The 72089-nt window shown below is 44.3% G+C and overlaps 1 long non-coding RNA gene across 1 annotated transcript; it reads right to left on the reverse strand.

The window, feature by feature from the left end:
- Positions 1-16969: 16969 nt before the first annotated feature.
- Positions 16970-36119, reverse strand: LOC134935202 (uncharacterized). The gene is made up of 3 exons (XR_010179981.1): positions 35902-36119; positions 18445-18561; positions 16970-18165 (listed from the first exon to the last, which is right to left on the reverse strand). It is a non-coding gene; the product is annotated as an uncharacterized LOC134935202 (long non-coding RNA).
- Between the last annotated feature and the right edge of the window lie 35970 nt (positions 36120-72089).

A 72089-nucleotide genomic window follows, 5' to 3' on the forward strand; every position in this document is an offset into this window, starting at 1 on the left:
GGCGCCCCCCCCAGCGCCCTGCACCCTCAGTGACAGTTGGTGACTGTTGGTGAAGTGTGCTGACAACAATGGCGCACAGCTGCAGTGCTGTGCGCTACCTTATGAAGACTGAAAGTCTTCTGCCGCCTGTTTCTGAACCTCTGGACCTCTTCAACTTCGGCATCTGCAAGGGGGGTCGGCGGCACGGCTCCGGGACGAACCCCAGGGTGAGACCTGTGTTCCGACTCCCTCTGGAGCTAATGGTGTCCAGTAGCCTAAGAAGCAAATCCATCCTGCACGCAGGTGAGTTTTCTTCTCTCCCCTAAGTCCCTCGTAGCAGTGAGCCTGTTGCCAGCAGGACTCACTGAAAATAAAAAACCTAACTTAAACTTTTATTCTAAGCAGCTCAGGAGAGCCACCTAGATTGCACCCTTCTCGTCGTGCACAAAAATCTAACTGAGGCTTGGAGGAGGGTCATAGGGGGAGGAGCCAGTGCACACCACCTGATCCTAAAGCTTTTATTATTGTGCGCTGTCTCCTGCGGAGCCGCTATATCCCCATGGTCCTGACGGAGTCCCCAGCATCCACTAGGACGTCAGAGAAATAATCTTACCTCTTGAGGGAAAAGCCATCCACCGAGCTTGTCCTCAGCAATACTGCGTTGGCGAGAACCCTCGCATCATGTGACCATCCGGGCCACCCTATGAAGACATCTGTGAAACTAAAAATAAAGGTTTATTACAGTTTATTCATCATCAAAAAAAAAATCCAAGCCTATTTCAATCGCATCAGTAATACAATGCTTACCAGTATTTGTGGTCCACTGCGCTTGCAGGACAATGGAATGCCAACCCTTGCGATTGTAGTAGTCTGCTGGGTTGTCACGGGGGGCGATGATGGGGATGTGGTGCCATAGATGTGGGTAGCGACGCTTCTTAAATCCTTTTATAGTCTCATCTAGCCGCTGTCCTTGTGGCAAGGAAATAAAGCGATGGTACATGGTATCCAGCAATGCCCGCATGACCTGGTAGACAATCTTGCAGACCGTGCCAGTCCCTACTCCAAATAAACAGGAGAGTGTGCGATACTCTTCATGGGTAGCATACCACCAGAGAGCAATCGCTAATCTCCTGGTCGGCTCAATGGGCTTCCGGAACCTGGTGGTCTACTTGGTGATTGTGGGGGACAGTAGTTCCAAATCATAGTCGAATGTAGCACGAGACATCCTGAAATGTTCCATCCACTGCTCCTCCTGATATGTTAAAATGATCTGCATGAATGCTTCTCCATGTCTGCGATCTCTCACCCATATTCTTTGGCTTGGTGTAGAGCTCATTGATATGAGAGAAGTAACTATGGATGATATAAGCGCTCTTCTCATTTTCAAATAGTTACGTTGATAGCTAGCCCTATCGGCAAAACATTGAGCCCTCCTTCTCCAGCTCAGCAGTAGGTAGCACAAGGTCAGAAGCTGCATCAAGCTGCCTGTTGCAGAAATAAGCAGCAGAAAACTGCAAACAGTGTGCGACTCCATGCTAGACACAGCTACTGCATCGGTCTCCATTGCTGCAATGCTTGCTGTGAGCAGGCCCCACCCCTCCCTTTTGTTCCTTTTCGTGACATCATCTTGAGGAGACAGTAAAAAGTCCATTTGTAATGACATCAATAGGCTTTTACAGAGCTTACCGGGGAATAAGTGGAAAAGGGGTTTAAGTAGGAAGATACTGTAAAAAGAGAATAGATACTTAGGGACCTATTTATAGAGCCTTGGAGAGTGATAAAAACCAAAGTGATAAAGTACCAGCCAATCAGCTCCTAATTGCCATGCTACAGGCTAGGTTAGAAAAATGACAGTTAGGAGCTGATTGGTTGGTACTTTATCACTGTGCTATTTATAACTCTCCAAGGCTTGATAAATCTGGGCATTAATATAAATTTGTGGGATCAAATAAAGAGAAAGTGCCATAGGGTTCAGAGAAAGAACTGCACAGGTTGCTGACTGAGGAAAGAGATGCCATTTCATGTCGGATCTTATCAACTTTTACTAACGGGTGGTTTTTCAGCGCAATTTTGGAACAACCACATTTTACTAAAGGCAAGGCTGCTGATAAACTACCAGAAATTGTAATGGTTAAAAAACGCTATATTGCACATCTCAATCCCAATTTAATTGTTGCCCCGTTGTCATAAATAGATTTTGCAATGCCTTTATAGTTCCCCTTTAGTATAAAATTAATACATCATTTTGCTCTTTTAATCAAATAAACACACTAGTTGCAATCAAATATACTAATAACATATTGTTTCCATAAGAGAACTATTAATGTTATATTCTCCAATTTCATCAATACATTCCTGTCGGGTTTCAATCCACAAAATAGGACATCCAGCAGTTTGGAGGTGAAGACTGATTGAGACTAATGGCAGGTTGAAAACACCACCAAACCCGCCTTTCAACAAGGCTAGCTTTATCATTAGTATACAGAAGAAAATTGAAGCGCTATTTGGTCATATATGAGAGAAACAGGTCACATGAAAAAACACACATTTAATGATGTAGAAGAATATAATTAAAATAGTTAAAAGTACACAATGAATATATATAAAAAGACACTAGTGGGTGTCGGATCTCAAAGCAGCTGTGCCCCTCTTAGTCCTGATATGAATCAATGAAAGCAGTTCAGACCTGTTCCATTTCCTATCAAGTGCCAAACATCCACCTGTTTATATTCAGGTTGGCTGACTCCACACAATATATGGATAAAACTTTGAGTCATATCCATATAGAGCTTATGGGAAACCATCTGCATTCCACCCCGGGCTTTATACTACCTCTTAGTCTACATTAAAATCATGTAAGTCATGTGATCTGCTTTTACAGAATTGAATGAGTTATAGATATAAAAAATTAAGCTTATTATATATATGAATAATTATGTGCTGATTATACAACATTTTAAACTGTATGTCTGTCATTATTGGTCATAGTATGAGAGTTTTTGGTCACAGCTAATCACACATGCAAATGAGCAGCCATGTTGAAAAGGGTATAAAAACCCTGGATAGCAGCACCTTCAATACCTTGAAAAAGTTGCGTGAACGCAACGAAACGCGTTGGTGCTTGGTGCTGTGCGTGCCCACTGTCTGCCAATTCAATTTCCTGAGGAATCTCTACCTGGACCAGGTCCCCACCATCTCTTCAACTTGTGGATCCCCGTTAGAAGAACACCCATTCCCAGCGTGGAATTTCCACACAGCCAAACAAGGGACAAACTTCTGCGGATGCCTACCGCTTAAACACCTTGAACAACTGCTGGTGGTAAATATTATACCTAATGGAACACTAACGGGACACCCAGAGTTTATCAATAGGGGACTGTTTTATTGGAACAGGTCTGAACTGCTTTCATTGATTCATATCAGGACTAAGAGGGGCACAGCTGCTTTGAGATCCGACACCCACTAGTGTCTTTTTATATATATTCATTGTGTACTTTTAACTATTTTAATTATATTCTTCTACATCATTAAATGTGTTTTTTTTCATGTGACCTGTTTCTCTCATATATGACCAAATAGCGCTTCAATTTTCTTCTGTATACATTTGTGGCTTGGGGGTCTGACCAACCCCTTTTTGTTATAGCTGCTGTGGTGCATCTCCCCAATCAGCGCCTGGAGTAAACTCACCTTAGGGTGTTTTTCTTTTCTTTAGCTTTATCATTAGGCATAGAATGCCTGCAGAGCCACCGGCAGAGCTTTAATAGCACAGAATTAATGTCAAGATTCTATTTAATCAACATACTAAAATGTACCAATTAAATAAGAGAAAATCAACTGAGCAATTTTATCTGAGGAGGATTTGGTGCTAAAGGAGAGGATTGGAGCTAAAGAACGTTGGGGGTCATTCCGAGTTGATCGCTCGCTAGCTAGTTTTAGCAGCCGTGCAAACGCTATGCCGCCGGGAGTGTATTTTAGCTTAGCAGAAGTGCGAACGTTTGTTCAGCCGAGCTCTGCAAAAACAGTTTGTGCAGTTTCTGAGTAGCTCTGAACCTACTCAGCGCTTGAGATCACTTCAGGCTATTCGTGTCCAGATTTGACGTCATACACCCGTCCAGCGAACGCCCAGCCACGCCTGCGTTTTTTCAGACACGCCTGCGTTTTTGCAAACACTCCCTGAAAACGGTCAGTTGACACCCAGAAACGCCCCCTTCCTGTCAATCTTCTTGCGTCCGTCAGTGCGACTGAAAACTTCGCTACAACCTGTGCACAACCACAACGGGCTTTGCACCCGTACTACACGCGTGCGCATTGTGGCCCATACGCATGCGCAGAAATGCTGATTTTTCACCTGTTCGCTGCACTGCAAAAATCGGCAGCGAGCGATCAACTCGGGATGACCCCCATTAAGTGTACTTGTGCCACCATGGGCTGTGTGCCTACTGCCTGCAAAATTGTACATTTGCACCTCATTTTACTTTCAGATTTTGAGGACCTGAGTCGTAAGCAATGGAAAGTCCTAAATAGGCAGACATGCCACTTCTAGGGTCCCAATAATCAATAAAGAAAATGAAAGAGTTAATGTATTTTATTCTGGCAGATTACAAAAGGAATGTATCACAGATGTGAATCAGACAACTAAATGGAATAATAGTCAAGAATTAAAAGAAAAGAGGAATCACTGTATTCTATCACAAACCACTGGTGTGCTGCATGTTCCATTTGTCAGTAAGAGGTCATGATTTCAATGATCATTATCACAATTTCATTTGTTTCAATCTGACATTCAGCACATTCACTGATAGCTGGCATTGATTGAGAGGCTGCTTGTAGCAAGTCAAGCACAACCCTCAGGTGTCTGGTCATTTAATGTTCAATAGATGTATTATCGGCTATATTCAATTAATCTTATATCTCACAGGGATCATGCTGAAGTTTTGTTTCGCCTCTGCCTCTATAATAAAATAGCTAGAACCTATAATAGGTTTTTGTCAACCTTACTATGTTGCAAGCATGCAGAACTTAATGCTTGGTTGGCATACACTAACAGTATAATTTATTAATATGGCTAAAATATTCTTTATGGTATTCTATATGGTTCTAAAAAAGGATAATTAATGACCCACTATAAACACTCCAAATTTCATTTAAATCTGTGTTGCACATTTTTTATTCCCCAGTAAAAATATGGTTATTGCTAACTTGTGGGTTTTCATCTGCTTCTTCATTTCTTTAATGGCAAGTCGGATCTATTGTACAGTATATGAAACTTAAATCAATCACCTCGTCACTGTGACCAAAATGTCAGAATTCAGAATGATTGATTCTGCTCATCCTCGGGGATTTCAATGCATGGGTGGATGATGAGCTCTCACGCCTTGGCCAAGACCTCCTGTGCACAATGAATGGTCTGGGCTTCACACAGGTCATTCCTTCTGCTAAACATAAAAGTGGTCACACTCTCAATCTTGTCTTTCAGATTGGATTAGAAGTCACTGACCTAAAAATAAACCCAGTCATCTGGTCAGACCACTACTCCCTTTGGTTCTCAGTTGCAACCCCTCAAATAAGATCTCTGCCCGTGGAGTTGACCAGGTATCGTCCAAGGAGGGGTATGACTCCCCAGGCTCTTGCAGCAAATCTGGATCTCTCTGCTATACTGGGTGCCTGTGAAGATCCCTGTTCCCTAGTCCGTTATTATAATAGGGATGTTATGGCTGCAATTGATATTATCGCCTCTGTGCGTATAAGACCCCGTAAACCACAACGTCAAGCTCCATGGTTCGACAACAGTGTTAGTGAGCTCAAGAAAAGGGGGTGTAGACTGGAAAGATGATGGATGAAGACTAACCTAGTGGATGACAAAATAAAACTAATAAAGCATAACGAGGAATATCAATCGACAATCACTCATAAGAAATCACAGTTCCTGTCAAATGAGATCACAGCAGCAAACAATAGGCCAGCTCAACTTTTCTGCACAGTGGAGATGCTTTGCAAGCCATCATGCCTTCAGACTGATGAAACCCTCTCCCAGGCAAGATGCAACGAGTTTGCAAACTTCTTTGCAGATAAAATATCCACCATCCGGGCTGGAATCTTCACAGTGCCATCAAAGGAGTGCCAAACTACAAAGCCTGCCAATATAAGCTACCTGCCTTCATGGACCAGCTTTGACCAAGTGGATGTAAAGGACACTGCTGAAATTGCTCGGATTTTGCATCCCACCACCTGTGATCTGGACCCAGCCTCAACCAAGTTTCTAATAGGTTGTATGGATATAATTGGTCCTGTCTTTGCAAAAATTGTTCAATGCTCTTTGCAGACAGGCATTTTTCCTGGACCCCTAAAGGAAGCAATTGTTAGACCACTTCTTAAAAAAACCTAATTTAGATCCCGACTACATGACCAACTACAGACCGGTATCAAACCTTCCTTTCCTAGGAAAGGTTATTGAGAAAGTGGTTGCAAATCAACTGGAAACCCGCCTGACAACCCATGATATTTATGATCCATTTCAATCAGGATTCAGGAGAAGACATAGCTCTGAAACAGCCATGGTGTGTGTGTTAAATGATCTTCTGATGGCAAGAGACAGAGGTGACTGTTCAATATTAATCCTTCTGGATCTCTCGGCAGCATTTGATACCGTGGACAATGGGCTTCTGATTGAGCGACTGATACATTTCTGTGGTCTGGATGGCACAGTCCAAAGCTGGTTAAAATAATTTCTCACAGGTAGGTCACAGAGAGTATCATCTGGATTATACTCATCACCACCAGTGCCATTGCCATGTGGTGTCCCACAAGGTTCTATACTAACCCCCATGCTTTTTGCAGTATACATGCTCCCATTGGGCGAAATAATCAGGTGCCATGGCCTGGTCTACCACTGCTATGCAGATGATACACAACTGTACGTGTCCTTTGCTCCGGGCACTGATAACCCAATAGCAACCCAAAATGGCTGTCTAGCTGAGCTACAGGAGTGGATGAGCGCCAGTTGGCTGCGACTGAACCCAGATAAAACAGAGTTCCTTATGATATGACCGCAACATCAAAGGACAAGACTGCAACATAGCCAATCAACTGGACTTACACTCGGGGATTCAGAATTACAGACCAGTGATCGTGTGCAGAATCTAAGCGTTGTCCTGGATGGTGGCTTGACACTTAAACATCAGATATCAGCCACAATCAAATCCTCATTATTTCACCTGAGGAACATAGCCAGAATCAAGCACTTAATTCCCTCAGATGATATGCCAAAAGTCATACATGCATTTTTATCATCTCGATTAGACTACTGTAATGCCCTCTACCTTGGTCTCCCAGCAAAAGAATTGCAACGCTTACAGCTGGTGCAAAACACAGCTGCCAGGCTGTTAACCAACCAGCCCCATTCTAGCCACATAACTCCCATCCTCTACTCCCTTCACTGGCTGCCTGTAAGATGGCGAATCATCTTCAAGATTTGCTTACTGAGTTTCAAAGCATTACATGACCAGGGCCCAAGGTACCTGAAACAGCTTCTGACCCCATACTGCCCCACTCGATTACTGCGATCTGTAGATGAAGGACTTTTAGCAGTACCTAGAATCTACTGTAATTCATCTGGGGGTCGAGCTTTTAGTCATGCAGCTCCGACTCTATGTAACTCACTTCCCCGCACAGTGCAAGAAGCCCCAACTATAGAATCCTTCAAAAGTCGACTCAAGACTTTCCTGTTTACTCAAGCATTTCCATAATGTCCCTTTTAGTATCTTCATGGTTCTGTATTTTATGAAAATGTACTTCATTATTTTCTGTACTATATTATGCTATGTATCTGTTAAGCGCCTTAAGTCCTATTGGAGAAAGAGCGCTATATAAATAAAATTATTATTATTATTATTATTATTGATTATCTTCAACATGCATTATTGGTGAATATAGTGGACGTTTTCAAATAAAAGTGAATGCTTAATTTTTGCCTTGCACAATTATTTTCAGCATAAAGTTAACATACTGTATCAAAAAAACCTTTGACAATTGGGTCGTTTTTTTTAATTTTTTGCTCTCACCTCTTCCAGAGAGACTTAGAATTTGTGAGATAGTACAAAATAGTTTAGAAACATCTTAAACACGGGAATATACCCCCCCCCCCCCCCCCCCAAGAAAAAGAAAAGTACAGTTTTCTTTAAAAAAAAAAAAAAGCACAGGAAGAAAAACATGTTAATTCCACTTGGTAGCATATTACAGATAACTATGGGCCTTATTCAGCTTCAGTTGCAGTGTTGTTAAAGTAGCAAAACTGCAACTGCTATCACTTATATGCTGGGGCCTACCCAGCGCAGGGCCAGGCTGCCCAGCATGCTAATGGCGGCCAGTGGTGCAATTGCAATTCAATTGTGATTGCATTGCTGAATAAGGGAATCCACTACCTGCGCAGTGGGTCACCGCCATTTTCTCAGTTGCAGCAGCCGCGTGTTATGTCACGTTGCCACCCTGAAAACATCCTTGAGCCGCACCCAATCTCGCTGCGTGTCACCTGCAATGCTGCGTCCCCGACCGCCCTGTGAACGCCACGTCCTATCAATAAGGCAGAGGTGTTTGCATCACTTAGATGCAATCGCATCTTCCCAGCATGCGCAGAGCAGCCCCTGCGCATGCCCACTGCACCAGGACCCTGGGAAATGCGATTCCATCGCAGAAGTGTCTGCTGCTGAATAAGGACCTATGTGTATTATGTGAGTAAGCATGTGCAAAGATAGGGGTAGAAACTAGAATATGTGTATGTATATAATATATAAAATATCTAGATATCTGTAATTCTTTTTAATTTAAAGAAAATTACCTAAAACAGTAATGTGTGATGACTTTATATTGCATTGCATGCATGGTAACTGAATGACAAGTTTTTTATGGAGAACTCTCCTTGTATAGACTTGCCCATCAGTAGCATGCGTATGTGCTATACACAGTAACTAGTTGTTCTGGATGCTGGCTAATAGCAAAGGCTGAGTTAAAGTGCTACTGTACTTATGAGGTCATTTTCATAAGTCAAGTTTTTGTTAACATTGGAGTTTAAATGGAAGTAATAAAAAGTGGTTGCAAATTTTACATGTTTCTTTTTCGATATGACAAAACAGTAATAAATGACATACAGTATAGTGCTGAGACTGATTCAAGATTTTGTTAGTAGTAAAAATGTCAATCTCAATGATGAAGATCCTGGACAGTCTTTGTCATGATGATTGCAAAGTCTCTACATTTAAAGGACTAGAATAGCTTTAAACAAAAAGGAAATGCAATCTCTGGCCTTGCTGTTGGACACTTACCCCCTGCAGCAGTTCAAAACTTAGGCCTTCATCTCCATAAAATCTGGGCCATGCTGCGAGCTGTTATTATACATTTGCATCCCGAAATATGGATTCAATCCTGTTTCTTTATCATAGTGTAAGATGAATCCAGTTGCAAAACTATACTTTAATAAATAGTGGGTATAGATTACCTTACAGTAGCTTGACTTTTTCAGTACTCCTGCACAACGTTAGTTTTCTATTCACTTTGCTGTGTACCTTGTGGTTTGGGACAGAAACTGCTTCTGTTCTTGCACAGCATCCCAAAGGCTCATCTGGTTGTTGTTGTTGTAGTCTGCAGGCGATTTAGAGCAGATGCAGAGTGCGTGCTACACTAGTTTTCATAGCGTAAGCTGCGGGACTTCACTCTGTGCATGGCCAGAAAAGTGGGCGCATGCAGCTCTCTTACTTTAACCTTCTTGCACCTGACTGATAGGATGGGGAGGGTGATCTGAGGCAGGCTGAGTACTGTAAGGGTGTGATTGAATTTTTGAAAATGTGCACTGACCAGACCTCAAATGAATACGCCTCTAGATAAGAAAGTATTGTTTGTGGCTGGTCAATGCCGAGTTATAGGTATTAACGCAAGCGATTCTTTTTCGATTAATGAGGAATATTCTGCAGACGTTGATTTATTTATTAGTGGGTGTTTTTTATGCTCTTATGTTCTTGTGTATGCAAATAAAAAAATGCGTGAGCAAGATGATTTGTTGTTAACGCCGTATTGGAGAGGTTTTACTGGTTTTATCGTAGTATCAGAATACATTTGGAGCAAATCTATAGTTACCCATGGTTCCAGAGGCACCCCCTTTCATGGGTTATAACAAGGTTTTGATTAGTAAGTAAACCAAATGTACCTCTTAGCAGCATAACACCATTTTCTACTAGGCCAGAGAGGAGATTGCGGCTTCACTGGCACGTTTGTCTTCCCTCAGAGGTACAGCAGGGTTCCCGCTACGTATCTGTGAAGATGAACGGTAACTCTAATAATAAATGAATCCACAATGGAAACACAATAAGAGTAAATATGAAATAGAATTAGCCAAAAATGTACTTATCCGTGGTTTGGGGTTTCAGATAAGAAATTAGATTTGCAGCTTACAAGAGTCTGTAAGTCAGCTGCAGTCTTCCATTTTTCTGGGCGTACAAATGTTCCACCCGATCTGAGTTGTTCTCCTGGTAACATATAGTGCTGAGATTGATTAAAGATTTTGTTAGTAGTAAAAATTGCAATCTCAATGATGAAGATCCTGGACAGCCTTTGTCATGATGATTGCAAAGTCTATATATTTAAAGGACTAGAATAGCTTTAAACAAGAAGGAGATGCAATCTCCGGCCTTGCTGTTGGACACTTACCCCCTGCAGCAGTTCAAAACTTAGGCCTTCATTTCCATAAAATCTGGGCCCTGCTGCGAGCTGTTATTATACATTTGCATCACAAAATATGGATTCAAACCTGTTCCTTTATCATAGGGTAAGATCAGGGCTGCCACCAGAAATTGTGGTGCCCGGGACTGAAAAAATAGGCAGGGCCCGCCTCCCTACCTCCCCCCACATGGAGGTAATAGCCACGTTAGTAAAGCAGTCCCCGCATCACAACCTACCAGCAGCAGCAGCAGTGGAGGGCGATCTCTCACACTCAGTCAGTGCTGCTGCTGCTCGGACGGCATGGCCCGCGGAAGTGCAGGCGTGGACCCAGCGCCGCTGGCGGTGGCTTCAATTCTCAAATCCACCACTGACTAGCAGCAGGTCAGCCGCGATCATTGTCACCGGCAGCCAGTGTTGCAAATAGAAAAAATGTCTTACAAGTACTGTTTGCTCGCGCCTAAGGTGCGCGTGGCAAAAAATGGGTGTGACCAAATGCCACATGGGGTGTGGTCAATGAAAATGGGGGCGTGACACACATATGGGGGAGGGGCAGATACACATATGACCCCAATAGTGCCAGATACACGTTGCACCACAGTGCCAGATATACATTGCCCCACAGTGCCAGATATACATTGCCCCACAGTGCCAGATACACATTGCCTCACTGTGCCAGATACACAAATGCTCCCAGAGTGCCAGATATACATTGCCTCACAGTGCCAGATACACATTGCCCCACAGTGCCAGATACACATTGCCTCACTGTGCAAGATACACAAATGCTCCCAGAGTGCCAGATATACATTGCCTCACAGTGCCAGATACACATTGCCCCACAGTGCCAGATACACAAATGCCCCCACAGTGCCAGATTTGCCCCCAGTGCCAGGTACACATGTCCCCCCAGTGCTAGATATGCCCCCAGTGCCGGATATGCCCCCAGTGCCAGATACACATGTTCCCCCAGTACCAGATATGCCCCCAGTGCCAGATATGCTCCCACTGCCAGGTATACAAGTCCCCCAGTGCCAGATATGTCCCCAGTGCCAGATATGCTCCCACTGCCAGGTATACATGCCCCCCCAGTGCCAGATATGCCCCCAGTGCCAGATATGCCCCAATTGCCAGATATACATGCCCCCCCCCAGTGCCAGATATGCCTCCAGTGACAGATATGCTCCCATTGCCAGGTATACATGCCCCCCCAGTGCCAGATATGCCCCCTATGCAGGTATACATGCCCCCCCAGTGCCAGATATGCCCCCAGTGCCAGATATGCCCCAATTGCCAGATATACATGCCCCCCCAGTGCCAGATATGCCCCCAGTGCCAGATATGTTCCCACTGCCAGGTATACATGCCCCCCCCCCAGTGCCAGATATGCCCCCAGTGCCAGATATACAGGAAGCTCCCCGCTCCCATGCTGCTCACCTGTTTCTGTGTGAGGGGAGGAGAGCGCAGCCTGCGCCTCTCCTTTCCCTCAGTCTCCGGCGGGTGCGGGTGTCTCCGTTCAATTCAGCGCCGATCCGTGAGCCAATCAAAGGTCGCGGTCCGCGAGCTCTGATTGGCTCACAGGCAGCGCTGAATTGAAGAAACAGAGGGGCAGGAGAGGTGCAGGGCTACGCTCTCCTCCCCTCACATCAGCAGGACGGATCGGCGGTGAGCAGCAGAGGGAGGGGGGAGGGATGGGGAGCGGCGGCCCGAGGATACGGTGGCGGCAGATGCGGCCGGGTATATCCACGGGTGGCTGTGTGTGCAGCCCAGGCCCTCCACTCTGTCAGGGTTGGGATAACTGTACACAGGGCACCCCCTTGATGGCGGCCCTGGGTAAGATGAATCCAGTTGCAAAACTATACTTTAGTAAATAGTGAGTATAGATTCAGAGGCGTCACCAGGTGTGGTGACACCCGGTGCGCGCCCCTGATGTACTGCCGCGATCGCGGCAAAAAGGGGGCGTGGTCTTACAGCTAGGGGGCTTGGCTTCGCGGGGATACTGGTATCGTCACTCTGGGGGCGTGCCCAGCATCTCCGGAGATGCTGGGCTTCCCCCAGAGACGATCTCAGTGTGCTGTCGGCTCCTCTGCTATGACAGGAGCCGGGTGCTGTAGCGGAATTTCACACTACAGCACCTGGCTCCTGTCACTACGGAGGAGCTGACATTTGGTGTCACCCCCTCCAGGTGTCACACCCGGGTGCGGGCCGCACCCCCCGCACCCGCCTTGTGACGCCACTGTATAGATTACCTTACAGTAGCTTCACTTTTTCAGTACTCCAGTATAACATTGGCTTTTCTATTCACTTTGCTGTGTACCTTGCGGTATGGGACAGAAACTGTTCTTGCACAGCATCCCAAAGGCTCATCTGGATGTTGCTGTTGTAGTCTGCAGGAGATTTGGAGCAGATGCAGAGTGCGTGCTACACTAGTTTTCATAGCGTAAACTGCAGGACTTCACTCTGTGCATGTTGAGAAAAGTGGGTGCATGCAGCTCTCTTTGACATTCTTGTACCCGGCTGATAGGACGGGGAGGGTGTTCTGAGGCAGGCCGAGTACTGTAAGGGTGTGATTGAACTTTTGAAAATGTGCACTGACCAGAGAACAAATGAATACGCCTCTAGAAAAGAAAGTATTGTTTGTGGCTGGCCAATGCAGAGTTATAGGTATTAACGCAAGCAATCTTTTTGCGATTAACGAGGAATATTCCGCCAACATTGATTTATTGATTAGTGGGTGTATTTTATGCTTTTATGTGCTTGTGTATGCAAATAAAAAATTGCGTGAGCAAGATGATTTGTTGTTACCACCGTATTGGAGAGGTTTTACTGGTTTTATGGGTTATAACTAGAGATGTGCATCGGAAATTTTTCGGGTTTTGTGTTTTGGTTTTGGATTCAGTTCCGCGGCCGTGTTTTGGATTCGGACGCGTTTTGGCAAAACCTCCCTGAAAATTTTTTGCCCGATTCGGGTGTGTTTTGGATTCGGGTGTTTTTTTTTCAATAACCCCTCAAAAACAGCTTAAATCATAGAATTTGGGGATAATTTTGATCCTATAGTATTATTAACCTCAATAACCATAATTTCCACTCATTTCCAGTCTATTCTGAACACCTCACACCTCACAATACTATTTTAAGTCATAAAATTTGCACCGAGGTCGCTGGATGACTAAACTAAGCGACCCAAGAGGGCGGCACAAACACCTGGCCCATCTAGGAGTGGCACTGCAGTGTCAGACAGGATGGCACATGATGCAAAGAAAAGAGAAAAAGGGGTGCACTGTGGTCGCTGGACGGCTAAGCTAAGCGACACAAACACCTCAATATCACAGGAATTATTCGTTCTAATCAATGGTATTATTGGTCCAAATCACTGAAAGAAAATGACAAAATCACAGGAATTATTCGTTCTAATCAATGGTGTTATTGGTCCAAATCACTGGAAGAAAATGACAAAATCACGGGAATCATTTGGCAAGATCTCTGTAATTAATAATTAATTATAAATCACTGATATTAATTGGTAAAATCTAGCTATCGCCTGCCTAGTGAAGTGGAATCTAGATGGGATTTTGTACCGGGGACACAATAACTTCATCAATTATCTAAATCCCAATTCACTAATAGCGGAAAACGGGCGCACGTCTAACAGCGCACTGATTATACTGAGAACTGATTATACTGATCAATCACTGATTATACTGAGCACTGATTTTACTGAGCACTGATGATACTACGGAGAACTGACACTGAGCAGCGAGAACAGCACTGGACTATTGTACTGTAGTATACTGGTCACCACAATGCTGCACTGTACTACTATATACTGCTCACAACAATGCAGCACAGATATGGATACTTGCAGTGATACAGAGCTGCAAGATACAGCAATGGCCTACTGTACTGTACAACTATATACTGTTGGTCACCAATATTCTGCACTGTACTACTATATATACTGCTCACAAAAATGCAGCACAGATATGGAATGGATTCTTGCAGTGACACAGAGCTGCAAGATACAGCAATGGCCTACTGTACAACTAGTGTATATACTGTTGGTCACCAAAATGCTGCACTTTACTACTATATATACTGCTCACAAAAATGCAGCACAGATATGAAATGGATACTTGCAGTGACACAGAGCTGCAAGATACAGCAATGGCCTACTGTACTGTACAACTATATACTGTTGGTCACCAAAATGCTGCACTGTACTACTATATATACTGCTCACAAAAATGCAGCACAGATATGGAATGGATACTTGCAGTGACACAGAGCTGCAAGATACAGCAATGGCCTACTGTACTGTACAACTATATACTGTTGGTCACCAAAATGCAGCACACTTAGCACAGATATGGAGCTTTTCAGGCAGAGAACGTAGATATTTGCAGCACATTGAGCACAGATATTTGCAGCACACTGAGCACAGATATTTGCAGCACAATGAGCACAGATATGGAGCTTCTCAGGGAGAGAATGTAGCCACGTCCTCTCCGTTCAATCTCCAATGCACAAGTGAAAATGGCGGGGAGGCGCGGCTCTTTATATAGAATACGAATCTCGCGAGAACCGACAGCGGGATGATGACGTTCGGCAGCGATCGGGTTAACCGAGCAAGGCAGGAAGATCTGAGGCTGCCTCGGAACCGTGTAAAATAGGTGAAGTTCGGGGGTGTTCGGATCTCAACGAACCAAACCCCCTCATCTCTAGTTATAACAAGGTTTTGATTAGTAAATAAACCAAATGTATCTCTTAGCAGCATGACACCATTTTCTACTAGGCCAGAGTGGGGATCGCGGCTTCACAGGCACGTTTGTCTTCCCTCAGAGGTACAGCAGGGTTCCCGCTACATATATATGTGAAGAGAAAAAGTTACTATATAGGTAAATGAATCCGCAATGGAAACACAATAAGAGTAAATGTGAAATAGAATTAGCCAAAAATGTACTTATCCGTGGTTTGGGGTTTCAGAATAGAAATCAGATTTGCAGTTTACAAGAGTCTGTAAGTCAGCTGCAGTCTTCCATTTTCCTGGCCGTGCAAATGTTCCACCCGATCCGAAATGATCGCCTGGAAACATATAGTGCTTAAATTAATTAAAGATTTTGTTAGTAGTAAAAATGTCAATCTCAATGATGAAGATCCTGGACAGTCTTTGTCATGAGGATTGCAAAGTCTCTACATTTAAAGGACTAGAATAGCTTTAAACAAAAAGGAGATGCAATCTCTGGCCTTGCTGTTGGACACTTACCCCCTGCAGAAGTTCAAAACTTAGGCCTTCATTTCCATAAAATCTGGGCCCTGCTGCGAGCTGTTATTATACATTTGCATCCCGAAATATGGATTCAAACCTGTTTCTTTATCATAGGGTGAGATGAATCCAATTGCAAAACTATACTTTAATAAATAGTGGGTATAGATTACCTTACAGTAGCTTGACTTTTTTAGTACTCCAGTACAACGTTGGCTTTTCTATTCACTTTGCTGTGTACCTTGTGGTTTGGGACAGAAACTGCTTCTGTTCTTGCACAGCATCCCAAAGGCTCATCTGGTTGTTGTTGTTGTAGTCTGCAGGAGATTTGGAGCAGATGCAGAGTGCGTGCTACACAAGTTTTCATAGCGAAAGCTGCGGGACTTTACTCTGTGCATGGCCAGAAAAGTGGGCGCATGCAGCTCTCTTACTTTGACCTTCTTGTACCTGGCTGATAGGACAGGGAGGGCGATCTGAGGAAGGCCGAGTACTGTAAGGGTGTGATTGAACTTTGGAAAATGTGCACTGACCATGGCACAAACGAATACGCCTCTAGAAAAGAAAGTTTTGTTTGTGGCTGGCCAGTGCCAAGTTATAGGTATTAACGCAAGCGATCCTTTTGCGATTAACGTGGAATATTCCGACGACATTGATTTATTGATTAGTAGGTGTATTTTATGCTTTTATGTGCTTGTGTATGCAAATAAAAAATTGCGTGAGCAAGATGATTTGTTGTTACCGCCTTATTGGAGAGGTTTTACTGGTTTTATAGGTTAGAACAGGGTTTTAATTAGTAAATTAACCAAGCTTACCTCTTAGCAGCATGATGCCATTTTCTACTTGGCCAGAGAGCGGATCGTGGCTTCACAAACACTTTTGTATTTCCTCAGAGGTACAGCAGGGTTCCCGCTACGTATCTGTAAAGAGGAAAGGTAACTATATAGGTAAATGAAATCGCAATTGAAACACAATAAGCGTAAATGTGAAATAGAATTAGCCAAAAATGTTCTTACTGTGGTTTGGGGTTTCAGAATAGAAATTAGATTTGCAGCTTACAAGAGTCTGTAAGTCAGCTGTAGTCTTCCATTTTTCTGGCCGTACAAATGTTCTACCCGATCCGAGATGATCGCCTGGAAACATATAGTGCTGAGATTGATTAAAGAACTTGTTAGTAGTAAAAATTGCAATCTCAATGATGAAGATCCTGGACGGTCTTTTTCATGATGATTGCAAAGTCTCTACATTTAAAGGACTAGAATAGCTTTAAACAAGAAGGAGATGCAATCTCCGGCCTTGCTGTTGGACACTTACTCCTTGCAGCAGTTCAAAACTTAGGCCTTCATTTCAATAAAATCTGGGCCCTGCTGCGAGCTGTTATTATACATTTTCATCCCGAAATATGGATTCAAACCTGTTTCTTTATCATAGGGTGAGATGAATCCAGTTGCAAAACTAAACTTTAATAAATAGTGGGTATAGATTACCTTACAGTAGCTTGACTTTTTCAGCACTCCAGCACAACGTTGGCTTTCTATTCACTTTGCTGTGTACCTTGTGGTTTGTGACAGAAACTGCTTTTGTTCTTGCACAGCATCCCAAAGGCTCATCTGGTTGTTGTTGTTGTAGTCTGCAGGCGATTTGGAGCAGACGCAGAGTGCGTGCTACACTAGTTTTCATAGCGTAAGCTGCGGGACTTCACTCTGTGCATGGCCAGAAAAGTGGGCGCATGCATCTCTCTTACTTTGACTTTCTTGTACCTGGCTGATAGGACGGGGAGGGCGTTCTGAGGCAGGCCGAGTACTGTAAGGGTGTGATTGAACTTTGGAAAATGTGCACTGACCAGAGCATAAACGAATACACCTCTAAAAAGAAAGTATTGTTTGTGGCTGGCCAACGCCGAGTTTTAGGTAATAACGCAAGCGATCCTTTTGCGATTAACAAGGAATATTCCACCGATGTTTATTTATTGATTAGTGGGTGTATTTTATGCTTTTATGTGCTTGTGTATGCAAATAAAAAAATTGCGTGAGCAAGATGATTTGTTGTTACCGCTATATTGGAGAGGTTTTACTGGTTTTATGGGTTATAACAAGGTTTTGATTAGTAAATAAACCAAATATACCTCTTAGCAGCATGCCGCCATTTTCTTCTAGGCCAGAGTGGGAATCGCGGCTTCACAGGAACGTTTGTCTTCCCTCAGAGGTACAGCAGGGTTCCCGCTACATATATGTGAAGAGAAAAATTACTATATAGGTAAATGAATCCACAATGGAAACACAATGGGCCAGATGTACTAAGCTTGAAAAGTGATAAATATCACTGTGATAAAGCACCAGCCAATCGGCTCCTAACTGTCATTTTTCAAACACAGCCTATGACATGGCAGATGAGCCGATTGGCTGGTGCTTTATCACAGTGATATTTATCACTTTTCAGGCTTAGTACATCTCCCCCAATAAGAGTAAATGTGAAATAGAATTAGCCAAAAATTGACTTACCGTGGTTTGGGGTTTCAGAATAGAAATCAGATTTGCAGTTTACAAGAGTCTGTAAGTCAGCTGCAGTCTTCCATTTTCCTGGCCGTACAAATGTTCCACCCGATCCGAGATGATCGCCTAGTAACATATAGTGCTTATATTAATTAAAGATTTTGTTAGTAGTAAAAATGTCAATCTCATTGATGAAGATCCTGGACAGTCTTTGTCATGATGATTGCAAAGTCTCTACATTTAAAGGACTGGAATAGCTTTAAACAAAAAGGAGATGCAATCTCCGGCCTTGCTGTTGGACACTTACCCCCTGCAGAAGTTCAAAACTTAGGCCTTCATTTCCATAAAATCTGGGCCCTGCTGCGAGCTGTTATTATTAGAGATGAGCGGGTTCGGTTCCTCTGAATCCGAACCCGCCCGAACTTCAGGTTTTTTACACGGGTCCGAGCAGGCTCGGATCTTCCCGCCTTGCTCGGCTAACCCGAGCGCGCCCGAACGTCATCATCACGCTGTCGGATTCTCGCGAGGCTCGGATTCTATCGCGAGACTCGGATTCTATATAAGGAGCCGCGCGTCACCGCCATTTTCACACGTGCATTGAGAGTCATAGGGAGAGGACGTGGCTGGCGTCCTCTCCGTTTAGAGAAGAGAGAGACACAGTATTTTGGGGAGCATTATTAGGAGGAGTACTACTATACTGTATACTACTATACTACTTGCTGAAGTGATATTTATAGATTAGATAATAGATAGTGTGACTGTAAGTGTATTATCTGACTTGTGGGGGAGACACTGACAGTGGGGAGCAGTTAGAGTCTGAGAGCAGGACTCAGGAGTACATATAACGTACAGTGCACACTTTTGCTGCCAGAGTCAGTGCCACACTGCCATTGTTGTGACCACACTGACCACCAGTATAATAATATATTTTGTGATTGTCTGCTTAGGCCTCGGAGTACTAGTTGCAAGTTGCAACGTGACCTGAAGTGACCACCAGTTTAATAATCAATCACCACCAGTTTAATATATATATATATATATATATATATATAATTGTATATAATATATATATATATATAATATTGTATACCACCTACCCGTGGTTTTTTTTTTTTTCATTCTTCTTTATACATACTACTATAGTAGCTTACTGTAGCAGTCTGCGGTGCTGTGCTGACCTGACAGTGTCCAGCAGGTCCGTCATCAGTCATTACATAATAAATATATATAGTACCTGTCCGGCTGCAGTACTAGTGATATTATATTGATTTCATCTCATTATCAATAATTTATCATCCAGTCTAGACTCTATATTAGCAGCAGACACAGTACGTTAGTCCACGGCTGTAGCTACCTCTGTGTCGGCACTCGGCAGTCCATCCATAATTGTATACCACCTACCCGTGGTTTTTTTCTTTTCTTTCTTCTTTGTACATACTACTATAGAGTATAGTAGCTTACTGTAGCAGTCTGCGGTGCTGCTGAGCTGACAGTGTCCAGCAGGTCCGTCATCAGTCATCATTACCTAATAAATATATTATCTACCTGTCCGGCTGCAGTACTAGTGATATTATATATACATACATATATATATTGATTTCATCTCATTATCAATCATCCAGTCTATATTAGCAGCAGACACAGTACGTTAGTCCACGGCTGTAGCTACCTCTGTGTCGGCACTCGGGAGTCCATCCATAATTGTATACCACCTACCCGTGTTTTTTTTTTTTTCTTTCTTCTTTGTACATACTACTATAGTATAGTAGCTTACTGTTGCAGTCTGCGGTGCTGCTGAGCTGACAGTGTCCAGCAGGTCCGTCATCAGTCATCATTACCTAATAAATATATTATCTACCTGTCCGGCTGCAGTACTAGTGATATTATATATACATACATATATATATATATATTGATTTCATCTCATTATCAATCATCGGGGTAAATTTACTAAGATTCGTAATTTCCGAAAAAAGGTCAAAGTTCAATCACGAATGACATCGACAGTGTAAAACTGCAACTTTTTGAATTGATTACGATGGATTTACTAAGCTGTCGTATTCGGGTTTTTCTTTTCTTCCGATGTCGATGTCATTCGTGGTTTTTTACCTATTTTTACGGCAGTGATTAGCAAAACACTGCCGACTTTTTTTACAATCAATCTCGGCCGGATCTGTGTGATCCGTGCTGGGTTTTTTTTTTTTTTTTTAATTAAACACTGTAAAATAATAAAAAAAAATGCGTGGGGTCCCCCCTCCTAAGCATAACCAGCCTCGGGCTCTTTGAGCAGATCCTGGTTGCAAAAATATGGGGAAAAAAATGACAGGGGTTCCCCCATATTTAAGCAACCAGCATCGGGCTCTGCGCCTGGTCCTGGTCCCAAAAATACGGGGGACAAAAAGAGTAGGGGTCCCCCGTATTTTTAAAACCAGCACCGGGCTCCACTAGCTGGACAGATAATGCCACAGCCGGGGGTCACTTTTATATAGTGCCCTGCGGCCGTGGCATCAAAAATCCAACTAGTCACCCCTGGCCGGGGTACCCTGGGGGAGTGGGGACCCCTTCAATCAAGGGGTCCCCCCCCCCAGCCACCCAAGGGCCAGGGGTGAAGCCCAAGGCTGTCCCCCCCATCCAATGGGCTGCGGATGGGGAGGCTGATAGCCTTTGTTGTAAAAGAAAAGATATTGTTTTTAGTAGCAGTACTACAAGGCCCAGCAAGCCTCCCCCGCATGCTGGTACTTGGAGAACCACAAGTACCAGCATGCGACGGAAAAACGGGCCCGCTGGTACCTGTAGTACTACTACTAAAAAAATACCCAAAAAAAGACAAGACACACACACCGTGAAAGTAAAGATTTATTACATACATCCACACAAACATACATACATACTTACCTTATGTTCACACGCAGGTCGGTCCTCTTCTCCAGTAGAATCCAAGGGGTACCTGTTGAAGAAATTATACTCACGAGATCCAGGGGTCCAGGCTCCTCGGGAAATCCAGGGGTAATCCACGTACTTGCATAAAATAAGAAAACGGAAAGCCGAGCCACGAACTGAAAGGGGCCCCATGTTTTCACATGGGACTCCTTTCCACGAATGCCAGAAACCCACTCTGACTGATGTCTAAGTGGGTTTCTTCAGCCAATCAGGGAGTGCCACGTTGTAGCACTCTCCTGATCGGCTGTGTGCTCTTGTCCTCACTGACAGGCAGCACACGGCAGTGTTACAATGTAGCGCCTATGCGCTACATTGTAACCAATGATGGGAACTTTCTGCCCTGCGGTTGACCTAAAGTGACGTCACCGCTGAGCTGAAAGTTCCCATCATTGGTTACAATGTAGCGCATAGGCGCTACATTGTAACACTGCCGTGTGCTGCCTGTCAGTGAGGACAGGAGCACACAGCTGATCAGGAGAGTGCTACAACGTGGCGCTCCCTGATTGGCTGCAGAAACCCACTTAGACAGAAGTCAAAGTGGGTTTCTGGCATTCGTGGAAAGGTGACCCATGTGCAAACATGGGTCCCCTTTCAGTTCGTGGTCGGGACACCGTTTTTTTTTTTTTTTTTCAAGTACGTGGATTAACCCTGGATTTGCCGAGGAGCCTGGACCCCTGGATCTCGTGAGTATAATTTCTTCAACAGGTACCCCTTGGGTTCTACTGGAGAAGAGGACCGACCTGCGTGGGAACTTAAGGTAAGTATGTATGTATGTGTGTATGTATGTAATAAAATTATACTTTCACGGTGTGTGTGTCTTGTCTTTTTTTGGGTATTTTTTTAGTAGTAGTACTACAGGTACCAGCGGGCCCGTTTTTCCGTCGCATGCTGGTACTTGTGGTTCTCCAAGTACCAGCATGCGGGGGAGGCTTGCTGGGCCTTGTAGTACTGCTACTAAAAACAATATCTTTTCTTTTACAACAAAGGCTATCAGCCTCCCCATCCGCAGCCCATTGGATGGGGGGGGACAGCCTCGGGCTTCACCCCTGGCCCTTGGGTGGCTGGGGGGGGGGACCCCTTGATTGAAGGGGTCCCCACTCCCCCAGGGTACCCCGGCCAGGGGTGACTAGTTGGATTTTTGATGCCACGGCCGCAGGGCACTATATAAAAGTGACCCCCGGCTGTGGCATTATCTGTCCAGCTAGTGGAGCCCGGTGCTGGTTTTAAAAATACGGGGGACCCCTACTCTTTTTGTCCCCCGTATTTTTGGGACCAGGACCAGGCGCAGAGCCCGATGCTGGTTGCTTAAATATGGGGGAACCCCTGTCATTTTTTTTCACATATTTCTGCAACCAGGATCGGCTCAAAGAGCCCGAGGCTGGTTATGCTTAGGAGGGGGGACCCCACGCAATTTTTTTTGTAAAAATAAGCACTTTCCCACCCCTTCCAACTGAGATACATGCACGGATCTCATGGATCCCTGCATGCCTATCAAATCACGGAAAAAAAAAGCAGGTCTGTTTTTTTTTAGCACTTTTTTACGAGTTGTAATTTTTCACGGCAGTGTTTTGTGTTTTTTTGCTTTGCACTTCTTAGTAAATGACCGAGATTCATACTTAAACAGCCGCGTTTTGACCGATGGTGTATTCATTCGTAATTTTTTACCTGAACTTGCAAAAAATTACGAATGCCCTCATCACTGCCGTGATTAGTGCTTAGTAAATTACCGAGATGACACTTTGATGAAAAAACGGCATCTCGGTCAAAATCGGGAGCTTAGTAAATTTCCCCCATCCAGTCTATATTAGCAGCAGACACAGTACGTTAGTCCACGGCTGTAGCTACCTCTGTGTCGGCACTCGGCAGTCCATCCATAATTGTATACCACCTACCCGTGGTTTTTTTTTCTTTCTTCTTTGTACATACTACTATAGTATAGTAGCTTACTGTAGCAGTCTGCGCTGCTGCTGAGCTGACAGTGTCCAGCAGGTCCGTCATCAGTCATCATTACCTAATAAATATATTATCTACCTGTCCGGCTGCAGTACTAGTGATATTATATATACATACATATATATATATTGATTTCATCTCATTATCATCCAGTCTATATTAGCAGCAGACACAGTACGGTAGTCCACGGCTGTAGCTACCTCTGTGTCGGCACTCGGCAGTCCATCCATAATTGTATACCCCCTACCCGTGGTTTTTTTTTTTCTTTCTTCTTTGTACATACTACTATAGTATAGTAGCTTACTGTAGCAGTCTGCGGTGCTGCTGAGCTGACAGTGTCCAGCAGGTCCGTCATCAGTCATCATTACCTAATAAATATATTATCTACCTGTCCGGCTGCAGTACTAGTGATATTATATATACATACATATATATATTGATTTCATCTCATTATCAATCATCCAGTCTATATTAGCAGCAGACACAGTACGTTAGTCCACGGCTGTAGCTACCTCTGTGTCGGCACTCGGCAGTCCATCCATAAGTATACTAGTATCCATCCATCTCCATTGTTTACCTGAGGTGCCTTTTAGTTGTGCCTATTAAAATATGGAGAACAAAAATGTTGAGGTTCCAAAATTAGGGAAAGATCAAGATCCACTTCCACCTCGTGCTGAAGCTGCTGCCACTAGTCATGGCGAGACGATGAAATGCCAGCAACGTCGTCTGCCAAGGCCGATGCCCAATGTCATAGTACAGAGCATGTCAAATCCAAAACACCAAATATCAGTAAAAAAAGGACTCCAAAACCTAAAATAAAATTGTCGGAGGAGAAGCGTAAACTTGCCAATATGCCATTTACCACACGGAGTGGCAAGGAACGGCTGAGGCCCTGGCCTATGTTCATGGCTAGTGGTTCAGCTTCACATGAGGATGGAAGCACTCAGCCTCTCGCTAGAAAACTGAAAAGACTCAAGCTGGCAAAAGCACCGCAAAGAACTGTGCGTTCTTCGAAATCCCAAATCCACAAGGAGAGTCCAATTGTGTCGGTTGCGATGCCTGACCTTCCCAACACGGGACGTGAAGAGCATGCGCCTTCCACCATTTGCACGCCCCCTGCAAGTGCTGGAAGGAGCACCCGCAGTCCAGTTCCTGATAGTCAGATTGAAGATGCCAGTGTTGAAGTACACCAGGATGAGGAGGATATGGGTGTTGCTGGCGCTGGGGAGGAAATTGACCAGGAGGATTCTGATGGTGAGGTGGTTTGTTTAAGTCAGGCACCCGGGGAGACACCTGTTGTCCGTGGGAGGAATAGGGCCATTGACATGCCTGGTCAAAATACAAAAAAAATCAGCTCTTCGGTGTGGAAGTATTTCACCAGAAATGCGGACAACATTTGTCAAGCCGTGTGTTGCCTTTGTCAAGCTGTAATAAGTAGGGGTAAGGACGTTAACCACCTCGGAACATCCTCCCTTATACGTCACCTGCAGCGCATTCATAATAAGTCAGTGACAAGTTCAAAAACTTTGGGTGACAGCGGAAGCAGTCCACTGACCAGTAAATCCCTTCCTCTTGTAACCAAGCTCACGCAAACCACCCCACCAACTCCCTCAGTGTCAATTTCCTCCTTACCCAGGAATGCCAATAGTCCTGCAGGCCATGTCACTGGCAATTCTGACGAGTCCTCTCCTGCCTGGGATTCCTCCGATGCATCCTTGAGTGTAATGCCTACTGCTGCTGGCGCTGCTGTTATTGCTGCTGGGAGTTGATCGTCATCCCAGAGGGGAAGTCGTAAGCCCACTTGTACTACTTCCAGTAAGCAATTGACTGTCCAACAGTCCTTTGCGAGGAAGATGAAATATCACAGCAGTCATCCTGCTGCAAAGCGGATAACTGAGGCCTTGACAACTATGTTGGTGTTAGACGTGCGTCCGGTACCCGCCGTTAGTTGACAGGGAACTAGACAATTTATTGAGGCAGTGTGCCCCCATTACCAAATACCATCTAGGTTCCACTTCTCTAGGCAGGCGATACCGAGAATGTACACGGACATCAGAAAAAGACTCACCAGTGTCCTAAAAAATGCAGTTGTACCCAATGTCCACTTAACCACGGACATGTGGACAAGTGGAGCAGGGCAGGGTCAGGACTATATGACTGTGACAGCCCACTGGGTAGATGTATGGACTCCCGCCGCAAGAACAGCAGCGGCGGCACCAGTAGCAGCATCTCGCAAACGCCAACTCTTTCCTAGGCAGGCTACGCTTTGTATCACCGCTTTCCAGAATACGCACACAGCTGAAAACCTCTTACGGCAACTGAGGAAGATCATCGCGGAATGGCTTACCCCAATTGGACTCTCCTGTGGATTTGTGGCATCGGACAACGCCAGCAATATTGTGTGTGCATTAAATATGGGCAAATTCCAGCACGTCCCATGTTTTGCACATACCTTGAATTTGGTGGTGCAGAATTTTTTAAAAACGACAGGGTCGTGCAAGAGATGCTGTCGGTGGCCAGAAGAATTGCGGGACACTTTCGGCGTACAGGCACCACGTACAGAAGACTGGAGCACCACCAAAAACTACTGAACCTGCCCTGCCATCATCTGAAGCAAGAAGTGGTAACGAGGTGGAATTCAACCCTCTATATGCTTCAGAGGTTGGAGGAGCAGCAAAAGGCCATTCAAGCCTATACAATTGAGCACGATATAGGAGGTGGAATGCACCTGTCTCAAGCGCAGTGGAGAATGATTTCAACGTTGTGCAAGGTTCTGATGCCCTTTGAACTTGCCACACGTGAAGTCAGTTCAGACACTGCCAGCCTGAGTCAGGTCATTCCCCTCATCAGGCTTTTGCAGAAGAAGCTGGAGACATTGAAGGAGGAGCTAACACGGAGCGATTCCGCTAGGCATGTGGGACTTGTGGATGGAGCCCTTAATTCGCTTAACAAGGATTCACGGGTGGTCAATCTGTTGAAATCAGAGCACTACATTTTGGCCACCGTGCTCGATCCTAGATATAAAGCCTACCTTGGATCTCTCTTTCCGGCAGACACAAGTCTGCTGGGGTTCAAAGACCTGCTGGTGACAAAATTGTCAAGTCAAGCGGAACGCGACCTGTCAACATCTCCTCCTTCACATTCTCTCGCAACTGGGGGTGCGAGGAAAAGGCTCAGAATTCCGAGCCCACCCGCTGGCGGTGATGCAGGGCAGTCTGGAGCGACTGCTGATGCTGACATCTGGTCCGGACTGAAGGACCTGACAACGATTACGGACATGTCGTCTACTGTCACTGCATATGATTCTCTCACCATTGAAAGAATGGTGGAGGATTATATGAGTGACCGCATCCAAGTAGGCACGTCACACAGTCCGTACTTATACTGGCAGGAAAAAGAGGCAATTTGGAGGCCCTTGCACAAACTGGCTTTATTCTACCTAAGTTGCCCTCCCACAAGTGTGTACTCCGAAAGAGTGTTTAGTGCCGCCGCTCACCTTGTCAGCAATCGGCGTACGAGGTTACATCCAGAAAATGTGGAGAAGATGATGTTCATTAAAATTAATTATAGTCAATTCCTCCGTGGAGACATTGACCAGCAGCAATTGCCTCCACAAAGTACACAGGGAGCTGAGATGGTGGATTCCAGTGGGGACGAATTGATAATCTGTGAGGAGGGGGATGTACACGGTGATATATCGGAGGATGATGATGAGGTGGACATCTTGCCTCTGTAGAGCCAGTTTGTGCAAGGAGAGATTAATTGCTTCTTTTTTGGTGGGGGTCCAAACCAACCCGTCATTTCAGTCACAGTCGTGTGGCAGACCCTGTCACTGAAATGATGGGTTGGTTAAAGTGTGCATGTCCTGTTTATACAACATAAGGGTGGGTGGGAGGGCCCAAGGACAATTCCATCTTGCACCTCTTTTTTCTTTCATTTTTCTTTGCGTCATGTGCTGTTTGTGGAATGTTTTTTGGAAGGGCCATCCTGCGTGATACTGCAGTGCCACTCCTAGATGGGCCCGGTGTTTGTGTCGGCCACTAGGGTCGCTTATCTTACTCACACAGCTACCTCATTGCGCCTCTTTTTTTCTTTGCGTCATGTGCTGTTTGGGGAGGGTTTTTTGGAAGGGCCATCCTGCGTGACACTGCAGTGCCACTCCTAGATGGGCACGGTGTTTGTGTCGGCCACTAGGGTCGCTTATCTTACTCACACAGCTACCTCATTGCGCCTCTTTTTTTCTTTGCGTCATGTGCTGTTTGGGGAGGGTTTTTTGGAAGGGCCATCCTGCGTGACACTGCAGTGACACTCCTAGATGGGCACGGTGTTTGTGTCGGCCACTAGGGTCGCTTATCTTACTCACACAGCTACCTCATTGCGCCTCTTTTTTTCTTTGCGTCATGTGCTGTTTGGGGAGGGTTTTTTGGAAGGGCCATCCTGCGTGACACTGCAGTGCCACTCCTAGATGGGCCCGGTGTTTGTGTCGGCCACTAGGGTCGCTTATCTTACTCACACAGCTACCTCATTGCGCCTCTTTTTTTCTTTGCGTCATGTGCTGTTTGGGGAGTGTTTTTTGGAAGGGCCATCCTGCGTGACACTGCAGTGCCACTCCTAGATGGGCCCGGTGTTTGTGTCGGCCACTAGGGTCGCTTATCTTACTCACACAGCTACCTCATTGCGCCTCTTTTTTTCTTTGCGTCATGTGCTGTTTGGGGAGGGTTTTTTGGAAGGGCCATCCTGCGTGACACTGCAGTGCCACTCCTAGATGGGCCCGGTGTTTGTGTCGGCCACTAGGGTCGCTTATCTTACTCACACAGCTACCTCATTGCGCCTCTTTTTTTCTTTGCGTCATGTGCTGTTTGGGGAGGGTTTTTTGGAAGGGCCATCCTGCGTGACACTGCAGTGCCACTCCTAGATGGGCACGGTGTTTGTGTCGGCCTCTAGGGTCGCTTATCTTACTCACACAGCCACCTCATTGCGCCTCTTTTTTTCTTTGCGTCATGTGCTGTTTGGGGAGTGTTTTTTGGAAGGGCCATCCTGCGTGACACTGCAGTGCCACTCCTAGATGGGCACGGTGTTTGTGTCGGCCACTAGGGTCGCTTAGCTCAGTCATCCAGCGACCTAGGTGCAAATTTTAGGACTAAAAATAATATTGTGAGGTGTGAGGTATTCAGAATAGACTGAAAATTAGTGGAAATTATGGTTTTTGAGGTTAATAATACTTTGGGATCAAAATGACCCCCAAATTCTATGATTTAAGCTGTTTTTTTGTGTTTTTAAAAAAAAACACCCGAATCCAAAACACACCCGAATCCGACAAAAAAAATTCGGTGAGGTTTTGCCAAAACGCGGTCGAACCCAAAACACGGCCGCGGAACCGAACCCAAAACCAAAACACAAAACCCGAAAAATTTCAAGTGCACATCTCTAGTTATTATACATTTGCATCCCGAAATATGTATTCAAACCTGTTTCTTTATCATAGGGTGAGATGAATCCAGTTGCAAAACTATACTTTAATAAATAGTGGGTATAGATTACCTTACAGTAGCTTGACTTTTTCAGTACTCCAGTACAATGTTGGCTTTTCTATTCACTTTGCTGTGTACCTTGTGGTTTGGGACAGAAACTGCTTCTGTTCTTGCACAGCATCCCAAAGGCTCATCTGGTTGTTGTTGTTGTTGTTGTTGTTGTTGTAGTCTGCAGGTGATTTGGAGGAGATGCAGAGTGCGTGCTACACTACTTTTTATAGCGTAAGCTGCGGAACTTCACTCTGTGCATGGCCAGAAAAGTGGGCGCATGCATCTCTCTTACTTTGACCTTCTTGTACCTGGCTGATAGGACGGGGAGGGCGTTCTGAGGCAGGCCGAGTACTGTAAGGGAGTGATTGAACTTTTGAAAATGTGCACTGACCAGACCTCAAATGAATACACCTCTAGGAAAAATCGCATTGTTTGTGGCTGGCCAGGGCCGAGTTATAGGTAATAACGCAAGCGATCCTTTTGCGATTAACGAGGAATATTCCGCCGACATTGTTTTTTTTATTAGTGGGTGTATTTTATGCTTTTATGTGCTTGTGTATTCAAATAAAAAATTGCGTGAGCAAGATGATTTGTTGTTACCGTTGTATTGGAGAGGTTTTAATGGTTTTATCGTAGTATCAGAATACATTTGCAGCACATATATAGTTACCCCCTGCAGTGCCAGATTAAGGTCCATATGGGCCTGGAGCTGAAATTTAGGAAGGGCCTATTGTATGCCTCGGCAGGAGGTGTGAAGCGCTGCAGTGGTGTGACTAGTGATGTGGTGGTGTGATCAGTGTGGTGTGGGTGTGGTCTAAATAGGGGGTGTGGCCTATGCCATGTGAGTAACACAGTCACCACTTACTGACAGACACTACTTACTGACACACACGCACACACAACACAAAGCTTACTGACACAATCACCACTTACTGACAGACACTACTTACTAACACGCACAACACAAAACTTACCGACACAGACACCACTTACTGATAGATATTACTGACTGACACACACGCACAACACAGATAAACTTACTGACTCAGACATTACTTACTGACACACACACAACACAATACTTATACCGCTCTCACATCACAATGCCGGGTCCCACCTGGGAATTGGAAATGGGTCCATTCCTGGGTGGGACCCGGCATTGGACCCTACACACCGCCAACTCGACCCGGCAATTTGCTGGGTCGGGTTGCCATCCATGGGCGGAGATGGAGTCGGCATCAGGGGCGGGTGCGGAGGTGGCGCTGGGAGATGAGATCATCTCCGCGCCGCCACTCCCTATGCAGTGAACGGGTCCCGGGTTGCTTTATTCCCGGGTCGAATTACCGGGTCAGGCAACCCGGAATTTGCCCATGACCCCTTTCACAACGCACATCGAAACTTGTCGACCCGGCAATATACCCGGTCTATACCAGGTTATTTTTGCGGTGTGAAAGGGGTATTACTGACACAGACACCCACCACTTACTGACAGACACTACTTACTGACACACACAGTACAATCCTACTGACAGACACTACTTACTGACACACACAGTACAAAACCTACTGATAGACACTACTTACTGACACACGCACACACACACACAACACAAAACTAACTGACATAGACACCACTTACTGTCAGACACACACACAATGCAAAACATACTGACAAAAATACTACTTACTGACACACAAACACAACACAAAACTTACTGACACAGACACCATGCAAAATGTACTGACACAAACACTACTTACTGACAGACACTTCTTACTGACACCAGTGCTGCACACAGAATTTTTTTCTCAGTGGTACTGTGCCTGCGCACCGTGGGCGTGGTCACATGCCATTAAGGGATGTGACCATGTGACACTAGGTGGAGTGGTTATATATTATGTGAATCCATGACACAGACACCGCCTGTCCCTGCGGACTACAGAGACAAGGACAGCAGGATGTGACACTGGTTATAGAATAAAAATTATTATATATAAGATGTGTACCCAGCACTCATCCTGTTATAATGTGAATATTTGCTCCAGTTCCCTCCTTTGGTTTTTCAAGCTGTGGACAGAGTACAATGAGGCTGCACTCCCGAGTCTTGCTGGTGCAGTAAGATTTATTAAGTAAGATTCTGGATCAATAAATCTTACTGCACCAGCAAAACTCATGAGTGTCGCCTCATTGTACTTGTGAGGAGGGGTCCCGACCATTAGAGTTACTCACCGGGGTGTAGTAAGAGTTGCCGGCGGCCGGGTCCCCGGCGGCCAGCATACCGGCGCCGGGATCCTGACCGCCGGCTTCCCGACAGCAGGGCGAGCGCAAATTAGCCCCTTGAGGGCTCGCTGCGCTCGCCATGCTGCGGGCATGGTGGCGTGCGTAAGCGCCACGCTATCCTCCCTCCAGGGGGGTCGTGGACCCCCAAGAGGGAGAAAAGGTGTCGGTATGCCGGTTGTCGGGATTCCGGCGCCGGTATACTGTGCGCCGGGATCCCAACAACTGGTATACTGAATACCACCCACACTCCGCTGGCCCGGCACCCCACCGTCACTTTTTCTCTGCCAGTCTGCCAGGTGCGGGAGGGTGATGACATCACTTTCATGCTCGCAGCAGTCCTTTTCCTGGAAAAGGAAGAAGGTGCTGGCGGCGCCTCCGAGCAAGATCTAAGAGCTTGGTGGTGGTGTTTTACAGTGTGGCGGGGGTATGCCGTACTGGCGGACACATTCTTAATGGTACGCTGTATCGGAGTGTACCGCCACACTTGCAGGACTGACTGACACACACACACAATGCAAAACATACTGACACACGGCACAACACAAAACTTACACAGACACCACTTACTAACAGACACTACTTACTGACACACACACACACACACACACACACACACACACACAATGCAAAACTTACTGACACAGACACAATACAAAACTTACTGACACTACTTACTGACACATACACAATGCAAAACCTACTGACACTACTTACTGACAGACACTACTTACTCAGTGACACACACACACACCCCTCAAAACTTACTGACATAGACACCACTTACATAGGAGACCTCAGGGTCTGGTGTGGGCTGCTACTCACATGGTTTTGCATGCCCTCTCAGCTCTGACATCCAGGGACCCAGCTCTCCTAGAAGACAGCAGCCTCCTGTCAAGACCCTTCCCCTCTTTCATGAGGCATGTTATTGTTGGGAAGCTGCAGCAGGAAAGGTAAGCTGCAGCAAAAGCATTTATGTTTTGATGGACAAGGGAGCGGGGCTTCGGACGGACACGAGGGCGGAGCCTCGGAGCTATCTCCGAGGCTCCGCCCCCATGCCCGTCCGAAGCCCCGCCCCCTCGCCCATCAAAACATAAATGCTTTTGCTGCAGCTTACCTTTCCTGCTGCAGCTTCCCAACAATAACATGCCTCATGAAAGAGGGGAAGGGTCTTGACAGGAGGCTGCTGTCTCGGAGCTATTTCCGAGGCTCCGCCCCCGTGCCCATCCGAAGCCCCGCCCCCTTGCAACACGAAGAGGTCAGGGCACAGGTTACCCAGTTTGGGGTGGGGGTGAATGTGCAGCCGGAGGTGAGGGATCTGCTGTATGTGCTGACAGGAAATGTTTTTTTTTCCTGTCAGCACTGGCTACTACCTGCACTGCAGGGAGGTCTGTGGGCCTATTTTCAATGGGGGGCTTGGAGCTGCAGCTCCATCCGCCCCATTGTTAATCCGGCCATGACCCCCTGTATCCCTCATGGCTCCAGAGGCACCCCCTTTCATGGTAGGAAAAGTGGGCGCATGCAGTTCTCTTACTTTGACCTCCTTGTATTGGAATTTTAGGACGGGGATGACGTTCTAAGGCATTCCGAGTACTGCACGGGCATGATTGCACTTATGAAAATATGCACTGACCATGGCATATACAAATATATAAAGGGTCTGAACAAAGTTCAGGAGGGAAACATTCTTCAAAGGAAAAGAAGTATTAGAACTCGAGGGCATACATTGAGACTGGAGGGGGGGAGGTTCAGGGGAAATTTAAGGAAAAATTACTTCACAGAAAGGGTAGTGGATAAGTGGAATAGCCTCCCATCAGAGGTGGTAGAGGCTAAGACTGTAGAGCAATTTAAACATGCTTGGGATAGGCATATGAATATCCTTACAAAGAATCAAGGTTAAAAAAGGGTTGAGATTGCCTAAAGGAGAAAATAAAAAAGGGGCAGACTAGATGGGCCAAGTGGTTCTTATCTGCCGTCAAATTCTATGTTTCTATGTTTCTATGTTTCTAAATATGTTACCAGGAAATATATAATATATGTTGTTGGTCAGAGACAAGTGCAAATGCAAGAGAGTTATAATTACGGTCGTTAGCACTAGTGATCTTTTTGTGACCAACAGCTATTGTTCTGCCTGCGCTGATTCATTGATCAATAAAAAATATAACTGTTCAAGCACTAAATATTGATGGGTTTAGTTCTTATTTTTTGTCCATTTTTCACAATAATACAAATAAACAAAAATATATCGAACATAGGGTAGTATTTTAAAAAAATTGCAATATGCAATTTATAAGTTTAAATAAATGTATGCATAATGTTAATATTTTACCAAAGAGAGATGATGAAAGCTGGATGAAGATAGGACGACCAGAATCCAAAAGTTTTGGTACTTTTACTAGCTTGTGAAGAAAAATATGGCCTATTAGATTGTAATAGCCAGTAGTATACATGGACACAGACAGGTGTCAGTTGATGCTGACAAAGGGTTGGGGTGTATTCTGCACTTAAAAGGGACGGTCAGGTACCCTAATGCTATCCTGACTCAGCTGATCTATGGCTGTGGGAGCAGGATGCTGCTGAATATGTAATTCAGCCATGTAGGCTCAAGGTAGAGGGACTAAAGGTATGGGAGTTTTTGTAAGTATAGTTGAAGCAAGTTAATGCTTAGCAAGTTAGCTAGGGTAATTAGGTTTGATTATGCTGATGAAAGGTTTTTGCTTTTATTGAGGTTTGTGAGTGGGAGAATAAGGACTTATATATATATATATATATATATATATATATATATATATATATATACACAGGTTGAGTATGCCATATCCAAATATTCCGAAATATGGAATATTTCGAAATACAGACTTTTTTGAGTGAGAGTGAGATAGTGAAACCCTTGTTTTTTGATGGCTCAATGTACACAAACTTTGTTTAATACACAAAGTTATTAAAAATATTGTATTAAATGACCTGCAGGCTGTGTGTATAAGGTGTATATGAAACATAAATGAATTGTGTGAATGTACACACACTTTGTTTAATGCACAAAGTTATAAAAAAATATTGGCTAAAATGACCTTCAGGCTGTGTGTATAAGGTGTATATGTAACATAAATACATTCTGTGCTTAGATTTAGGTCCCATCACCATGATATCTCATTATGGTATGCAATTATTCCAAAATACGGAAAAATCCAATATCCAAAATACCTCTGGTCCCAAGCATTTTGGATAAGGGAGACTCAACCTGTATATATATATATATATATATATATATATATATATATATATATATAAAATCTGATTGTGTTTAGGGTTAATAATGGGTATGGATGAGGTAATGGAGTTAATTACATTGAATGTTGGTGCTATGATGAGTCTAGAGGAGTAAGTTATTTTTAAATAATGGTCAATATTGATGAGGGAATGATAATGCGTGGAGTTCGTGGGCCATTCATTTGCAGCACTCTGCAGCAGGGGTGGGGCTGTGATGACACGGTACTCTCTAAATTTCATAATTGAGCCCCCTGACCACCCACATTGATGGGGAAGTAGGTGAATCCAGGGGGCTGTTCTACTCATCTTGGGGAGTCTGGGAGAGCACCCCAAAATTTGGTAGTCTCCCAAACATACCAGGTGGGCAGGCTGTAATTGCTGATTGATTTCATTTAATGATTACTTTATGCAAACATAAGACGTAGCTATGTATCTTTGCTGAGGTATTTGTATTTTAGTTTTTATTAATCCCTTTAATGACAAAATAATAGCACATTTACCTAACCGCAATATACTTATTATCAGAATCGAATCAGAATCAGCTTTATTGGCCAGGTGTACTCACGTACACTAGAAATTCTTTGTGGTACAATGCATCGCCAAGCATCAACATGAAGGAGGAATACATAGCATAAGAAGGGGGAAAAACGTAGCATACATTACAAACATTACACGTATGAGTTCATACTGCACATTGCAACTGTACAATAGACTCGACATATTAGACATATTATACATGTAAGACTAAAAACGAAGGCTGCTTGGCAGAGCAGCACCGAGGCAGCCATCCGCAGCACCAACTAGAACTCAAACAATGCACATAATACAGAAGATTTAAGTCAAAAGATAAACCACACAGAAAAAAAAACCCTTGAGCACACAGAAAGAATACTGCATGATTGGTGTAGGCATTTTGGGTAATACCCTCCAAGGGTTGTATATTCCACCCTCACAAGGTAGTGGTACCAGGTGCGGCAGCCATCTTAGGCGCACTTCGTAGGATTATCCAGGGTGGAATAGTCCACCCCTAGAAGAGAACACAAAATGGGGAGATTGTAAAGTCTTTAAGTTCAGTTATAGTGGTAAATTTACTAAGCTCAGTGTTTGTCTGAATTTGCAAATCACAGAGTTTTATCAGAGACAAAACACTTGAGTATTGGCTCAAATCGAAGTTCAAAATGTGTCTCAGACAAACATGGGTGAGACACGATTCTAAGTAAATTTACCCTTTAAGCATCTGTGTAAGACACAGAGGGGCAGATTTACTAAGCTCGGTGAAGTGATAAAGTGGAAGGTGATAAAGGACCAGCCAATCAGCTCCTAACTGCCATGTTACAGGGTGGGTATCAAAAATGACAGTTAGGAGCTGACTGGCTGGTGCTTTATCACCTTCTACTTTATCACTTCACCGAGCTTAATAAATCTGCCCCAGAATACCAGCAGCAGAGTTTAGAAAGAACTGAAAAGTACAATCTCAGATATACTAAATGCAAAATGTTGTACCTTTGTAACATGAAGCGGGAGCTGACTGTCATCTCTCCAGTAGGTTTTCCTATAATTCGGTATTCCCTCTGAAAAATTGCTCTTCTGGGGAATTGCTACTGTATTTGGCGTCCACTGTAAAAAAAATAAATAAATAAAAATTTCTAATTAAAAAAAACCCTTTGGTCTCTTATTCTTCCCAGGAGAGTGTGACCGACAGTCTGCGTCCGACAGTTACCAGCATCTCAGTTGGCAGTTATGGCAGAGGGGGCGGAGCTAAGTATTCATATGTCATGTCACTGCAGTTGCCATGGTAATAATTGTAAACATACTATAAATTATGAATAATTGGTAGAAGTTACCCCCCCCCCCCGCCACTCCCAACACCCCAAAGCAAAAAAATGAACAGCTCTGTGGGAAATGTAATAGAGTGTGTATTTATAAAACTGCAAGGTTTTTTGGAGGCATTTTGTTAACAGAGATTTACTAAGGGACATAAAATCTCATAGGGGTCTATGTACTAAGCCTTGGACAGAGATAAAGTGGATGGTTAGAAAGTGCAAGTCAATCAGCTCCTAATGCCATATTACGGGCTGTGTTTGAAAAATGACATTTAGGAGCTGGTTGATTGGTACTTTATCTCCATCCAGTTTATTTCTCCCTAAGACTTGGTACATAGAACCCAAAGTCTTACACTGCTTTCTAAACTATTTAAATGTCAGGTATACCATCTGTGCAATGTAAGAATATGCAGTTTTGAAAAGTCCAATTTTTTTTAGACATAGTAATGTCAGGCGTGACAGCTAATCCTCGTTGCTTGTACTACCTTGTGAAAATACTTTTTTGCCTCTCTCTAACGGCCTATACTACGCAGCAGTTCAAAATTTAGACCTTCAGCTCCATAAAATCTGGGCCCTGCTGCCAGGGCCGGATTAAGGGCCACATGGGCCTGGAGCTGAAAATTTTAAAAGGCCTATTCTGAGAAGGGGAGGAGCTGTGACTAGTGCTGTGTGGGTATGGCCAGAGCCATAGGTGTCTACACCCTATACACTATGAGCCCTAATGTCTCCCTAAATACATAAACATAGAAAATATGCATAATTTTGTGTGAGAAAAACAAAAACAAACCCTATTTTAATACTTATGATTGTTTGGCCAGCTGTGTGCCTGGTCATCATCATGTTGCCGGCATGATGGGCCTATTTTTATGTGGAGGCCTGGAGCTGGAGCTCCATCCACCCCATTGTTAATCTGGCCCTGCCTTCTGCGAGCTGTTATTATACATTTGCATCCTGAAATATGGATTCAAACCTGTTTCTTTATCTAGTAAAAGATAAATCCAAGAGCAAAATTATGCATGAATAAATAGTGAGGTATAGATATACTTACAGTAGCTTGACGTTTTTCAGTACTCCAGTACAACGTTGGCTTTTCTATTCACTCCGCTGTGTACCTTGCGGTTTGGGACAGAAACGTTTGTCTTCCCTCAGAAGTATAGCAGGGTTCCTGCTACGTGTCTGTGAAGAAGAAAGATAAATATACACGTAAATGAATCCGCAATGGAAACACAATAAGAATAAATGTAAAACAGAATTAGCCAAAAATTTACTTACCGTGGTTTGGGGTTTCAGAATAGAAATTAGATTTGCAGCTTACAAGAGTCTGTAAGTTAGCTGCAGTCTTCCATTTTTTTGGCTGTACAAATGTTCCACCCGATCCGAGATGATCGCCTGGTAACATATAGGTGGTCATTCCAAGTTGATTGCTCTCTAGCAGTTTTTAGCAGTCGTGCAAACGCTAAGCCGCCTCCCTCTGGGAGTGTATTTTAGCTTAGCAGAAGTGTGAACAAAAGGATCGCAGAGCGACTACAAAAAAAATTTGTGCAGTTTCAGAGTAGCTCTAGACCTACTCCTAGCTTGCGATCACTTCAGACTGTTCAGTTCCAGATTTGATGTCACAAACACGCCCTGCGTTCTCCCAACCACGACTGCGTTTTTCTTGGCACGCCTGCGTTTTTTCAAACACTCCCTGAAAACGGACAGTTGACACCCAGAAACGCCCACTTCATGTCAATCACTCTGCGGCCAGTAGTGCGACTGAAAAGCTCCGCTAGACCTTGTATAAAACTACATCGGCCGTTGTGAAAATACGTTGCGCGTGCACATTGCGCCGCATACGCATGCACAGAAGTGCCTTTTTTTGCTTCATCGCTGCGCAGCGAACATTTTCAGCTAGCGATGAACTCAGAATGACCACCATAGTGCTGAGATTGATTAAAGATTTTGTTAGTAGTAAAAATTGCAATCTCAATGATGAAGATCCTGGACAGTCTTTGTCATGATGATTGCAAAGTCTCTACATTTAAAGGACTAAAATAGCTTTAAACAAGAAGGAGATGCAATCTCCGGCCTTGCTGTTGGATACTTACCCCCTGCAGCAGTTCAAAACTTAGGCCTTGATCTCCATAAAATCTGGGCCCTGCTGCGAGCTGTTATTATACATTTGCATCCCGAAATATGGATTCAAACTAGAGATGTGCGGCTGGCACGTTTCGTGCTTTGTGTTTTGGTTTTGGTTCTAATTCTGCTTTCGTGCTTTGGTTTTGGCTTGGTTTTGCCAAAACCACCCTTTCGTGTTTTGGTTTTGGATCTGGATGATTTTTGAAAAAAACATAAAAACAGCTAAAAGAACAGAATTTGGCGGTAATTTTGCTCCTACGGTATTATTAACCTCAATAACATTCATTTTCACTCATTTCCAGTCTATTCTGAACACCCCACACCTCACAATATTGTTTTTAGGCCTAAAAGTTGCACCGAGGTGGCTGCATGACCAAGCTAAGTGACACAAGTGTGCGGCACAAACACCTGGCCCATCTAGGAGTGTCACTGCATTGTCAGACAGGATTACCACTTTTCAAAAACTAGGTCCCAAACAGCACCTCATGCAAAGATGTAAAAAAGGTGCAATGAGGTAGATATATGACTAAGCCAAGCAACGCAAACAATTCCCACTGGAATTACACATCCAAATCACTGGGATTATATATCCAAATCACTGGACTTAAATGGCAAAATCACTGGAATTATACATCCAAATCACTGGAATTATATGTCCAAATCACTGTAATTATACGGCAAAATCACTGGAATTATACGTCCAAATCACTGGAATTACACGTCAAAATCACTGGAATTATACGTCAAAATCACTGGAATTATACGGCCAAATCACTGGAATTAAATGGCAAAATCACTGGAATTATACGTCCAAATCACTGGAATTATACGACCAAATCACTGGAATTAAATGGCAGTACCACTGGTCATATACGGAAGTGTCAGACAGGATGGCACTCTAAAAAAATAGTCCACAAACAGCACATGTTGCAAAGAAGAAAAAAAGGTGCACCGAGGTTGCTGTATGACTAAGCTAAGCGTCACAACCACCTGGCCCATTTAATAGTGTCACGCAGTGGCTGAATGTCGACAGTGGACCGCAATTGTTCGGTCCACTGACAGCATCTCCAGCACGCCCCTGTCATTTTTAAAAAATTCTGCAATTGCTGGTCTTATATGGCAGTACCCCAGGACTAATACAGCAGTACCCCTGGACTCATACGGCAATGTCATACAGGATGGCCCTTTTCAAAAACTAGACCCCAAACAGCACCTCATGCAAAGATGTCGAAGAGGTGCAATGAGGTAGCTGTATGACTAAGCCAAGCGACAATTACCACTAGAATTATACAGGTTGAGTATCCCATATCCAAATATTCAGAAATACGGAATATTCCGAAATACGGACTTTTTTGAGTGAGAGTGAGATAGTGAAATCTTTGTTTTCTGTGGCTCAATGTACTCAAACTTTGTTTAATACACAAAGTTATTAAAAATATTGTATTAAATGACCTTCAGGCTGTGTGTATAAGGTGTATATGAAACATAAATGAATTGTGTGAATGTACACACACTTTGTTTAATGCACAAAGTTATAAAAAATATTGGCTAAAATGACCTTCAGGCTGTGTGTATAAGGTGTATATGAAACATAAATGCATTCTGTGCTTAGAATTGGGTCCCATCGCCATGATATATCATTATGGTATGCAATTATTCCAAAATACAGAAAAATCCGATATCCAAAATACCTCTGGTCCCAAGCGTTTTGGATAAGGGATACTTAACCTGTACATCCAAATCACTGGAATTATACGTCCAAATCACTGGAATTATACGTCCAAATCACTGGAATTAAATGGCAAAATCACTGGAATTATACGTCCAAATCACTGGAATTAAATGGCAAAATCACTGGAATTAAATGGCAAAATCACTGTAATAATACTGCAAAATCACTGTAATTATACGTCCAAATTACTGTAATTATACGTCCAAATCACTGGAATTAAATGCCAAAATCTCGGTATCGCCTGCCTAGTTAAGTGGAATCTAGATGGTATTTGGTACCGGGGACACAATACCTCCATCAATTGTCTAAATCCCACTGCACTAATGGCGGATACCGGACGCACTTCTAACACCAACATAAGTGTCAAGGCCTTAGTTAGTTATGAGGGCTTCCATCGTCATGTGAAGCTGAACCACTAGTCATGAACATAGGCCAGGGCCTCAGCCATTCCTAGCCACTCCGTGTCGTAAATGGCATATTGGCAAGTTTACGTTTCTCCTCAGACCATTTACATTTCTTTTTTTGGGTCTTTTTACTGAACTTTGGCTTTTTGTATTTTACATGCCCTCTACTATCACATTGGGCATTGGCCTTGGCAGACAGCGTTGATGGCATTTCATCGTCTATGTCATGGCTGGTGGCAGCAGCTTCAGCACTAGGAGGAAGTGGTTCTTCTTGATCTTTCTCTATTTTATCCTCCAAATTTTTGTTCTCCATTATTTTTATGAAGTTATATAACACAATATGTGGCACAGGAATGACTAATGGCTGATGCACAGGACACTACCACTGTTCTGATGCAGCACAACACAGCAACACTGTAAGGGACTTGTTGTTGTTATTATTATTATTATTATTATACGACAGCAGTGGACATATAGCAACAGCGTATATCATTGTGACTGCCTGGTCACTGGAATGACTGATGGCCAGGACACTACCACTGGTCTGATGCAGCACAACACAGCAACACTGTAAGGGTCTTGTTGTTGTTGTTATTGTTGTTGTTATTATTATTATTATTATTATTATTATTATAATACGGCAGCAGTGGACATATAGCAGCAGCGTATACCACTGTGACTGCCTGGTCACTGGAATGACTGATGGCCAGGACACTACCACTGGTCTGATGCAGCACAACACAGCAACACTGTAAGGGTCTTGTTGTTGTTGTTATTGTTGTTGTTATTATTATTATTATTATTATTATTATTATTATAATACGGCAGCAGTGGACATATAGCAGCAGCGTATACCACTGTGACTGCCTGGTCACTGGAATGACTGATGAGACAGGACACTACCACTGGTCTGATGCAGCATAACACAGCAACACTGAACTAATGCAGCACAACACAGCAGCAATGGACATATGGCAGCAAGAGGACACAAACACTGTGACTGCCTGGTCACTGGAATGACTGATGGCTGATGCACATGACACTACCACTGAACTGATGCAGCACAATACACCACCACTGAACTGATGCAGCACAACACAGCAGCAATGGACATATGGCAGCAATAGGACACAAACACTGACTGGAAAAATACAGCACAAGACACTGCCACAGAGGACACTGAGGACACTGAGGACGGAGACACGTCCTCTCTCTACACTCTCCAATGCCGGAGTGAAAATGGCGGGGACGCGCGGCTCCTTATATGGGATCCAAACCCTGCAAGAATCCGACAGCGGGATGATGATGTTTTGCATCGCTCTGGTTTCCGAGTCAGGCAGGAAAACCCGAGCCTGACTCGGAACCGGACTCGAATGGTGAAGTTCAGTACGGTTTGGTTCTCTGAGAACCGAACCAGCTCGTCTCTAATTCAAACCTGTTTCTTTATCATAGGGTAATAATAATAATAATAATTTTATTTATATAGCGCTCTTTCTCTAATAGGATTCTAGGCGCTTAACAGATACATAGCATAATATAGTACAGAAAATAATGAAGTACATTTTCATAAAATACAGAACCATAAAGATACTAAAAGGGATATTATGGAAATGCTTGAGTAAACAGGAAAGTCTTGAGTCTACTTTTGAAGGATTCTATAGTTGGGGCCTCTCGCACTGTGCGGGGAAGTGAGTTCCATAGATGAATCCAGTTGAAAAACTATACTTTAATAAATAGTGGGTATAGATTACCTTACAGTAGCTTGACTTTTTCAGTACTCCAGTAAAACGTTGGCATTTCTATTCACTTTGCTGTGTACCTTGTGGTTTGGGACAGAAACTGCTTCTGTTCTTGCACAGCATCCCAAAGGCTCATCTGGTTATTGTTCTTGTAGTAGTCTGCAGGCGATTTGGAGGAGATGCAGAGTGCGTGCTACACTAGTTTTCATAGCGTAAACTGCGGGACTTCACTCTGTGCATGGCCAGAAAAGTGGGCGCATGCAACTCTCTTACTTTGATCTTCTTGTACCTTGCTGATAGGACGGGGAGGGCGTTCTGAGGCAGGCCGAGTACTGTAATTGTGTGATTCAACTTTTGAAAACGTGCACTGACCAGGTCACAAACGAATACACCTCTAGAAAAGAACGTATTGTTTGTGGCTGACCACTGCCGAGTTATAGGTATTAACGCAAGCGATCCATTTGCGATTAATAAGGATTATTCCGCCGACCTTGATTTATTGATTAGTGGGTGTATTTTATGCTTTTATGTGCTTGTGTATGCAAATACAAAATTGCCTGAGCAGGATGATTTGTTATTACCGCCGTATTGGAGAGGTTTTATCGTAGTATCAGAATACATTTGGAGCAAATCTCTAGTTACCCCATGGTTCCAGAGGCACCCCCTTTCATGGGTTATAACAAGGTTTTAAATAGTAAATAAACCAAACGTACCTCTTAGCAGCATGATGTCTTTTTCTACTAGGCCAGAGAGGGGATCGCGACTTCACAGGCACGTTTGTCTTCCCTCAGAGGTACAACAGGGTTCCCGCTACTTATCTGTGAAATAGAAAGGTAATTACTGTATTTGCAAGTCTAAATTCACCTGAAATTTTATAGGCCTATAATATGCACAGATCACCTTATATCAGTCCGCAAGCAACAACACATCAGACAGTAAAATCTAAATATCTAATTTCCACTCCCTGCAAACCTCTCTTAAAGCACGCTGATCTTTCTTCTCCTTCACTTTCCTATGCTCTTGACTCATGGCAGCAGCAGCATTAAAGGCTAAGCACTACTTGAGTAACTATGCTGGTGGGACAGTAGGTGGCACAGCATCTTAAGTTATCCATGTGTAGTCTATTGTGAAAGGGTGCTCTCTTATTCCTTCTTATTAATCCTCCTTTTTGTAAAATGTTACATGTACTGATCACAGTAATTCTTATCCCACAATCTTCGCTTGCATGTTTGATTCTTGAACAAGAGACGATAGTCTGCAGTAGGTTATCAGCCTATACACAGCAATGCAGAAGAATGCAAGCAATCTAAATTGATTTTGGCGACTTTGCATCTATTTGCATTGTATTACATATGGCGACTTGAAACCCATTGCAAAATCTATGGAATTGCGCCACCTTTACAAAATTTAGGCTATTACAATCCCCCATAGTGTTTGATATAGAAAGAGGCGAGACAGATAATCCTCATCAACAGTATGACACCAAATGGGTTGAAAAAACTATTATAACAACACCCATAGAGTGGGAATAGAACCTGTGACAAGTGCAGCGAGCCACCAAGCCCTCTGCATGGTGAGCACAGCGAGCCTGCAAGGGGTTCTGTTGCACTCCCTCCCCACCAGCATTCTGGTGACCGGGATCCCAGGGTTGGTATGTTGACCTCCGGGAACCCGACCGCCAGCATATCAGCCCCAACCCAATATAGCCTGAGCTTAAAAAGTAGTAAAGGCTTAATCTAGTCACCAGGAATCAGCATCTACATGGATCCGGAGTACTAATATATCAAACTTATAAGAAGCACTGTAGTACAGTAATACAACATCCAATATCAGCTTCTTAATCAAGCTATAGAATAAAGTAACGAAATGTAATAAAGTTAATATATGATCACTGTTAATCTTGTTAGACAGTGGATCACTCTGCTGTCTGTCTCCATTCCTAGCACTAGATGCAGCTTCCCTGCTCTAGTGTTTTCCCTCCTAGTGTCAGCTCAGTGCAGGAGGAGGTGCTTAGTGCACAGTCTGTGAGTTCTTCATGGGAGAGACAATAGCACTGACATGCAGCTTCTGCTCTCCTGAGCGTGTGACCTTGTCTACCCTGCAGCCGCATCCTGTGTGTACTGAGACACTGTTACAGCTGTACTGCTTCACATATATACTGTGAGTTCCTGCTGCTGCAGAACATCTTCTATATACTACAAGCTGCTATCTCTGTTACATGAATAAACCAATCATCCTGGTAAAGTGCCGTTGTGTGGACTAACATCCCTATCCGACACCGCAACACTCTGCCAACAAATCTCTCAGATGAATCTGAGATAAGTATAATGTATGGACTCATTACACTACAAACCAAACGATGTAATTATATCTAAACATGATGTTCAAACTAATGTCATTATAATTAGATAGCAATATTACCAACTGTAGAAAATGATGGGTGACCAATAATCTCCAATATTAACATGTCTGCGTTGATGCATAATATTTCATTTATTTTTAATAGGATTACTATTTTATTGCGTTAACTGTATATTTAAATCAATTGACTCACATTTGATGATCACATTTATTATATTTAAAATCCTTATTTAAATTTAATGGGTTAGGCTCATCTGTCCCCAGTGTCGGATTGGGCATGAAGGGCCTATCGGGGGAATGTAGTGATAGGGTCCATGCTTAGGGTTGTGGCCAGCACCCATAGAGGCTTGGCTAACCATTAGAGATTGTATAATTTGGGCAACTTTATAAATACATATAATAAATACTGCTAGTACATGCATGATAATGTAGTAGATTAATAACTGCAATGCACTGTAGTAAATACACCATAGTCATGTGCAGTATAAGGTAACATATGTATAATGTGCATTTTAAGTGCACAGTCTGGAACCTGATCCCTAGAGGAGGGGGTGGGCCCTCAGGCAGTGGGGCCCACCGGGGGTTTCCTCTACACCCATATGACCCAGTCTGACACTGTCTGCCCTCTTAGCACTATACTTTTCTATAGTGTTATATATTTAGCTATATTTTCACATTGACAATATAGAAATTTAGTGGCTCATACACACAATATACACAGAACAAATTACACAGAACACGAGAAATATGTTTGATAATTAGGATTTATATGCACATTAGGTAAAACAATCATAATAACACTAATTACAGCAAGGTTCAGCAGAACACTTCAACTGAATCTATGTGAATATAGACCATTTAGAACACAGTCATTAATGTTACATTTGTAAAATATAATGTAATACCCAGTCTACTGAGATTTTAGACGTAAGACTGTCAAAATGAAATCACAGAAATTAGAAAAAAGATACCGGGATCAAATATAATGAACCTAATATGCTAACAAAACACAGCAATGAACATGCAGTATGTACTGTAGTCTGTGCAAATAGATAAGGAAGGAGATGAAACAATCAGATACATTTTCATAATATACTTTAATTCTTTCCAGTTCTAAATAACGCAAACGGTAGTATTTATACACATCTAAAATGATGGAATAATAATGTTTTACTTAATAACAGTAGTTGTGAATTAATCAATAACATTATAATCAATGTATTGTATATGCATAGAGTGGATGTATACATGTAATGTAATGATCAGCCATAGATCTGAAGCTAAGGATCACAGAACATAAAGACTTGTATCTTAAAACACAATTTATGAAAAGTCAATCATCTTAAAAGCAACCAAAAGTAATACATTGTGTATGTGGAGTAAAAGATAATAGTAAAAAGGAAAAAAAGAAATAAATTATAGTATATAATTAATGGCGCCAAGAAAGGGAAGGGACAGTTACTCTTTACCTTTTGGAGGGTCCTGGCGGGAGCAAGAGTCCTGCCCCCCCACCCCCCCAATTCCCCAATGCAGACTCTCTCCACAGTCCAGCACATGGCCCACTCTGCTATATGCTAGGGAGAGAGGCAGCTGCTAAAGCAGTCAACCCTCGCTCTTCCTGTGTGATGTGCGGCCCCATGTCTTCGCCAAACATAAAGTATATTTTTTAAGATTTTCTAAAAAGGGAGTCTGGCCATGCACCTTCCCAGTTCTGTGGCCCCCCAGAGCTGTCGGTGCCCCTGTATACAATTAACAGAAAAACTAACAGAAAAGGATATCATTGTCTCCTGACAGAAAGATTTCAAAATGTTTGGTAGTTGGATAAAGCCCTGGTTATACTAGCACCCATGTCAGAATTATAAAACTACAGATATGGCCTAATACACATATTGTCTGTACATCATATGGTGTTGTGAGGCACCTAGCATGACTGAGCCAATCTAAGAGGTTTGGCATACAGTACTGTATTTTTATTTTGTGAAAAGAAACAAAGCTCAAAGTGTACTAGAGATGGAAATTCCATCAGTGGGAAATGCAGGATTTCTACAGGGGGGTTTCCAAATTAGAGCAAGTGTTGCCAGCCCATGAAGGACGTATAATTAGCATGTAACAAGCTGTAGTCTGGCCCAAATAAAGTGCAGTTTATGTAATACAGTACTTCAGATGTATGCAGGGCCAATGATCACAGTAAACAACTTGCCAGATTATCTCTCTGGTGCAATGAATGAATGCTCAGACACACAGAGCAGATTTGGTATGGCATGTGCAGCTGCTCCATTCCACCCTTTATACCGCTTGTAGTGGACACTGGGCAGGCTGTGATGAAGGGGGTTTCCAGGCAACTGGAACCCCCCCCTCATGCACTAGTTTTTGACACTAAAAGGGACTATGACATCAGTTCAATAGTTTGGGTCATTATTATTGGCAGAAGTTATGTTGATAGGCATCAGTGTTGTGTGATCAAGGTTAGTCAACGTGATGAGTTGCTTAACTAGGATTTGGTTTATTAGCCAAGTAGAACAGCTGATGTGAAAACACAGGGTCAACAAAGCACAAAGCAGGAACATGCAGTGTAAGACATGCAAATACAATGGTAAATGTCCCAAGGAGCAACCTGGGGACCTATGCTGCCCTCTGTAAATAAGGACCACCAAATCCAACTTATTATAATGTAAAGATGAATTATAGAGTGGGTGCTCAGTCCCGTTTCAAAACAACAGATAGTTAAAAATGAATACTTGGTGGAAAAATACATCTCCAATATAGAGGATGATCTTGTCGCAGCTAAAACCACTATCGCCTCACAGGAGGCCTCCCTTGTAGCGATACAAGATATGCTAGAAGACCTTGAGAACAGAAATCGGCTTAACAACCTCCATCTGATAGGTCTTCCCGAGTCTGTCAAGCAGAAAGACCTGATGGATCTAGTTTCTACGTGGCTTCCAAAGGAATTGAGGTGTCTCCTGCTTCTGGCACCATGTTAATTGAAAGAGCACATTGCATTGGCCCAGATCGTCAGACTAACCGTCGCAGACCGAGACAGTCACATTTAAGTTCTTAAATTACACAGATAAAGTCTGCATGTTAGAAGCCTACAGAAAATCACGAGATTTGATGTATGATGGTGAACGGCTCCTCCTGTTCCAGGACTTTTCCTACCAAGTGGCGATGAAAAGGAAGGAATTCTCATCCGTGTGTAAATCATTGCTTGAGGCAGGTGTTCGTTTCGTACTCCTCTATACAGCCAAATTGAGAGTCCAACATGATGGAAAGCTATCTTTTTTCGAATCTGTATCACCTTCCAAATCATTCATTGCTTTACCCTCAGGCTCCATCTGATGATGTGGACTCCATCTGATGATGTGGACTGACACAGTTAGGAGTTCACAAGTATTATTACCATTTTGTGCATAGTGATGCATCTATTGTTGAAAATGTTGGTGTCTGTTTCCTTAAAGATTAATGTTTTACTGTTACTGGCAATTTTTTATATGTTTGCATTGCTGAGGCTCAATTGGCCTCCTCTGCTGCCCTATGCTATCCTTTCGCTAGGTGCTTCATTGTACCTTCTCCTTTTTTTCTCCCCTATTCCAAGTCGATTCAGCAAATTTATTGTTGATTATGTTCGGCCCTCCTGGTCATCCGTGTGGGTTCTTAAAATTTCAAAAATAGTTAGGACTGCAATATGTATTATTTATGTAACATTCTCATTCAAAGAACACATGCTATTTCCTTTGGTGATCTCCCTGCTTGCTGGTATGAGGGGAATCACCTTTGTCATATTCGACTTAGATTGTATGTTTCCACAATTGGGCATTGGTTACTATGATACACACACACAAACTACAGTGCTCACAAGTTCAGCCATAAAAAAATTAGCCAATGGCAAGACACCAGGCAATGACGGCTTAAGTGCAGAATATTATAAGTTGTTGTCCCCACACCTGCTATCACATCTCTTGAGTTTGTTTAACTCCATATTATCAGGTGTAGACCCTCCTCCCAATTTTAATCAAGCAAGGATTATAATCTTACCTAAACCATGTAAAGACCCTACGCTTGTCGCGTCATACCGCCCCATATCTGTTAGGCGCCGGGGTCCGCTCGGCCGTGCGGCCCGGCGCCTAGCAACCAGGGACGCCGTGCGCGTTCAGCCGCCGGCTCCCTGGCAACGCTAAGACGCCGGGCGCACGGAGCCGCTCTGACCTTAGCAACGGGGACGCCACGTTCAGCCGCGTTCCCCGTTGCTGGGTCTATTCTCATTACCCTGATTATGTGCTGGCCGTGCAGCATGCAAGCTGCACGGCATTTCTATTTGATTGTCCTGTCTGGATCTTGATTGGAGGGTGCCTGAATAAAGGCACCCTCAGGACCTCTTACAGACGCCGGTGATAGCTTCCTGTTTGCCTGTGTCTGCTGCAGAGAGTTCCCAGTCCCGGTCTTTTCGGTTGTTCCTGTCCTCAGAGATCCTGTACTCGGAAGTTACCATCTGTTCCTGGAGTCTGACCGAGCACCTTTAACATCTGGTGGTGTCGTGAGTCGCGGCGCAGCCGTGTGTTGCGGCTTGTCCGCTTCTGTTTATTATTTTGTTTAATTGTGTTCTGGAGCTTTGCGGAGGATTCCGCTTCCACAGATCCACTCTGGTGTCCGGCGGTGCCGGATAGGAGTGTCGGATCAGTGGATCCTTGGGTGTCCTTTTTCCTGGCGGCTAGTCCGCACATACCTTTTGATTTAGTTAGTTAGCTTATAACCCCTGGCCTGGTTGCTTAGTCAGAGGGCCCCTTGTTATCACCCTGTCTCGGACTTCCCCTTGTCTCCCATTAAGACCTGCGGGGGCATCGGGGTTGGGCAGACATAATCCGCCCTTCGAACGCGGCTGCCATGGGCTCAAGCAACCATAGTCTCGCAGGGGATTTCTGATAACACGGGCGAGACAACGGAGTTAGGGCGCCAGGGGTTACTAGGCTATCCAGCTCCCACAACCAGCTTATTTTCCTGTACTCAGATCCCTGCCATAAGATCTCCTCCGGTCTGGAGTACAGGAATCATAACATTATCACCGGCCTACAAAAGAAAAGATTTAACTTACAGTAAATCTTTTCACTTTTTAGTTGGGAGATTTTTGTCGGCCTTATGAATCCCACCGATGTTGGGCCAAACCCTGGCCAGCTTCTTGTTAGTCAGATTCAGGAACTTACTCAGATGGTTCAGGATCTGTCCCTCCGGGTGAGGTCACAGGAAGATCTGTTACGGACTTCCCCGAGGGTCATCCCTGAACCAAAAATGCATCTGCCTGACCGTTTTTCTGGGGATAGAAAACAGTTTTTTAATTTTAAAGAATCTTGCAAACTGTATTTTCGTTTAAGACCAGTTACCTCAGGTACAGAGGCTCAGCGGGTTGGGATTATTATTTCTCTACTTCAGGGGGATCCTCAGACCTGGGCTTTTGGTTTAAAGACAGACGATCCGGCCTTATCGTCTGTAGACGCCTTTTTAAAATCTTTAGGGCTATTGTATGACGATCCTGATAGAGAGGCGTCCGCAGAAAGTCAGTTGCGTGCTCTTAGACAGGGTAGGAATCCCGCAGAGAATTATTGTACGGAGTTTCGCCGTTGGTCGAACGACTGTGGCTGGAATGACCCAGCCCTGCGCAGTCAGTTTCGCCTCGGCTTATCTGAATCTATAAAAGACAGTCTCCTCCAGTATCCCGCTCCTGAGACCCTCGATAACCTCATGGAGCTATCTATTAAAATAGATCGTCGGCTCAGAGAGCGGAGGGCTGAAAAAGGGGCCTCTGCCGGGTCCTCTCCCTGGGTTCCTTCCATTCCTGTAGACATAGAGGAGCCTATGCAGATTGGTCTCTCCAAATTGTCTCCGGAAGAAAGAACCAGGAGGCAAAATTATGGTCTGTGTTTATACTGCGGAGGTAAGGGACATTTTGCCCGTAGTTGTCCAAACAAGTTGGGAAACTTCCTGACCAAGTGAATTGTGAGGGGGTTCACTTTGGTCTGCAGCTCATCTCCTCAAATAATTCACTGTTGGTTCCTGCTAAAGTTTCCTATGGCAGCCTCTGTTCCTCGGTCTCTGCTTTTGTGGACAGTGGAGCTGCAGGAAACTTTATGGATTTAACATGGGCCAAGGCCTTAGGTATTCCTCAGCTAACCTTGGGTAGGTGTATCACCATGCATGGTTTAGATGGGAGTCCTTTATCCAATGGGGTTATTTCTCTATGTACGCCTCCTGTTTTGCTCTCGGTGGGAGCTCTACATTCTGAAAAGATTGAGTTTTTCCTTACCCATTGTCCAGCAGTTCCTGTGGTTCTGGGTCACCCTTGGCTGGCCTTTCATAATCCCATCATAGATTGGCAGTCTGGGGAGATCCTACAATGGGGTACCATCTGTGATAAAGAATGTATTACGCTTCCTATCCGAGTAGCTGCCGCCAGTTCCGCACATATTCCTGGGGAATACCAAGATTTTGTTGATGTGTTTTCCAAGGGCAATGCGGATATTTTGCCTCCCCATAGGCCTTATGATTGTGCCATTGAGTTAATTCCTGGTGCCACGTTGCCTAAAGGAAGGTTATATGCATTGTCTGGTCCTGAAACTGTGGCCATGAATGAGTATGTGAAAGAAAGCCTTGGAAAAGGGTTTATCAGGCCATCTAAATCCCCTTTAAGTGCAGGTTTTTTCTTCGTAGAGAAGAAGGATGGTTCACTCAGACCCTGTATTGACTTTAGAGCTTTGAATAAAATCTCAGTAAAGAATACTTACCCTCTGCCGCTGATCTCTGTCCTCTTTGATCAGCTACGTTCGGCTGTTATTTTTTCTAAGATTGATCTGAGAGGAGCATATAACCTCATCAGAATCAAGTCAGGGGATGAGTGGAAAACGGCATTTAGTACTCAGTCAGGCCACTATGAGTATCTGGTCATGCCATTCGGCCTATCTAATGCTCCGGCAGTTTTCCAGGATCTCATTAATGATGTGCTCCGTGAGTTTCTGGGAAGATTCGTCGTGGTCTATTTAGACGATATTTTGATATATTCTGACTCCGTAGAACAACATGTCACCCAGGTGCGTCAGGTGCTAAAGAAATTACGTGAAAATCACCTATATGCCAAGCTGGAGAAGTGTGAATTTCATGTCACGGAGGTATCCTTTTTAGGGTACATTATTTCCCCTCGGGGATTCCGAATGGAACCAAAAAAGCTCCAAGCCATCCTTAGTTGGGCGCAACCCACCAATTTAAAAGCAATTCAGCGCTTTTTAGGGTTTGCAAACTACTATAGAAGATTTATTCACTCTTTCTCTGACCTAGTTGCTCCCATTGTGGCACTCACTAAGAAGGGAGCGGATCCTACCAATTGGTCATGTGAAGCTGAGTTATCTTTTCAGGCCTTAAAACAAGCCTTTGTCTCAGCCCCTGTCCTTAGACATCCCAACCCAGAATTACCTTTCATTGTTGAGGTGGATGCCTCGGAGGTTGGAGTAGGGGCTATCCTTTCTCAGAAGGATCCAGATTCCCTTGAGTTACATCCTTGTGCCTTTATGTCCAGGAAATTCTCATCTGCAGAATCCAACTACGATGTTGGTAACCGGGAATTGCTGGCTATTAAATGGGCTTTCGAGGAGTGGAGACATTGGCTTGAAGGAGCAACCCATACCATTTCAGTTTTGACTGATCACAAAAATCTTCAATACATTGAATCGGCTAAACGACTGAATGCCCGACAGGCTCGTTGGGCTTTATTTTTTACTCGTTTCAAATTCATTATCACCTTCAGACCAGGTTCCAAGAATACCAAGGCAGATGCCCTGTCACGCAGTTTCCTTCCGGTTCAAGACAACAGTCCTGTTACTCCCATACTTCCGCCTTCAGTCATTCAGGCAGGTCTCACACAGGATGTTTTTTCCCAATTAAAGCTGCTTCAACATCAAGCTCCGGGAAATACTCCTGCTGGTCGTCTTTTTGTTCCTGAGTTTTTGAGAGCAACTGTTTTGGCGGAATTTCATGATAGCAAAGTTGCAGGGCATCCGGGAATCGCTAAGACTTTGGAATTAGTATCCCGCTCAGTATGGTGGCCTGGTCTTTCCAAAGACATTAAAGAGTTTGTTTTTTCGTGTCAGGTCTGTGCACAGCATAAAGTTCCCCGTTCTTTGCCTATTGGTCAACTTATGCCCTTGAAGGTTCCTCTTAGGCCATAGTCGCATATCTCCATGGATTTTGTGGTGGATCTCCCTCTGTCGGCCGGATGCCGAGTCATATGGGTGGTAGTGGACCGTTTTAGCAAGATGGCCCATTTTATTGCTCTCCCCCGATTGCCATCTGCCCAGGGATTGGCAGTCTTGTTCCTCCGTCATGTTTTCAGACTCCATGGGTTACCCACCGATATTGTTTCTGACAGGGGTCCACAATTCATTGCACAATTTTGGAAGTCTTTTTGTGCTTCGTTAAAGATGAAATTATCATTAACCTCCGGCTATCATCCACAATCCAATGGACAGACTGAGCGAGTTAACCAATCTCTAAAACAATATTTGCGTTTGTACTCGGCCAAACTCCAAAATGACTGGTCTGAGTTTCTTCCATTGGCGGAGTTTGCTTATAACAATGCCTGTCATTCTTCCACCAATGTGTCTCCATTTTTTGCAGTTTTTGGTTTCCACCCCAGAGCTAATTCATTTTTTCAACATTCCTCTGTCTCCTCTCTGGCCCTGACCTCTCATCTTAAACTTATTTGGAAAAAAGTGCACCTGGCTCTCAGAAAAGCAGCTTTCCGGGAAAAAAAATTTTCTGACAGGCTCCGGCGGCCGTGCACTTTTAAAGTAGGAGACAGGGTGTGGTTGTCGACTCGCAACATCAAACTTCGACAAACCTCAGCCAGATTGGGTCCTAGATTTATTGGACCATTTCTCATTATCAAAAAAGTCAATCCAGTTGCTTTCCGGTTACGTTTACCAAAAACTTTACGGATCGGAAATACCTTCCATTGCTCATTGCTTAAACCATATGTTTCGTCCAGCAGATTTCCTCGTAAAGAATCTCAGGGGAGATCACCAGTTAATGTACAGGGTCAGCAAGAGTTCTTAGTTGAGAAGGTTCTCGATTCCAAGTTGTCCCGGGGTCGGATTTATTTTTTGGTGCATTGGAGAGGTTATGGGCCAGAGGAAAGGTCGTGGGTCCTGGATGAAGACCTTCATGCCCCAAAGCTCAAAAGGGCATTTTTTCGTGAATTTCCTCGGAAACCTGGCTTTAGGGGTTCCTTGACCCCTCCTCAAGGGGGAGGTACTGTTAGGCGCCGGGGTCCGCTCGGCCGTGCGGCCCGGCGCCTAGCAACCAGGGACGCCGTGCGCGTTCAGCCGCCGGCTCCCTGGCAACGCTAAGACGCCGGGCGCACGGAGCCGCTCTGACCTTAGCAACGGGGACGCCACGTTCAGCCGCGTTCCCCGTTGCTGGGTCTATTCTCATTACCCTGATTATGTGCTGGCCGTGCAGCATGCAAGCTGCACGGCATTTCTATTTGATTGTCCTGTCTGGATCTTGATTGGAGGGTGCCTGAATAAAGGCACCCTCAGGACCTCTTACAGACGCCGGTGATAGCTTCCTGTTTGCCTGTGTCTGCTGCAGAGAGTTCCCAGTCCCGGTCTTTTCGGTTGTTCCTGTCCTCAGAGATCCTGTACTCGGAAGTTACCATCTGTTCCTGGAGTCTGACCGAGCACCTTTAACATCTGGTGGTGTCGTGAGTCGCGGCGCAGCCGTGTGTTGCGGCTTGTCTGCTTCTGTTTATTATTTTGTTTAATTGTGTTCTGGAGCTTTGCGGAGGATTCCGCTTCCACAGATCCACTCTGGTGTCCGGCGGTGCCGGATAGGAGTGTCGGATCAGTGGATCCTTGGTTGTCCTTTTTCCTGGCGGCTAGTCCGCACATACCTTTTGATTTAGTTAGTTAGCTTATAACCCCTGGCCTGGTTGCTTAGTCAGAGGGCCCCTTGTTATCACCCTGTCTCGGACTTCCCCTTGTCTCCCATTAAGACCTGCGGGGGCATCGGGGTTGGGCAGACATAATCCGCCCTTCGAACGCGGCTGCCATGGGCTCAAGCAACCATAGTCTCGCAGGGGATTTCTGATAACACGGGCGAGACAACGGAGTTAGGGCGCCAGGGGTTACTAGGCTATCCAGCTCCCACAACCAGCTTATTTTCCTGTACTCAGATCCCTGCCATAAGATCTCCTCCGGTCTGGAGTACAGGAATCATAACAATATCACTTTTAAATCAAGATCTCAAACTATTGACAGTTATCATAGCGCAACGGCTACAGGTAGTTCTGCCCAAATTACTACACCCCTCCCAGACTGGCTTTGTGAAAGGTAGTTCTTCAATATATAACATACGGCAAGTGGTAGCCGCTTTGACCAGATCCTTGACTGAACCAGACAGCAAGTCCCTCTTAGTTAAGTGTGACGCAGATAAAGCCTTTGACAGGGTATCGTGAGCACATTTTCTTCATGTGATGCACTTGCAAAATTTTGGAGTGGGATTTATTACCTTGCTTCACACTTTATACAACTCCCTTACAGCCTTCTTAACCTTTAATTATTTGAATACCTCCAGTTTCACACTATTTCGTGGCACTAGGCAGGGGTGCCCACTATCCCCTTTATTATTTAATTTAGCAATAGATCCTCTAATCCGGTTGTTTCATCTACACACTCTTTGGCATGGACTAAATATAGGACCACATATATTGAAAGTCTCAGCTTATGTCGATGACCTTTTGTTATATTTTATGAATCCTCAGGAGGCATTCCCGGGTTTCTTGCAAATATTGCTTGACTTTGAAAATGTCTCAGGTTTTCTTGTAAATAAGTTGAAACCCAAAGCATTAGCCCTACATGTGGGTGCAAGAGAAAATTGGACAGAAGGCTTTCCGTTTTTATGGGCTGATTCCTCACTCGTGTATTTAGTAGTGATGATCACCGGAAATTTTTCGGGTTTTGTGTTTTGGTTTTGGGTTCGGTTCCGCGGCCGTGTTTTGGGTTCGAACGCGTTTTGGCAAAACCTCACCAAATTTTTTTTGTCGGATTCGGGTGTGTTTTGGATTCGGGTGTTTTTTTCAAAAACCCTAAAAAACAGCTTAAATCATAGAATTTGGGGGTAATTTTGATCCCAAAGTTTTATTAACCTCAATAAGCATAATTACCACTCATTTTCAGTCTATTCTGAACACCTCACACCTCACAATATTATTTTTAGTCCTAAAATTTGCACCGAGGTCGCTGGATGACTAAGCTCAGCGACCCAAGTGGCCGACACAAACACCTGGCCCATCTAGGAGTGGTACTGCAGTGACACGCAGGATGGCCCTTCAAAAAACTACTCCCCAAACAGCACATGACGCAAAGAAGAAAAAAAAGAGGCGCAATGAGGTAGCTGTGTGACTAAGATAAGCGACCCTAGTGGCCGACACAAACACCTGGCCCATCTAGGAGTGGCACTGCAGTGTCACGCAGGATGGCCCTTCCAAAAAACACCCCCCAAACAGCACATGACGCAAAGAAAAAAAGAGGCGCAATGAGGTAGCTGTGTGACTAAGATAAGCGACCCAAGTGGCCGACACAAACACCTGGCCCATCTAGGAGTGGCACTGCAGTGTCACGCAGGATGGCCCTTCCAAAAAACCCTCCCCAAACAGCACATGACGCAAAGAAAAAAAGAGGCGCAATGAGGTAGCTGTGTGACTAAGATAAGCGACCCAAGTGGCCGACACAAACACCTGGCCCATCTAGGAGTGGCACTGCAGTGTCACGCAGGATGGCCCTTCCAAAAAACACCCCCCAAACAGCACATGACGCAAAGAAAAAAAGAGGCGCAATGAGGTAACTGTGTGACTAAGATAAGCGACCCAAGTGGCCGACACAAACACCTGGCCCATCTAGGAGTGGCACTGCAGTGTCACGCAGGATGGCCCTTCCAAAAACTACTCCCCAAACAGCACATGATGCAAAGAAAAAAAGAGGCGCAATGAGGTAACTGTGTGACTAAGATAAGCGACCCAAGTGGCCGACACAAACACCTGGCCCATCTAGGAGTGGCACTGCAGTGTCACGCAGGATGGCCCTTCCAAAAACTACTCCCCAAACAGCACATGACGCAAAGAAAAATGAAAGAAAAAAGAGGTGCAAGATGGAATTGTCCTTGGGCCCTCCCACCCACCCTTATGTTGTATAAACAGGACATGCACACTTTAACCAACCCATCATTTCAGTGACAGGGTCTGCCACACGACTGTGACTGAAATGACGGGTTGGTTTGGACCCCCACCAAAAAAGAAGCAATTAATCTCTCCTTGCACAAACTGGCTCTACAGAGGCAAGATGTCCACCTCATCATCATCCTCCGATATATCACCGTGTACATCCCCATCCTCACAGATTATCAATTCGTCCCCACTGGAATCCACCATCTCAGCTCCCTGTGTACTTTGTGGAGGCAATTGCTGCTGGTCAATGTCTCCACGGAGGAATTGATTATAATTCATTTTAATGAACATCATCTTCTCCACATTTTCTGGATGTAACCTCGTACGCCGATTGCTGTAAAGGTGAGCGGCGGCACTAAACACTCTTTCGGAGTACACACTTGTGGGAGGGCAACTTAGGTAGAATAAAGCCAGTTTGTGCAAGGGCCTCCAAATTGCCTCTTTTTCCTGCCAGTATAAGTACGGACTGTATGACGTGCCTACTTGGATGCGGTCACTCATATAATCCTCCACCATTCTTTCAATGGGGAGAGAATCATATGCAGTGACAGTAGACGACATGTCCGTAATCGTTGTCAGGTCCTTCAGTCCGGACCAGATGTCAGCATCAGCAGTCGCTCCAGACTGCCCTGCATCACCGCCAGCGGGTGGGCTCGGAATTCTGAGCCTTTTCCTCGCACCCCCAGTTGCGGGAGAATGTGAAGGAGGAGATGTTGACAGGTCGCGTTCCGCTTGACTTGACAATTTTGTCACCAGCAGTTCTTTGAACCCCAGCAGACTTGTGTCTGCCGGAAAGAGAGATCCAAGGTAGGTTTTGAATCTAGGATCGAGCACGGTGGCCAAAATGTAGTGCTCTGATTTCAACAGATTGACCACACGTGAATCCTTGTTAAGCGAATTAAGGGCTCCATCCACAAGTCCCACATGCCTAGCGGAATCGCTCTGTGTTAGCTCCTCCTTTAATGTCTCCAGCTTCTTCTGCAAAAGCCTGATGAGGGGAATGACCTGACTCAGGCTGGCAGTGTCTGAACTGACTTCACGTGTGGCAAGTTCAAAAGGTTGCAGAACCTTGCACAACGTTGAAATCATTCTCCACTGCGCTTGAGACAGGTGCATTCCACCTCCTATATCGTGCTCAGTTGTATAGGCTTGAATGGCCTTTTGCTGCTCCACCAACCTCTGAAGCATATAGAGGGTTGAATTCCACTTCGTTACCACTTCTTGCTTCAGATGATGGCAGGGCAGGTTCAGGCGTTTTTGGTGGTGTCCAGTCTTCTGTACGTGGTGCCTGTACGCTGAAAGTGTCCCGCAATTCTTCTGGCCACCGACAGCATCTCTTGCACCACCAAATTCAAGGTATGTGCAAAACATGGGACGTGCTGGAATTTGCCCAGATTTAATGCACACACAATATTGCTGGCGTTGTCCGATGCCACAAATCCACAGGAGAGTCCAATTGGGGTAAGCCATTCTGCGATGATCTTCCTCAGTTGCCGTAAGAGGTTTTTAGCTGTGTGCGTATTCTGGAAAGCGGTGATACAAAGCGTAGCCTGCCTAGGAAAGAGTTGGCGTTTGCGAGATGCTGCTACTGGTGCTGCCGCTGCTGTTCTTGCGGCGGGAGTCCATACATCTACCCAGTGGGCTGTCACAGTCATATAGTCCTGAGCCTGCCCTGCTCCACTTGTCCACATGTCCGTGGTTAAGTGGACATTGGGTACAACTGCATTTTTTAGGACACTGGTGAGTCTTTTTCTGAGGTCTGTGTACATTTTCGGTATCGCCTGCCTAGAGAAATGGAACCTAGATGGTATTTGGTACCGGGGACACAGTACCTCCAACAAGTCTCTAGTTGGCTCTGCAGTAATGATGGATACCGGAACCACGTTTCTCACCGCCCAGGATGCCAAGGCCTCAGTTATCCGCTTTGCAGCAGGATAACTGCTGTGATATTTCATCTTCCTCGCAAAGGACTGTTGGACAGTCAATTGCTTGGTGGAAGTAGTAAAAGTGGTCTTACGAGTACGACTTCCCCTCTGGGATGACCATCGACTCCCAGCAGCAACAACAGCAGCGCCAGTAGCAGTAGGCGTTACACACAAGGATGCATCGGAGGAATCCCAGGCAGGAGAGGACTCGTCAGAATTGCCAGTGACATGGCCTGCAGGACTATTGGCATTCCTGGGGAAGGAGGAAATTGACACTGAGGGAGTTGGTGGGGTGGTTTGCGTGAGCTTGGTTACAAGAGGAAGGGATTTACTGGTCAGTGGACTGCTTCTGCTGTCGCCCAAAGTTTTTGAACTTGTCACTGACTTATGATGAATGCGCTGCAGGTGACGTATAAGGGAGGATGTTCCGAGGTGGTTAACGTCCTTACCCCTACTTATTACAGCTTGACAAAGGCAACACACGGCTTGACAAATGTTGTCCGCATTTCTGTTGAAATACTTCCACACCGAAGAGCTGATTTTTTTGGTATTTTCACCAGGCATGTCAATGGCCCTATTCCTCCCACGGACAACAGGTGTCTCCCCGGGTGCCTGACTTAAACAAACCACCTCACCATCAGAATCCTCCTTGTCAATTTCCTCCCCAGCGCCAGCAACACCCATATCCTCCTCATCCTGGTGTACTTCAACACTGACATCTTCAATCTGACTATCAGGAACTGGACTGCGGGTGCTCCTTCCAGCACTTGCAGGGGGCGTGCAAATGGTGGAAGGCGCATGCTCTTCACGTCCAGTGTTGGGAAGGTCAGGCATCGCAAACGACACAATTGGACTCTCCTTGTGGATTTGTGATTTCGAAGAACGCACAGTTCTTTGCTGTTATTTTTGCCAGCTTGAGTCTTTTCATTTTTCTAGCGAGAGGCTGAGTGCTTCCATCCTCATGTGACGCTGAACCACTAGCCATGAACATAGGCCAGGGCCTCAGCCGTTCCTTGCCACTCCGTGTGGTAAATTGCATATTGGCAAGTTTACGCTTCTCCTCCGACAATTTTATTTTAGATTTTTGAGTCCTTTTTTTACTGATATTTGGTGTTTTGGATTTTACATGCTCTGTACTATGACATTGGGCATCGGCCTTGGCAGACGACGTTGATGGAATTTCATCGTCTCGGCCATGACTAGTGGCAGCAGCTTCAGCACGAGGTGGAAGTCGATCTTGATCTTTCCCTATTTTTGGAACCTCAACATTTTTGTTCTCCATATTTTAATAGGCACAACTAAAAGGCACCTCAGGTAAACAATGGAGATGGATGGATACTAGTATACTTATGGATGGACGAGCGACTGCCAACACAGAGGTAGCTACAGCCGTGGACTACCGTACTGTGTCTGCTGCTAATATAGACTAGATGATAATGATATAAAAAATATATATATATCACTACTGCAGCCGGACAGGTATATATTATATAATGACGGACCTGCTGGACACTGTCAGCACTGCAGACTCCTAAAGTAAGCTACTAGTATCAAGAAGATAGAAAAAAAAAAACACCACAGGTAGGTGGTATACAATTATGGATGGACGAGCGACTGCCGACACAGAGTTAGCTACAGCCGCGGACTACCGTACTGCATCTGCTGCTAATATAGACTGGACGATAATGATATAAAAAATATATATATATCACTACTGCAGCCGGACAGGTATATATTATATAATGACGGACCTGCTGGACACTGTCAGCACTGCAGACTCCTAAAGTTAACTACTAATATGAAGAAGATAGAAAAAAAAAAAACCACCACAGGTAGGTATACAATTATGGACGAGCGACTGCCGACACAGAGGTAGCTACAGCCGTGGACTACCGTACTGCGTCTGCTGCTAGTATAGACTGGATGATAATGATATAAAAAATATATATATATATCACTACTGCAGGACAGGTATATATTATATAATGACGGACCTGCTGGACACTGTCAGCAGAATGCGTTTATAGAATAAAAACACCACACGACGAGTGTTTAACTTTTTCAGGCAGACAATCACAATATACTGGTGGTCACTGGTCACTGGTCAGTCACACTGGCAGTGGCACTCTGGCAGCAAAAGTGTGCACTGTTAAATATATGTACTCCTGCTATAACTGCTCCCCAGTCTCCCCCACAATTAAGCTGTGTGAGCAGTGAGCACTCAGCACAGTCAGATATACATAGATGATGCAGCACACTGAGGCTGAGCACAGATATGGTATACTGTGTCACTGTGTATCGTTTTTTTTCAGGCAGAGAACGGATTATATTAAATAATAATAAAACTGCACTGGTGGTCACTGGTCAGTCACTAGTAAACTCTGCACTCTCTGAGTACTCCTAAGCTCCAGTAAATCAAGTGTCTCACTCTCACTATCTATTTCTATTCTAAACGGAGAGGACGCCAGCCACGTCCTCTCCCTATCAATCTCAATGCACGTGTGAAAATGGCTGCGACGCGCGGCTCCTTATATAGAATCCGAGTCTCGCGATAGAATCCGAGCCTCGCGAGAATCCGACAGCGGGATGATGACGTTCGGGCGCGCTCGGGTTAACCGAGCAAGGCGGGAAGATCCGAGTCTGCCTCGGACCCGTGTAAAAAGCGTGAAGTTCGGGGGGGTTCGGTTTCCGAGAAACCGAACCCGCTCATCACTAGTATTTAGGCTTAAACATACCAGTGTATCAGGCGGATTTATACATAGCTAACTTCCCTGGGATGATTGCTCGCACACTATTCGACCTTTAATCTTGGAAATATTAACCATTATCGTATATTGGCAGATGCCACTTAATTATGATGATATCGTTCCCCCCGGTTGTTATGTGCCATACAGATGATTCCCGTCCTATTGAAAGAATCTGATTTAAAGTTATTGAATAAGGCTCTCAGTACTTTTATCTGGGAAGGAAAAAAGCCTAGAATATCGATGTTTAAGTTATGTCAATCAACTTCATTAGGTGGTATCAATTTGCCCTGCATACGGAGTTATACATTGGCAGCAAATTATCATTATTTGGTAGATTGGATTAATGCCACCAGCAACTATGTAAACACAGCCATAGAACAAGCATTCTGTGCAGATATAACTCTACCTGGTTTATTAAATTTGAAACCTTCTGAACGCCCCTCTAACATAGCTTGTAATTTGTTGCTTACGACTACTTATACCGCCTGGCGGTTGTCTCGTGCTAACCAGGGACTTTCTTCGCACAACACTATATTCTTGCCACTCCATTGTACTTCCAATGCTTATAGCCCATTAATGTGACACTCTCCACTGTCTATAGCCTGGAACAGGGAAGAGCTTCATTTACTTCTACATGTTTTAGATAAGGAGGGTCGGACAATGCTATCTTTTCAACAATTAAAAGAAAAATATCCGACTATCCATGCCTTTATTTGTATGTTACCAAATAAGAAGTTATACTTCTAATGCCCTCTCCAAATTTACCGACAAAGACTCCTTGAATAGATGTCATGATTGGTCTTGCTGGTGGTAGAGCGTGCAACACCTCTTTACTGTAGACATACATAAAAAGACAAATTGTCTTGGAGGGTTTTCAGGGGGAATGGCGAAATGGCCTCTGGATTTACCCACGATCCCCATTGAGACCATCCTTTCTGCATTTACACAATGAAATAAAACTCTAATCTCAGCCTCTTATATAGAGATGCAGTACAAGTTATTGCATTTGGGCATATTACACCCCAACACGACGTCTGCTAATGGGAGCTTTCACAGATTCAAAGTGTTTTAAATGTACGGCTTCAGATGCAGATTTATATCACTGCATGTGGAGTTGTCCTGAGGTTCGCAAATTCTGGATGATGATAGGTCAATATATAAAAGACAATTATGATACCACTTTTCTCCCTATTCCAGAGTGGGCTTTATGGGATGTATACACGACCCCTGTTGAGAGCAGGCCACCATTGGGGAGAAGATTATTATTGGTTAAACTGGCAGCAGCGGGAAGACTATATTGTCACAATGGATTCTGTCGGATACATCAACACTGTCATTGTTCATATCCAGGGTTTCATACTTATTCTTAATGGATTGGCTTGAAATGTCACTTAATAAAGAGAAACGGGCTGAAAAGTTTTTTTAATATGTGGCTGCCCCATGTGAGATCTCTCCCTACACCACTAAAAAAATTATCTACGTACAGTAATATTGCTGCCCTCATGGTATAATCAGGAGGTACTTGCCACTGGCAATCGGCCTTTCTAACTAATGGTGTGTACACACGGTGAGATTTTTTCTTTCGATTTTGACTATATAGTCAAAATCGTAAGAAAAGTTAGTGCAGATTGCAAGGTGAAAGTCACCTTGCGATCCCGATTCGATGCCGATGCGTGGTCCCGCGCGGTCGGCATCGCAGGAATAGATGGACTGTGCAGGCAAGTCAATTTTGACTATCTCTAAAGAAGAGATAGTTAAAATTGACACTAAACCAAAATTGCACAGTCAGTATCGCAAGCACATATTGAGTGTGCTTGCGATACTGACTATATGCCGACCTAGCCCCTGTCGCATAGTGAGAATCGGGCATAGCCCGAATCTCGCCGTATGGGCCTTTAGCTTACTTTTTGATGATGTGTTTCTCCCAAACATAATTTTGAATAGGTGCTTCTACCTTCTGTAACGTGTCCTTTTTTGATAAATACAGCATTGTATGTATTCACTGTTTTTATAGTTTATGACAATGTGTTTATGCTATGTCTTTGAAGTCAAATGGTTTACTGTTGTATGTCAATATTGACCAACATTTTCTGTATACATATGCAGTTCTTCAATAAAATATTGTATACAAAAAAATAATACTTAACAAGTGTTAAGTCCGTTACAAGTCCTTTTGTTTGCACAATTATCCTTATGTAGATGAACAGTCTCTTTTTGTCAGCATGAATTCATTTCCACAGTATCCTCGGAGAGGGAAATGAAAACAACAACAAAAGGGACCATAGTGTAGTATTTCAGAATATATCATCCAAAGTTCCAATATAGAGAAAAGGTATCTTTTGGCTCTAAAAAGCACCACACAATTTTTGATGAGGGTACAGATGTACCGTACTCACACAGCACAGAGAAGAGTCTTCCACATAAAGGTATCTTTGTAAGGAACACCTCATGCGAAGGATTAAAAGAGAAATTACCTTCTCATCACTATAGAAGTAACACAACAGCTAGGTACACAACGTACCATACTCACACAGACACGTGTAGTTTAAATCACGTAGCGGTTTCTTTGGGTCACTCCTTCTGGGTGTGATGATTCCCCACCCTATCCGTTTGTTAGATAGACAGTGTCTAGTTAGACAGTCAATAGATAGACACCATAAATTAGACAAAAATTAGGTCGACAGGGTCAAAAGGTCGACATGGAAATGGTCGACATAAAAAAGATAGACAAATGTTTTTTTTTTAATTTAACATGTTTTTGGATTATTTCATACTTTCTCTATCCATGTCGGCATAGAGTTGGTTATAAACCTAGTGGCGAGCGCAGCGAGCCACCGTGCCCGAAGCGTGGCGAGCGTATGCCTTTCTACAATTGGGGGTCCCAGATGACAAAACTATCCACACAAACCACAAAAATGCAAAAAAACATGGTGTCTACCTTTTCCATGTCGACCTTTTGACCCTGTTGACCTTTTGACCCTGTCGACCTTTTCCATGTCGACCTTTTGACCCTGTTGACCTTTTGACCCTGTCGACCTAATGTCTGTCTAACATATGGTGTCTATCTATTGACTGTCTAACTAGACACTATCTATCTTTCATACCGGAACCATTCCACACACACTCAAAATTATCATGCAACGGAATTATTTAAAAAATGTATTAAAAACCAGAAATTAAAAATATCACACAATGCAGGTAGATGGAATCATATAACCAACTGGCCTCTGCGGCCGCAAAGAAAGCCAATGGAAAAATATGTATACCTTATATGATCATGAGGCTCCCCTTACACAATTCATTTTGACTGTTAGTCTTTTTCAAGGAAGGGGAGACACCAGCTACTAAGCATCATTATATATCTGAGCTAAAGAGACCAATTACAGTCTCCACATGACAGTTACTTCCGGTCGCGGCTCACAGCGCTGACCAGAACCACCAACCACAGAGATGCCGGTGCCAACCATCCTGGGTGCAGCTAAGTCCCAGAGGTCAGCTTCTGCCCGCCAACCGCCGCGCTGCCAAATGGACCCGGAAGTGATCTCAGTGATGGGAAATCTAGCTCGCTTTGGTGATTAGTTCATTATGATCTAGTTCACTGAAAAGATTAGTTCAGAAGATTAGTTCATGTAGTTCATTTAGTTCATCATTTCACTCACTGACTCTGAGACTGAAAGGAGTGAATGGATTTAGAACTAGTCTAGACTATTACACATACAGTAGGTATTTCTAATACTAGCTCATTGTGGGAGTTATAGGCTTGTTCAAATGATCAGATACATGTATGTTTAATATGTTAGATTTTTTTATATTTAAGAAAACCAATAACTTATATAGCAACCTTATAGTGAAACGTTTATCTCTACAATATTAATCCCATTGTTGGTATTAATTTTTACTTCATAATATGCAAGTGAAAGACCCAAATTCAGAGTAATGTAATAAATAACTTTTTTTTTGCTTTTAAAATACAGTAATTAAAAGAAAAAAATGTCCCTTTGCCCCAATGTAACAGACCTTAGAGAGAGATAAAGTGGAGATGTTGCAAAGTAACCAATCAGCTTCTGTCATTTATCTTCAACAGTCTATAAAGTGACAGAAGCTGATTGGTTGCTAGGGGCAACTGCTCTACTTTATGTCACTTGAAGGTTCATAGTACATATCCCCCTATGTCTTGTGCTCTGTGCAGTAATTAGACCCTACAGTATATCATGCAGCACTCAACACTGTGTCTTTAGCTGATTGGGAGTGTAGCTTGTCACCTAATATACTGGGGGAATAAATAATGGCTATATGCAGATCATGATCAGCTCCATACAATGCGTATATTGAGCACAGCAGTGCCACACATGGTAGTTTAGAGGCACTGTACTGACTCATTATGGCTGTATGAGTCATCGAGTCGGAGAGCTGATCAGTGATCTGTATGAATCAGTGAATTGCTGAACTTCTTGCAAAAAGAATGACTCATGAATTATCAGGACAATGTAGCTCAATCAGCAACACAGAGTCCACACCATGTCTGAGCACAGCAGTGCCACCTGTGGCAGGAGAGATGTACAGACTCATGAGTATTACATGAGAGATCTGAATAACACTGCTGCTGCAGCAGCAGCACCTACACACCCAGTAGAAGATTTAGCACAGCAGTATGCCAGGGACTTAGTACCAGAAGCAGGGCTGCCAAGAGAAATCCTGGGCCCGTACAGTAAAATCTTGGGGCCCCCCTGGAGGGGTGTGGCCACAACCTGTTAGTTGCATGGCTGCACCACTTTGGGGGCATGTCTAGAACATGAGAAGTACCCACTCACAGGAGCATGACATAACTCTCAGCAGTTGGGACAAAAGTGGTCAAAGTTGAATAAACTGAAATGTTGACTTGCACATTAGTGGTCATCACCAGAATATATTGTTACATTAGTAAGTCCCCAGAGTGCCACAGTATTTCTGATTATACTACCTGTCATCCCACTTAGGGCACCTGGGCACTTATGCAGTATTTTGGACAGAGTGCCAGCCATGACATATATAGATATAGATAGATAGATACACAAAGGGATGCAGTTATGTGATCGGCGGCCTCACAATACCGACGCCGGGATGCTGAAACCTGAATATCCCGCTGGTCGGCATGCTGACCAACAGGGACTATTCACACTCGTGGGTGTCCACGACACCCATAGAGAGGTAATAGAACCTGTGGCGAGCGCAGCGAGCCACCAAACACCCTGCATGGCGAGCGTAGCAAGCTCGCAAGGTGCCTTGTTGCACTCGCTCCCCCCACCGGCCATCTAAACACACACACACACACACACACACATATATATATACTGTATATAGATAGATATTACACACACACAGAAGCAGCAACAAGTGTTTGGACATCTGGACTAATAGGACAGTGATTGTATCACCGAAAGGTGAGCAGCATGACATAGAAACATAGAAACATAGAATTTGACGGCAGATAAGAACCACTTGGCCCATCTAGTCTGCCCCTTTTTTATTTTATCCTTTAGGCAATCTCAACCCTTTTTTAACCTTGATTCTTTGTAAGGATATTGACCACACATGCTCACTCACAGACACACATAGACTTTGGCTAGGCAGTGCAGATGCTATTTTTTATTAGATCTGTATTGCTGGGCTGTGTTGTACTTTTAACTTTCATTTTACAGCATCAGATTCAGGAAGTAAAATCCATTGAGTGAGACAGTGAGTAGCCTAATGCAGCTGCTGGCTCTATTCTGTCTGTGTCTAACTCATCCCCCCTCAGGGCCGTAATTCCGTGTGTGCCAGGTGTGCCTGGCACACAATGCAGTTGCCCTGAGGGCACAACGGCTAGCAGCATGTAATGAGTCAAATTGACTCCTTCATCCCAGCATTCACAGCGGTGGCGGGCAGCCAATACGGAAGGAGAGGGGACTGCTGAAGCGGCGCCTCTACCAATTACATAGCACTGCTGCGGCTCCAGTCCCCCTCCCTCCTTCTCCCCTGCCTGCACCGAGGTATCTGCCAGCACGAGGAGCAATGGTAAGTATCTCTCTCTCTCTCTCTCTTTCTCTATCTGTCTGAAAAAGGGGGACGCTGTCTGCCGTAATGTGTAAAAAGGGGACGCTGTCTGTCGTAATGTGTAAAAAGGGGACGCTGTCTGCCATAATGTGTAAAAAGGGGATGCTGTCTGCCGTAATGTGTAAAAAGAGGGACGCAGTCTGCCGTAATGTGTAAAAAGCAGACTCTGTCTGCCGTAATGTGTAAAAAAGGGGACGCTGTCTGCCGTAATATGTAAAAAGAGGACGCTGTCTGCCATAATGTGTAAAAAGGGGCACTGTCTGCTGTAATGTGTAAAAGGGGCTCTACCTGATGTAGTGATGCTACTGTGCAGCGTAATTTGAATAATGGAGACTACTGTGCACCATAGTATGAATTGGTATTATTTTGTGGCCACGTCCCTTCCCCGTGAAGCCACGCCCTTATATATTTTTCACGTGCCTACGGCACGCACTGCCCCTATCTTCTATGGGGGGGCACCAATGCCGTTTCTTCCACACACCGCTAAAATGCCTAGTTACGGCACTGTCCCACCTGCTTTACTTCCTGATGAACTAATCTTTGCTAGAGCTGTGAACTGAACGAACTAGTTCACTGTGAAGATTAGTTAATTTTGAACTAATCAGTCATGAACTACCCATCACTACAGTGCAGATCACTCTCCTCAACAACAGGGACGTGCAGTCACGGGAGGCAGTGCCTCCCCTGTCATTACTGATTAAAATAATACAATGATGATACTTACGACACATATTCTGTGTCATAAGTATCTTCCTTATATTAATATAATCGTTGTTATTCATTAAATTGGTTTGGGAGGCACTGATTGCAGTGCCTCCCGTAGACAATGGGAACGGGACAGAGCCGGGGGGCGGGGCCAGGCACTGGGCTGTAAAAGCCCATTGAAAAAAGGGAAGAAAGCGGCACTAGTATTGGTGCCTCTTTGACAGGGACGGGCTTTCAGCTCACATCAAAGCCCGCCCCTGTCAGCGAACAGATATGATTGGACAGCGGATCCAGTGCTGGATCCGCTGGTCCAATCACCAATAAGCGGCGGTGGGACAAGGCACTCAGATCAGTCCCTTCTACTCATTCCCCTGATCTGCTGCTGATGTGGGGGGGGGGTGGGTGGGGGGAGGGACGACATCCACAGGACAGGGCTACACAGAAGCGGGGGATTCGAAAACCGGACCGGACAAGATTCCGGAACCCCGGACGAGACCTGCTCCCTGCAGCGACCCCTGCACTGTGGAGCTTTGTATGCACGTTCCCGTCCGGGGGGGCGTGTCACTAACAGGCTGTCAGCGGGGACCGGGGAGACGGAGAGCGAGAATGTTTAGAGACTGCCGGGCTGCTGCTCCCTGGAGACTGTCAGCGCTGCACACACAGCGGACGGGCGGACGGGTCCGTGCGCTGCTGTGGGGAGACATGACAGCCTCCTATCCCGCTGCTGCTGTGCCCGGACAGAGGTAGGGAGGGAGGGGGGAGCAGGACAGGGAGATGCTGGTGCTGTGCTGCATACAGATCATATGTATAGCCACTTGCTGCATACGAGGGGTAAACTATACAGTGTTATATATAGCAACAGTACAAAAGAAAAAAAAACATTTGTGTGCAAAGGAGGGATCAATTAATATTTAATATTTGACATTACATTTAACAATAAAATCAGACCTTGGTAATACCATATAAAATATATGTATATATATAATGAACCTTATAGTGACCACACGTTTAAAAAATGGTGACAGCCAATTGTGATATTTTTTAAAAGTGTGGGCACTATGAGGTTCATTATATATATATATATATATATATATATATACATATATGTTATATGGTATTACCAAGGTCTGATTTTATTGTTAAATTTAATCTCAAATAAATAATATTAAATAAACTCTCGCTCTCCGTCACCCCGGTCCCTATTGACAGCCTGTTAGGGACATGCCCCCCCCCAGACGAGAACGTGCATACAAAGCTCCTCAGCGGCAGGGGTCGCTGCAGGGAGCAGGTCTCGTCCGGGGTTCCGGAATCTGGTCCGGTCCGGATTTCACTGAATCCCCAGAAGCGGCGGCTGCAGCACAAAGCGCCCCCCCTCGATACACAGAAGCAGCAGCCGGTAGCAGCATAGAGTGCTCTCGACACCCCCCCCCCCCCCCTACCCACCCCCCCACCCCCCGGAGTATCCAGCTTACAGCCATTCAACGGGAGGCGAGGAGGATAAAGGTACTCATCTTGGACAGGTAAGCGCTGGAGCAGTGCTGTTGCTCACGCGACACAGGGGGGGTTTCTGAGAACATAGAAACCCCCCCATGGCCGCCACAGTATATACACAGTGGCTGCAGTACCATCCCACCCCCCAGGTACTCTAACGTATCTGATGTTCCTAAAAAGTGAGCTGAGGTTTGTGTTCTTGTGCTGCTGGGGATGTACTGGAGAAGCAAGTGCCTCCCCAGCCATTGACCATTACCGCACGCCACTGCTCAACAACTATATCTTCATATAACATACCATCAAGAATTATAACTCAGAAAACAAATTTACAGTACTTGGCAAAATGATACAAGATCAGTTTACGGGAGCAGGATCGTTTAATAAGCACCTATATTTTAGATGGTTCTTGATTTAGGACACTGCAATGTTAGGCAATTTTACAGAGGAAATATCACTTTCCCTGACTACAAGCAGTCAATGCACAGTACTCAGGCAGCAGATCACTTCCACAAAACTGTAACTTCATCTGTGCACAGAGTACACTCTTTATTTCATTATTGCATTTTTCCCACTATGATTAAAGTATGAATTCACAAACTACTTGAAGTCACTGATGCCTTCACTTTATGTACATAAACCAGAGATTACAACATTTATTTTTTTCATAGCTGTAATTAAAAATCTTGTCCCAGAACCACAGAGGAATTGATCTGCTATTAAATACATCAAATCTAATCTCGGTGGCCTTCGCTAGACTCTAATAAGGCTTGCTTCCTTTCTAATTAAATGTCATTCAGTCTGACACCAGAATATGGTCAAAACTCATTGCACATTTAGCAAAAAAATGCCATCTGTGCAATACACCAGGAGTATGTTTCCAGATTTTGAAGTAAGCAAAAAAAGGCGACCTTTAGGTTATTATTTAGTTTGTGGTAATAATAAAAAACACCCTTAACAACGTTTTCTAATAATTTTTCTTCTACGTATATATAGAGATTATTTACGAGCCAAAGCCAAATCCAAAATACTGAATTCTTTTTTTGGGCAAATATGTATTTTGTTCATCAGCATCAGCGTCCTTCCACAACTTATTGTTGTCCCTCTGAGCAGATATTAGGAATGCCTTTCTTAATTGGTACATATTTTTTATTCACATTGGGCCTAATTCAGACCTGTACGCACGCTAGTTTTTTTTTTTTTTGCAGTCCTGTGCAGGGCCGCCATCAGGGGGGTGCTGGGGGCACAGCTGTCCCGGTCCCAGCCTCTCTGACAGAGAGAGGAGGGCCTGGGATGCTCATGCAGCCACCTGCCCGCCCACCGCCTTCCCAGCGGCCATCCCCGCTGTTTTTCCGCTCTCCTCCGACCCTCCAGCAGCTCTGTATTGAAAACTTTCCTCCCAAAATGGCCACCGCCACAGTGGAGACAGTTATTCAAGATACTAGAGGAGCCCTCTAGTATCTTGAATAACTGTCTCCTCTGAGGTGGCAGCCATTTTGGGAGGGACGTTTTCAATTCAGCTGCAGGTGGACGGCGGAGAGCAGCAGAACAGCAGGGATGGAGGCTGGCAGGCAGCGGCATCAGCATCCCATGTATGCGTGTGTGTGTGTGTGTGTGTGTATATATATATATATGCCCTTGGACCAAGTGAGACCGCTAAAGAGGGGAGGAGACCGCAATAAACTTTTACTCCAACGGGAGTGTGAACTAATATACAAATTTGATACAGTTTACCCGGGAGGCCTCAATGAGGAACTAAATTTGAATGTCTTTCTATAAGATTTAGAGGAGGACTGCTTGCATATGAGGCCGTGATTGATTGATTCATTGATATTTTTATATTGATTTTTTTGCTAAATTATTTTTTTGTATTTTCTAGACTCTATTGGATGTGTATGCCCATTTGATTGGCCTCATGTGTATTTGAGCTATGGATATTATGAGTGTTTAATCATAATACTTTGATCATACAATAATGATAATAATTTTTTCCTTGTGGTTACACTACTCTGTCATATCACAATGTTCCCTTTGATGGTTGTTTATCAAGTGATTCCTATTTATATAATAGCCATATGGTGCCTGTCAGGCATCACTGACATCTGTCACTGTGTGATGACCCGGTAATCCAAAAACCCTGGTTGCCAACCTGAATTCTCTTTCATAATATTGTCTGGATATACAAATTAATGTCAGCAGTTGTTCAGGGGAAATTGCAATGGAACCCAGATTTGGAACCATTCCCCCGGTGTGAATGATGTAAATGCATTTTGAGTCCAGTGACTGACTAGCCTCCGTGTAATGAGACCTGCTAT

Source organism: Pseudophryne corroboree, chromosome 6 (genome assembly GCF_028390025.1).
Source record: "Pseudophryne corroboree isolate aPseCor3 chromosome 6, aPseCor3.hap2, whole genome shotgun sequence".
Classification (NCBI taxonomy): Eukaryota; Metazoa; Chordata; class Amphibia; order Anura; family Myobatrachidae; genus Pseudophryne; species Pseudophryne corroboree.